General features: G+C 32.2%; 3 protein-coding genes across 4 annotated transcripts; 2 read left to right on the forward strand and 1 right to left on the reverse strand.

The window, feature by feature from the left end:
- Positions 1–10,130: 10,130 nt before the first annotated feature.
- LOC139512516 (large ribosomal subunit protein eL20-like) lies at positions 10,131–21,712 on the reverse strand. Its single transcript, XM_071300177.1, has 5 exons — positions 21,665–21,712; positions 19,375–19,554; positions 18,051–18,180; positions 15,649–15,758; positions 10,131–10,273 (listed from the first exon to the last, which is right to left on the reverse strand). Exons 1-5 carry the CDS (start codon positions 21,680–21,682, stop codon positions 10,181–10,183), a joined length of 531 nt encoding a protein of 176 aa, XP_071156278.1. The 5' UTR covers positions 21,683–21,712; the 3' UTR covers positions 10,131–10,180.
- A 137-nt stretch (positions 21,713–21,849) lies between these two features.
- LOC139512506 (exportin-T-like) lies at positions 21,850–52,694 on the forward strand. Of its 2 annotated transcripts, none has more exons than XM_071300155.1 (27): positions 21,850–21,945; positions 25,251–25,378; positions 25,747–25,832; positions 27,564–27,690; positions 27,898–28,116; positions 29,568–29,651; positions 29,804–30,073; positions 30,510–30,589; positions 30,907–31,102; positions 36,579–36,641; positions 37,349–37,420; positions 37,739–37,867; positions 38,482–38,586; positions 39,067–39,186; positions 39,579–39,673; positions 39,948–40,113; positions 40,799–40,941; positions 41,416–41,546; positions 42,130–42,284; positions 43,977–44,166; positions 44,485–44,552; positions 45,284–45,332; positions 45,789–45,904; positions 46,206–46,253; positions 46,737–46,808; positions 47,215–47,268; positions 48,307–52,694. In XM_071300155.1, exons 2-27 carry the CDS (start codon positions 25,319–25,321, stop codon positions 48,331–48,333), a joined length of 2,925 nt encoding a protein of 974 aa, XP_071156256.1. In that variant the 5' UTR covers positions 21,850–21,945; positions 25,251–25,318; the 3' UTR covers positions 48,334–52,694. The 2 variants fall into 2 exon arrangements, with proteins under 2 accessions (XP_071156256.1, XP_071156266.1); XM_071300165.1 differs by having other exon boundaries at positions 38,518–38,586.
- A 7,946-nt stretch (positions 52,695–60,640) lies between these two features.
- Positions 60,641–64,044, forward strand: LOC139514664 (uncharacterized). Its single transcript, XM_071304164.1, has 4 exons — positions 60,641–60,775; positions 61,257–61,424; positions 62,475–62,600; positions 63,826–64,044. The coding sequence occupies exons 1-4, from the start codon at positions 60,641–60,643 to the stop codon at positions 64,042–64,044; spliced, it is 648 nt and encodes a 215-aa protein (XP_071160265.1).
- Positions 64,045–72,089: the final 8,045 nt, after the last annotated feature.

The raw sequence follows: 72,089 nt of genomic DNA on the forward strand, positions 1-72,089 counted from the left end.
TGAGATGTGTGCTGCACATATGAAATTCGATCCATGCATTTTTTGCAAAACAAAACACTTTCACACAGAAAAACCCAAACAAAAATCAGTCATTACTAATTATACATGACGCAATTTGAGTCAAAATATGAGACAAGTGGCGAAGTCAAAAGTACATCTGTTCACCTGCCGATCGCATGCTGATAAAAAAGATACCCTTGATCATCATCTATCAATAATTAGCTTACTCAGCAATTTATCAATCTTTGGATATTGTTTTCGCTATTAGATAATATATTTGATAACTCATTAATATATCAAAATTTTGACACGTTTGCTTTTGTGCACATAGGCCTTTCGCAATTTTTTCATATGAATTTTATTAACCTAGAGGATTTTGTAATGCATTTGAATTTATTAGAGAATCAAAAGAGGTTTCTACTTGTTAAAAATACAATGAGTATGTGCATACTGCATATCGATACAATTATCTACATCATCATTTTGTATTGTGTATGCTTTAAACAGATTCTAGTGCATCTTTTTATTATGCCCAACTCTTTGCTTTTTTCATTTGTTTGATTTGGGGAGGAGCATTTCCATCATGAATATCTTTGCCTCAGACATGAATATTTTACATATCAAAATGCAGAAAACAATTGTATACAAAAGTGAAAATAAATAAGCTTAGTTTAAACATATTTTATAGTCTAAATATACAATAGGATTGGATACAAGTTATAACAACTTAAGATAATCCTCTCCATATAAGTACAATATACAAAATTTCAAGATGACAGCAATTATATATTTCAGTACAATATGAAAAATATACAATAGATATATTATGTTTAAACAGTATAACAGTTGGATACGAGTACACTTTAAGATACAGCAATATTAATCAAAGAATTTTTTTGTATGGCGTATATAACTATGTACATTTCTGAAAAGGATTGTGTTTTGTTCAACAGTAATTTAAATAAGCACGCGTAGCAACAAATCTAAATGAATATATAATTCCGCAAAAAAACTTTCTGGTTACTCTAGAATATCAAATTGTCGCCCCTAAACTAAAAAATAACAACAGTGAGGAGAACAAAAGTCGGAAGCATCACATATGTTGTATTCCTTAGTCTCGTCAGATATTGAAATTGTTACATTGAGGTACTAAGATTTTCCTGTGTAAGTCGGGTAATGTAACATTGATATTATCAATAATCTATTACAAGGAGGTCAAGGTCAAATGAACCATGCCAGACATGAACATCTTTCAATAATCTTTAAAAAAAACCCAACAAATATAGTGCCCATTTGGATTGTATTACCTGATAAAACCAGACCAAACTGCATAAAACTTCATGGTCATATGAATCCTGTCAGACAGACATTCCGATGAACCAGTAACTGATTTTTTTTGTTATCCCTCATTACAAAACCGCTAAAACAAATAAATTAGACGAAGCCACTTTACAAAAAATGACAGTAACGACTGTGACCGAACTGGCAGTTCCTGTATCGGGTTTTACGAAAAGGTGAATTAGACCTAACAAAAAGCTGTTAAATCAATAGCTTCCATGTCGACAGAAACCCTTAATCAAGGAATGTTTGATAGAATTTTCAAGCTCTTCAATATCGTATGACTATCAATCGGATCGGGACGAAAATTGTCCATATAAAAGTGCTGTGGGAGAATCGAAAAGTTCACAATTTGGTAAGGTTTAGTTCTCAATTTACCTACATGGTCCATTTTAAATTGCAAGTTGCGATATAAAGAAAGACTTGACTGTATCGGTCGTACCTTTTATTTCCTGTTCGATAGGATAGATGCCTAAAAAGTAAAAGACGTCACATGCCTTGATTTGACCGGGCAGAGGCGGATTTATAGGGTTTTTTAGGGGGCCCGTGCCCCAAATTTTGTGGGAAAAAAATGTTGATTATATAGGGAATCACTGAAGCATGACTGGAGCGGGTCCCCTCTTAGGCAGTCATTTGGCCCCTTATGAAAATTACTGGATCCGCCAAGTGTTTGCTCATATTTCTTATTGAAGCTTGCTTCAATAGCATTAATTAACCACTAAATGTCAATATCAATGTATTTTGCTTGACCTGTTGATGATCGAACCCATTGCCTCTCTGAGGTAAGAATGCTGATAGCAATACAATTGTAAACAAACTCATCAAATATCAGGAGTAATACTTTATACAACGCATGCCGTTCTGTCTACAAAACTCACCAGCGACGCTCAAGTTATAAAAAGATTAATTGCTAAATGAGTACAAAGCTGAACATTGAGAATCCTTAATTCTAAAAGATTTTGTCACATGCAGCTAAGGTAATCTATTCCTTGAGTAGACGATCCTTAGTACAAATGTAATTCGAAATATTCGAAGTTTTGTAAATAGTTATTTATAATTGAGAGTTCAAGACCATACATAAGTCAGGTAGCAATGTTAACATGTATATATTCGCGCTAAATTCCCGACATTCTCGGGGCCGGCAAAAGTTAAAATATAAAAAAAATATCAAGTACTTTAAATGTCAATCGAATAGATATTACTGAAAATCAAATAATTAATTGTCTTTCTAAAACAAATTTAAATAATTCACTAAATTAATTTTTCACTTTTAACAAAGTCTATTCAAATAAAATTGTCATCTATCAGTTCACTTTTGGCTAGTCCATTTCTTGATGTTCTCTCGAGCTCGGACAGATGCCTCTAGTTTTGGTAGAACTCTTGTCAATCTCTCTGTTGAAGTATCATCATTTTTGTCTTCTACGGATTTCGAGCGGGTACAGTTTTAATATAGGACGTGATGTACGTCCTGCACTAGTTCGTATTATATAGCTGCTCAGCCTCGTGTAAAACCATCGTTTCCGGTGATCAATTCATCAACAACGGCAATGTTACATCGTTTTTTTCGGTAATTTATCATCTTGGACTTGCACTACATCTCCAACTTGAATAGTTTGTAAATTGTTTCCTGTTTGGCGATATGAAACTCTCTTAGCGTCGTTATATACTCGGATTTTCACTGGTTCCAAAAATGTGTTTTGGTGTTGGTGATATGTTTGTAGATCTTACTTTATTGAACAAACTAGCTGCTTACAATTATCTCTTTCTATAATGAAATTGTCCCAGAAGTGACAGTGTAAAATATTTTGTAAAAATAAACAAAATTTATGAAAATTGTTAAAAATTGACTATAAAGGACAATAACTCCTTCAGGGGTCAATTAACCACTTTGGTCAAGTTGACTTGTTTGTAGCTCGTACTTTGCTGTACATTATTGCTATTTACAGTTTAAATCTATCTATAATAATACTCAAGATAATAACAAAAAGCTGCAAAATGTTCTTAAAATTACTAATTCAGGGGTAGCAGCCTATCAACAAAATACCAGATTGATCTAAAAATTCTAAAAGATCTTGACCTACTGAACAATTGTATCCACAGCCCGGTTTCTGCAAATGCTTTGGTTTCAGAGATATGACCCAAAAACTGCATTTTACCACATGTTCTATGTTTAGCCATGTCGGCCATCTTGATTCAGGGGCGGGGTCATCGGACACATTTTCAAACTAGATACCCTTATGATGATTGTGGACAAGTTTGATTAAATTTGTCTCAGGAGAAAATTTTTGTAAAAGGTTACAAAAATTTACAAAAAAATGTTATGAATTGACTTCAGCGTGTGCACTCTTGTTGGTTTTTATCTTGAATATTATTATAGATAGAGATACACTGTAAACAGCAATAATGTTCAGCAAAGTAAAATCTACAAATAAGTCAACATAACCAAAATGGTCAGTTGACCCCTTAAGGAGTTATTGCCCTTTATAGTCAATTCATAACATTTTTTTGTAAATTTTTGTAACCTTTTAACAACTGTCACATAAACTTAACATTAACCAAGATAACTAAACATAGACCAATGAACCTTGAAAATGAGGTTAAGGTCAGATGAACCATGCCAGGCAGACATGTACAGCTAACAATGCTTCTATACAACATATATAGTTGACCTATTACTTATAGTTTAAGAAAAATAGACCATAACACAAAAACTTAACACTGTGCAATGAACCGTGAAAATGAGGTCACGGTCAAATAAAACCTGTGCGACTGACATAAAGATCATGAAATATTTCCATACACCAAATATAGTTGACCTATGGCATATAGTATTAGATAAAAGGACCAAAACTCAAAAATTTAACTTTGACCACTGAACCATGAAAATGAGGTCAAGGTCACATGACATCTGCCAGCTAGACATGCACACCTTACAATCGTTCCATACAACAAATATAGTAGACCTATTGCATATAGTATGAGAAAAACAGACCAAAACACAAAAATTTAACTATAACAACTGAACCATGAAAATGAGGTCAAGGTCAGATGACACCTGCCAGTTGGACATGTACACCTTACAGTCCTTCCATACACTGAATATACTAGCCCTATTGCTTGTAGTATCTGAGATATGGACTTGACCACCAAAACTCAACCTTGTTCACCGATCCATGAAATGAGGTCGAGGTCAAGTGAAAACTGTCTGACAGACATGAGAATCTTGGTACGCACATAGCAAATATAGTTATCCTATTACTTATAAGAGAGAATTCAACATTACAAAAAAATTGAACTTTTTTTTCGAGTGGTCACTGAACCATGAAAATGAGGTCAAGGACATTGGACATGTGACTGACAGAAACTTCGTAACATGAGGCATCTATATACAAAGTATGAAGCATCCAGGTCTTACACCTTCCAAAATATAAAGCTTTTAAGAAGTTAGCTAACGCCGCCGCCGGATCACTATCCCTATGTCGAGCTTTCTGCAACAAAAGTTGCAGGCTCGACAAAAACGGCAAAATTTCCTTTAAATTACCAATTTAGAGGCAGCAACCCAACTGGTTCTCCGAATCATCTGAAAATTTCAGGGCAGATACATCCTGACCGGTTTAACAATTTTACCCCATGTCAGAATTGCCCTAAATGCTTTAATTTCAAAGATATAAGCCAAAATCTACATTTTATCCGTATGTCCTATTTTTAGCCATGGCGGCCATCTTGGTTGGTTGGCCAGTTCATCGGAAACATTTTTTTACCCCAATGATGATTGTGGCCAAGTAGTTCCAGAGAAGATTTGTGTAAAAGTAAACGACGACGGACGCATAGTGATGAGAAAAGGGCCAAGTGTTCTAAAAAGGTTCAATTAACTGATTATTGTGTGAATTTCCAAGGACCATAACTCAACACAAAATCATACTGAAACAAAATTCGAACTAGATATGTTACTGGTCATGATAAAAAAAATAATACAATGTCGATTATCAAATCAACATCTTCAAGCATGACGAAAAAAATTGCAGAAAACCGAAACATTTTAGTGAATTTTACAAGACCAAGGGACCACAACTCTGCACAAAATCGTCATATGGAACAAATTTAAAACTTAAACTTGTCATGATAAAACTTTATACCAACTATAATTGAGATGGGAGCCATCTCTGTGGGCCCCGCTGTGAATAATGTGCATTAAAAAATTGTATCTTTACCATAGGACATGGGTTTGTGAACTGAAATCAAATCAAAGTTTTTGACCTTGACCTTTGACCTAGGAAGTTGTAAATAAATTATGACACACCCTTTGGTGTTGGTTTATAAACATGTCAAGTATAAACTTTGAAATGATAACGGTTCTCAAGATATAGAGCGGACACAATCTTTACCATAGGACATGGGGTTGTCAACTGAAACCAAAGTTTTTGACCTTGACCTTTGACCTAGGAAGTTGCACATAAATTATGACACACCCTTTGGTGTTGGTTTATATACATGTCAAGTATAAACTTTGAAATGATAACGGTTCTCAAGATATAGAGCGGACACGATCTTTACCATAGGACATGGGGTTGTCCACTGAAACCAAAGTTTTTGACCTTGACCTTTGACCTAGGAAGTTGTACATAAATTATGACATACCCTCTGTTATTGTTTTATATACATTTCAGGTATAAACTTTAAAATGATAACGGTTCTCAAGATATAGAGCGGACACAATCTTTACCATAGGACATGGGGTTGTCAACTGAAACCAAAGTTTTTGACCTTGAACTTTGCCCTAGGCAGTCGTTCATAAATTATGACACACCCTCTGGTGTTGGTTCATATACATGTCAAGTATAAACTTTGAAATCATAACGGTTCTCAAGATATAGTGTGGACACGATCTTCACAACAGGACACAGGGTTGTCAACTGAAACCCAAGTTTTTAGACCTAGGAAGTTGTACATACATCATGACACGCCCTCTGGTGGTGGTTAATAAACATGTAAAGTATAAAGTATGAAATCATAATGGTTCTCTAGATATGGAGCGGACACAAAGTTAAAGTGTTACGGACGGACAGACTGATCACTATAGGGCGACCCGCCTTTGGCGGGGCCCTAATTATCAAATCAATATTTTCAAGATTGACCCAAAAAAATGTGGAGATGGATTATTTTAGTGAATTTCCCCAAGTCAAAGGACCACAACTCTGCACAAAACTATCAGACCAGAACAAAATTCAAACTTGATAACTCTGCACAAAATACGAACTTGATCTGTAACTTATGATAAAACAAAACACCAACTTTCAAATCAATATTTTCAAGCATGAAAAACTGATTTCCGGGACTGATGGACGAACACTGCAAATTTTTTTCATATCAACCACTGGATTGGGATATCGTCAGGGAGAAAACTCCACCAGCAGTGTCTTCAACCCAGTGCATGTGAATAAAGTTATCATAGATATAAGTCAAGTCTGGGAACAGTATATCTCATTTATGTTCCTGGTCAAGGATAGCAAAGTCAAATGTTGCTAAGCTACGGTTCTGCATTCTGAAGCCCATGCTTTGAAATGAGTTCCTTTGAGCAATTTCCAGAAATCTAATATTTTATATTATTTAATTATCCAGAACAGTGAAGGAATATCCAGTTCATCTTTTGTTGAAATAAGGACAGATGAAAAGTGATGGCATAAACTCACATTGGTCTTTTTTATTCTGCAGGACAAACATATTTGTCATAGAGATAGGACATGTGCCTAGCAACATTTGGTTCACTGACAACAGATGTAGCATGTGAAATAGATCAGCCTATCCTTTCAAGAGCCTCCCAACAATTTTTGGCTCGGTTCGTTTTGCTCAGAGTTTGCGAAATCTTTTTTCCCTGGTGGTCCTTGAAGAAAATCTACTGTCCTCACTTAATTCTATTGAAAAATACTAAAATTGTGTCAGTCCTATGCAAAATTTTAGTGGTAAAATCCGGAGGACTGACACTTTTCGCAAACTCTGGTTGCTAAGTTTTGGTAATCTATTTAGTGTTTTGTGTACTGTTGTTAATTATTTCTTTTTTTTTTGTCATGGTTTGTTTTGAACCTAACATATCCCTTTGGTATCATTCCTCTCTCTTTTATTGCAATGGAAACAAAACATTTCCCCAGTTGACTAGCTTTACTGACGTGGCATAATGTTGGACAATGTTCTTTCCCATTGAAAGAATACAATAGATATTGTTGTTAGTTCAGTTTATACACTGAGGGTTAAACGAATTATTCACCTGTAGAAAAATTATCTCCTGTATAGTTGAAAATGCATGAATCAACTTTCAAAACTGCATGTAAAGTATCAATAATAAATTGTCAATCTGTTCCATATTTAAATTTCTTGACAAAATTTTCAGAAGTTCCTATTGAAATTTGTGTTTTAAACCATGTAAGATAGTTAACCAGGTGCTCCGCAGGGCGCAGCTTTATACGACCGCAGAGGTCGAACCCTGAACAGTTGGGGCAAGTATGGACAAAACATTCAAGCATGATACAGCTCTGAATTTGGATTGTGATCAAATTTTTGACATTACATGGTTTTTTTTTACACAAAACAAATGCCAAGATTTTACAAATCAATTAAAGATTTCTTCTTCAAACTTTTTAAATCTAAAATTAAATAGTTGACACAGCATAGGTTTCTGACACAGAATGAATGTGGTCTAATGAACTTAAAAGGTTTTTTTTGCCTTTGAGCAAATCACTATGCTGTTGAATATTAATCCTCTCAAAAAAATGTTTGAAGAAATTTTCTTTTTATTTATGAAATCTGAAATGAGAAAAATTTACCCCCCCCCCCCCCTTTTTTTTCACATCCCCGTTTCCCTTTTTCAAAACTGATATCAATTCAAATTTCTAATGGAGTTTGCAACAATAACTACTCATTTAAATACATCATAAAATATTAAGATGTAAAAAAACTGCTTGTTATTACTGAATGGTAAAGATTATTTAAATTTATCAGTTGGTAGTAAAAAGTGTATATACATTGTATATTGTATATAACAAAGATTTAAGTTGATTCTGGACAAAGAAAGATAACTCCAATTAAAAAAATTCTTGCTATTGCACAAATAGGATATTTCTTGCTTACTATTCTGGACAAAGAAAGATAACTCTAATTAAAAAAAAATTTGCTATTTCACAATATTGTGCAATTAGATATTTCTTGCCATTGCACAATACTGTGCAATTGAAAAGACTTGCTATTGCACAATACTTAATATAATAATTTTAGATCCTGATTTGGACCAACTTGAAAACTGGGCCCATAATCAAAAATCTAAGTACATGTTTAGATTCAGCATATCAAAGAGGCCCAAGAATTCAATTTTTGTTAAAATCAAACTTAGTTTAATTTTGGACCCTTTGGACTTTAATGTAGAATTTGAAATTTGAAAACAGGACCAAAAATGAAGAATCTACATACACAGTTAGATTTGGCATATCAAAGAACCCCAAGGATTCAATTTTTGATGAAATCAAACAAAGTTTAATTTTGGACCCTTTGGACCTTAATGTAGACCAATTTGAAAACTGGACCAAAAAAACTTCAATAATCAAGAATCTAAGTACATTTTTAGATTCAACATATCAAAGAACCCAACCGATTCATTTTTTGTCAAAATCAAACTAAGTTTAATTTTGGACCCTTTGGACCTTAATGTAGACCAATTTGAAAACGGGACCAAAAGTTGAGAATCTACATATACAGTTAGATTCGGCATATCAAAGAACCCCAATTATTCAATTTTGATGAAATCAAACAAAGTTTAATTTTGGACCCTTTGGGCCCCTTTTTCCTTAACTGTTGGGACCAAAACTCCCAAAATCAATACCAACCTTCCTTTTATGGTCATAAGCCTTGTGTTTAAATTTCATAGATTTGTATTTACTTATACTAACATTATAGTGCGAAAACCAAGAAAAATGCTTATTTGGGTCCCTTTTTGGCCCCTAATTCCTAATCTGTTGGGTCCTAAACTCCCAAAATAAATACCAACCTTCCTTTTGTGGTCATAAACATTGTGTTTAAATTTCATAGATTTCCATTTACTTAACCTAAGGTTATTGTGCAAAAACCAAGAAAAATGCTTATTTGGGCCCTTTATTGGCCCCTTATTCCTAAACTATTGAAACCAAAACTCCCAAAATCAATCCCAATCTTTCTTTTGTGGTCATAAACCTTGTGTCAAAATTTCATAGATTTCTATTAACTTAAACTAAAGTTATGGTGCGAAAACCAAGAAAATGCTTATTTGGGCCCTTTTTGGCCCCTTATTCCTAAAATGTTGGGACCAAAACTCCCAAAATCAATACCAACCTTCCTTTTATGGTCATAAACCTTGTGTTAAAATTTCATAGATTTCTATTCACTTTTACTAAAGTTAGAGTGCGAAAACTAAAAGTATTCGGACGCCGGACGACGACGCCGACGCCAACGTGATAGCAATATACGACGAAATTTTTTTCAAAATTTGCGGTCGTATAAAAACTTGAAAATATATAATTGATATTGAATCAATTCAATACATGCAGATTTGTGAGTTGACACACACATCTTCATTTTTTGTACAATTACTTCAACAGACAAGGATAAATCAATATGCCCGCTTCCATCATAATGGCAATTAATTGGTGTTTGACATCCTATTTCAGTAGTTTTATTAATGATGTGCATTCCTTATGTACCATGTATGTGACAATGCAATCTCTCTCCATACATCCTTCACTGTAAATACTCTACACATCAATAACAAATGATTTTTTTTTAAAGTTTTTTTTTATTTGTGTACAATAGTACATTGTCCACCTCAGAAAGTTGTATGAGGTCTGCTTGTCGTGAATCTTGGACGATTCAGTCTTCTGTGAATTCTGTGTGTCAGTGGGAATCTAATCTTTGAGTTCTGAAAAAAAAAAATACAACCAGCTATTAATATGCATTATTCAACAAGCTATCAAGTTACACAGCAGAACTGTTATTTTAGACTGACTGATCAATCAAAACTGTGAATAATTTCAGATCCTTGCTAATGACCTTGGTGGGTAAAGTTGCAGTTATCTTGTTACAAATGTATATAGTACATATTCAGTGTTTAACCCATATATTTTTCTGTATCTAGAGCCTGTAACATCCATAATTCACTTCACACTGACATAAGATAATCAGGGAAGGCGACTGGTTTTATTAATGTAGCACATTACTTCTGGCTTTATCTAACAATGTGTCAGCAAGTCAAGGGAACGTGCAAGTACCGTACAGTGAAAATATCAACCTCTCTAAGTGCAAACTGGATGATTTGAATAGTAAGAACAATCTTTATCAAACAAAATGTACAGCGCAATTTCAATAAATTGAATTGATATCATTGTCTTGTCATAGATAACTATCATATAAAGTAGCAGCAAATTGTAGGACTGAAATAATTTCTGATAATTAAACAAATTTCTGTATTTCCCCTGATAAGTCAGGAGCCTTTACAGTGTACTGTACATTAAATTACTGATCTGTAACATCCATAATTCACTTCACACTGACATTAGGTACACAGGGAAGGCGACTGGTTTTATTAATGTAGCACATTACTTCTGGCTTTATCTAACAATGTGTCAGCAAGTCAAGGGAACGTGCAAATATATTGAAATCCTCTTGTGTGGTTCAATTCCACTTAACATGTCAACTAATTAAAATTGCAATTGAATCTGAAACAATCATTGAATATAAGCTCTTCATGATCAATTCAAAGAACAAAATGTATGGAGTAGAACAAATTTTTCGGTGAAGATGGGAAATGGGAAGTTTTTTGTTATTTTTTACATGACAAAGAACAATATTTTGATAACTGACTTTGTGAAATGGAAACGACATCTAGTAGACTATAAGAACTATTTAAGATCTCAAACTCCTTGCAGGACATTTACCTTGTCCAAAATGTGCCCAGTACTGTTGTTTACTGTACAAAGCATAGAGAGACAAAAAAAAGAAAGACTGTTAACCACTTATTTTTAACGTCCATTAAGTTTGACAATAATCGAGGAGATTTTAAACTATTTTGAACCTGTAACTTGTAACAGAGAACAGTATTCTTCTTTTTAAAACACCAATCTGCCAGTTATACAACAGAAAATAAATCTGATGAAAGCAATTTTTTTTTAAAGTTTCTCAATTGTTGTTTCATGTTCTGTATCTTACTGTCCATTATAATTTATGCATTTCACTTCTGATCTGTAACATCCATAATTCACTTCACACTGACATTAGATAGACAGGGAAGGCGACTGGTTTTATTTATGTAGCACATTACTTCTGGCTTTATCTAACAATGTGTCAGCAAGTCAAGGGAACGTGCAAATATATTGAAATATTTTCTTTGCACTGATAAGGTTCAAGGCCACTTCCAAAATCAATCAATAAACTAAAACTAGGACAATTGAAAAATTCTTTACAAAAACGAAACATATTGGATAGGACTTGTGAATTCTTTTCAACAAGGGTGGGAAGGGAGGAAAATAATTTTCAATTTTGATTAGACTTAAAATAATATTTTGGTTTTTAATACATATATATTCATGAAATCAAAATTCACGTTATAATTGACTTGACTATCCTGCCATTTAGTGTTTTTGTTACATGAGCAAACAAAAGCAACAAAGACTAAAATTCTAAGACTTGGAAACAATTTATCTATGCAGATTTGAAAATTTAAAATCAATTATACCAAAATTTGAATATCAAAACTTGTACTGTTGATGAACAAAAAGGAAGACAATCCATAACTATTTTTGAACATACCCTCTTGTCATAGGAAACAATCATATTATAAGTTACAGTGGCAGATCCAGAGGGGGGGTTCCGCACTCCCCTTTATTTTGGCCGATCAATGCATTTGAATCGGGACATATGTTTGCACCCCCCCTGCCGAAAATTCCTGCATCCGCCACTGAGTTATCTACATTCATATCCGTAGATGGATATTTTAACACCCTCTAAAGTACCCCAGTACACCATGAGGCGTAGCCGAAGGGTGTACAGGGTACTGAACGTAGATAACGAATTTATCCCCGGTCTTAGTCCGAATCGGGCGAGTTTTATGGGATACAAAGTGTAACGCGAAAACAACGTTTTTTTCATTATCTAAAAAAGTTTTATTGAAATTTGGATATTTTACATATTTATTACGGAGTGTAGGGTACTACCTTTGGTAGAACCCTACAGGTAGTCAAATATAAGACGTTTTTAATAAGGAGACAGAGAAACTGGATTGAGTAAAATTTGGTGCTCAATGTTGCGAGTGTTACGCCATAGATGGTGTGACGTCAACGTGGGTAATTTGCATAGCATTTCAGTAGTCCCATTCCTTGAAAATGTGGCAGTCAAGTGATGCATTTAATGAAATGAGTGTAAATGACCGGCATAATAGGACAAAATCATTAATGAATTAAATATTTAATTACTAACATCATGGATAATCTACAGATTTCAATATTTCACAAGGAGCAACAATGGAACTAAGGAAAACTTGCGCGAAGTTCCCAGGGATAATGGTTAGCAACACCCAGGGGCTATGGGTTTTGTAACGACGTGCGTTAACCAATCAAAATCCTAGATATATACTAAGCTGGGGATAATAAGCATTATCTGACTTCAAGCAGCAAGTTATGGAACTTAAGATACTTCTGTTGCGCAAAGGGACTTTTTTTTTTAGAGAGTTCAGGGATCTCCATGGATGAAAATTGAACCATGGAGGAACTTTCACCATTACAAACCGTGTCTACGCTGTACAGTGTAGCGCGATCGGAAATATTTTATCCCCCATACAAGGAATGGTGAACATGCTAATTCATGGCTTATTTAAATTATATTTATTTGAATTTTCATTATCTTCTTCTTCTTCCAGGTAAGGAACCGGATTCATTGCTGAATTAGAAGTATCAATATGTTCATTTATTGCCGTTTTTAACCATTCAAATGCCAAGTCTTCATGGTCCCCCCTTAGTCGAGAATGACAAAAAGCTGTCATGAGGGTCCCCATGTAGATTTCTTGTAATTTTGGTAATTGTTATGGGGGTTAAAAATCATATGATGTGGAGCTTATTTTTCATGGACACTGTCAAATTCAGAACCTATTACCGGTATAGCTGATTTGCAGCAACAACAAAACGATTCGTACGGGTTATGTAAAAGGTTAAAGAGATTTGTAAAGCAAATGCAAAGGTTTTTAATGACTTTATCTGACAAATTGATGCTGTGCAACATGTATCTTTCGAGTCTGAATAGAAACCGGAAACGCGGATGTATCAATTTGAATGTAATATACGAAATGAATTCGGAATTACGATACGATATTTCTTTCAGGAAATATTTATAAGTTTTTACTTTTAAACTTTTAAAGTAGTTCTAAATTATCGTTACAGCAGTAATCGAGTTATTTGCGATGAAATAATATTTACTGTTTTGCGTCTTATTTTGTACTTCTTAAAAAAGGGGGATGCTGATTGCGTACGTCAAAATAAAGCACGTGGTCGACTTGTTAAACTGTTTTCTTTGTAACTGGATTATTAATTTATTTATTTAATCTAAATTATCATAATCATTTGCTGAAATTTAGTTGATTCAATTCGACAAATGGATCGTCTATCCACAGATAGTATTCTCCTGTCTGGTTTGTTGATCTACCTGTACAAGCTCAGGTACAAGTGATTAGCGATCTTAATCCGGATATCCCTCAGGCGTCAGAACTGTGTTGGATTATAACATAAAAAGCCTAAGGGTTATGCAATTACATGCATTTGATTATAATTGATAAAAAAATGGCGTCGGGCTACAAAAAATGATGAAGTTTTGAACGATGGCGGAAGACAATTTAACGATGGCGCAAGACAATTTAACGATGGGGCGAGTCATTTGACGATGGCGCAAGACATTTTAACGATGGCGGGGCGCCATCGTTAAACAGGCCATGGAGATCCCTGGAGTTTCTTTCCACTGTTAAAGGCAGGGGCCTCCAACCAATTATTGTATCGTACAAAGTACTTTATACATTCAACTTCTGATCTGTAACATCCATAATTCACTTCACACTGATACTAGATACTCAGGGAAGGCGACTGGTTTTATTAATGTAGCACATTACTTCTGGCTTTATCTAACAATATGTCAGCAAGTCAAGGGAACGTGCAAGTACCGTACAGTGAAAATATCAACCTCTCTAAGTGCAAACTGGATGATTTGAATAGTAAGAACAATCTTTATCAAACAAAATGTACAGCGCAATTTCAATAATTTGAATTGATATCATTGTCTTGTCATAGATAACTATCACATAAAGTAGCAGCAAATTGTAGGACTGAAATAATTTCTGATAATAAAACAAATTTCTGTATTTCCACTGATAAGTCAGGAGCCTTTACAGTGTATTGTACATTAAATTACTGATCTGTAACAGCCATAATTCACTTCACACTGACATTAGGTAGACAGGGAAGGCGACTGGTTTTGTATCATTCATACTCATGATATCTGTTCAAGAAATCAAAATCAAAATGGTTTAATCATTGTTTGTAATGATGCAATTTTACATCATGCCTAGCACACTTGACACAACTAACTAGTCAGATTTAAAACTAAGGAGCCCTACTTTAAACTTGCTCAAAACTGATCTTTAATAATAATATAAACTATACAAGATTAATACTAAAATGGTATGTCCTATTAGAGATTGATGAAGTATCAAAATAAATGAACAGACAGCGTGACAATCAAAACTTGTACAGACCTGTGTGGAACAAATATACTTAATATCTATATCTTAAAAGGTTCGTAAGATGGACACTTCTAACCTCTTATTAAAACCTATGGTCTGTAGTGTTGATTAAGTTTATTACAATAAAAGAAAAAGATTCCAAACCTATTTTGAACAGTGAACAATCACATTATCTATATATTAAACAGCAAACAGTAAGTTATACTAGTGGTTAAACAACAAAAGTCATATTTTTGGGGGGAATTGTGACATCCATTATTCACTTCACACTGATACTAGATACTCAGGGAAGGCGACTGGTTTTATTAATGTAGCACATTACTTCTGGCTTTATCTAACAATATGTCAGTAAGTCAAGGGAACGTGCAAGGATAGTGTATTTATGATTGATCAGATCAAGATATTTCACCTGAAAATATGATCGACTGTACATGTAATTATTGCTTTCTGTGACATATTTTTGTGTTTCATAAACTTTTGGAGAGAGGAAGTAGAATGGACATTGATACTTCACATACATGAAATTGCTTGACATTATTTCTTCTACATTTGGAAGCAGCTACTTCTTCAACTTTAATGATCTGTATTGTTGAGGCTCTAGCTCTATGTCTGGCTCCCATGTCACGATCTGTAATCAAATGAAGTGTGTTTTATTTACTGTAAAGTCAGAAATTATTGCCAGGTTTTTATTATTGCGAATAATACAACATAGCTGTAAACGCAATAATTAAAACTCGCATTTTGTAATATTTTAACTGAATTAAGCATGACTTTTCTCAAAATCGCAATAATAAATGCACACAATAATTTCTGAATTTAAAGTACATCACAATATTCAAGCAAAATATTCTATTGTTTTTTTGTATTCTTTTTACCACAAGAGACCTCTTATAAAAAGTGTACAGTATTCAGTATTTACGGTTAAAATAAAATATATCTTGCTTTCTTTTGGCTTTTATAAAATTGTACAAGACCAATTTCAACTAAATTCTCTATGGGCACTTTCTTATGGCATTAACTTATGCCTGTGTGTACTATTATTTTATACTTCTAATTCTGATTAATGAACTTGCCCCAAAGACTACCTTTTGGCATTAAAATATTCCTACATGAGGCCACAATTAAAAATATTTCAGTTTGCCCAAACCCGACCCATGATGACTGGGTGTGGGTAGGTAGGTAGGCAAATTCTTTTTTGAAAATATTAAAAGATCTTAAAACAGTATATCTTTTTTTTCTCTGTCAAACCTTTGTAGAGACAACCAAAAGCCATGAATTTAAAACCTCTATAAATAAATTAGTCCACTATATGATTTGTATCCTGAGATGTTTATAACCCTGACAATTGCTAACTGTGTGAAAGGGCTGTTGGATTTGTGAAGTGATTTTCAACAGTTCCATCAACACGATGTTTGTGTAAAAAAAATATCAGCTGATTATGTAATGATTAAATTTGTTTGCAGTTTTTAAATCCTATTTCTATTAAAATAGATTAAATGTCCTAAAATATTCATATGAATTATTATCTACCATCCTTAGTTTGTGTCTTTTTTATGTTTTGAAAACAAATTTATATTTTACATTATCACACAGGTAAACCAATTTGGCTATAAATAGATCAAAGCATGTTCTGTAGAATCTCCAAACTAAAAACGTATTTGTTATAATTTTATTTCTTTAAATAATCAAGTTTAAATTTTTGAAAATAATCATTATTGATAAAATGTAATTGCACAAAGTTAACGTTTTCTGAAGATTTTATTTTTAGGTCATGGTTCTAGGGGCTTTCTCACAAATTGTATAAAAATCCAATATGGCGTCCATTTTTGCACATGTGAAAAAATATTTCTGACAAAAGTCAGATTTCTCTTGTCAAAAGGGATTTATATTTATATTGCAATAAATTATTCAGAAGGAGTTACATTCAGTTAAGATTATATTTCTGATTCTGTGAGCCATTATAGTTTTATCAAATTCTCCCAAACAGCAACGTACTGACTGTCTAATGAGACTTGTAAATTTGAACTATTTGAATAAAAGGGCATCTAATTTACATGATAAAGGAAGATTATAATTAAAGACAACAATTTATCAAGAAATAATTCCTTTTTATTCAGTAAAAACAAAATCTTCCTGCAAGATTGTAAATTCGCAACTTCCAGATCCATTTCCTGTCAGAATAACATTGAAAATATTCGATTGCGCATGGTTTTGAACAAATCTACCTGAATATTCTTATCAGATATTCGATAACACGATGAAATTAACATTGAGCATATAGGTAAGAGTTTGGTAGTACAAACAACTACAGCGTAAAAAAACTGTGCCACTTCACTTGTTTTACTTCTTTATGTTTGTTAAATCAGAAGATAAAAACAGAGAACATCGAATATCGATTAACTGCGTCTCTTATGCGCTTTCTTTTAATCTTATTCACAATTACTTTCAAACGCAAAGACGACAAACATTAAGTTTTGGACCCAAAATAAATCCGAAAAAAAAAAAAATTCTTCCAAAAAACGTCAAAAAAAGAATTTGAGTCGGCGGGTTTATTTTGGGTCGGTCGCTTTTGGGCAAACATACAATTCTTTTTATTTTGGCCTGAGGCCACAATTAAAAAAAATTTGGTTTGCACAAACCCTACCCAAAGGCTGAGACAGTGGGTAGGTAGGTAGGCATTTTCTTCCTTTTTTTCAAAAAGAGAAATTGAAATATCGGGTGTTTATTAGTCTTCATGCCTATCTGATTAAAAAAAACTTCTTCAAATCAGGACAATAAAAGAATTTGAGTAGGCAGCTTTTTTCTGGGTAGGTAGCGTTTGGGCAAACAAACCTATTCTTTTTTATGGCCCGAGCAATTTTCAACTTTATCCACTGTGTTTATTGCATCTGATGTTTGGACTTGGAAATTATGGACTTACAACATTGTGTTACTGCACCAGCTGCTGTCAGATCTCTGTACTCTCTGTACATGTTATGGATACCACTTCTGGACACATATCTCAACCAGATACCAATGTTCTTTACTTTAACTGGCTTCTTTTCATAAACCTAGAAAACAGAATATAAAATTTACTATCACTTTTGATATCATAAATTATTATTTTTTCCTGAGCAAAGTTGATTATCAAACAGTAATAATAGTGACGGATTACAATGCAAAATATAAAATTGGTATTTTTCAGATTATAAAATATCAAGATATTAAAGTCAATATTTAGTATAATCTTTTGCGATATCAGATATTAAGGTATCCTAGCCTTGATTCATCAAACGATCATTTAGATAGGCATGTACCATGATGGATGTTCTATGAAAAGCAAATAACATGACTTCTCTAAACATGTGAAAACATTTAACATTATTCATTTTGTCAAGTTCTAAGGTTCAAAATGAATTTTCTCTTTTTTTCCTGCTATATTGAACTAATCAAGTTATGCTTGGAATTTTTAATTTCATTTAAAGTTCCCTTGTATATCAGAAACTTGAGGGCACATTTTCAGATACATGAACCACTAATTTCTTGTTCGATATTCAATAATGAAGACAATTATTTAATATGTGCAAATTAACAAATGCCAGGGTTTCCCCTGGGTCAATTATTTTTTTCGCCACCTCTTTCGCCAAATTCATTTCAATTTGTCATATAATACAATCAACACCTTTATTAATTACTCCTTTGATGCCGATAGCTATAAATGCAATCAGCTAATTATTAATTTTCTGTCAAAATCTTAACGAGTTCAAGGTGAATTCCGAGTATTGTCTGATCGGGTAAAGTCCGAGAAACCCGAAAAAAGTAAATAAACAAGATGGCTGAAAATAAATCGTTATATATATTTCTTTCGCCAATGACGAATTTTAATCGCCACAATTATTATTTTTTCGCAAATTGCGAAAATGGCGACCGCCAGCGGAAACCCTGAAATGCCACCCAAAATGACTGTTGAGACAGTCAAAGTCTTGCTCCAAGATCTGAAAACTTCATAGTTGAAGGTTTCAAGATATTAAATGGTTACGTTCAGTTCTCCGATGATGGTGTGTTACATCCATAATTCACTTCACACTGAGATATTCTGCAGGGAAGGCGACTGGTTGTATTAATGTAGCATATTTCTTCTAACTTTATCAAACATTTCAGTTTGTAAGCTAAGGGAAATTGCATGTTACAAGCAGAGGTTTGATGAGTGGCTCCAAAAGATGGTACCCTTGCAAAGGAGAAACTAAAATACATTTTTTTCTTACCTGTTGAACAGACAAGATTTCACCACTCATCTTCTTCATTTTTCTCAACTGAGAAACAAAGTACCAAAATCTTGATTTTGCTGTACATTTGTCTTGTGCAAATATTTTCATCTGATAGAGTGGTGGAGCTCTATTTTTGTCAGATGGCAGAGATCTGCCAATGACCTTGTACTCCTTTAACTGTAAAAGAAAAACATAATATATTGTAAAATGTATCCACATTTGAAATTCGACTCACTCAGGTGTTTCTGTTGAAAATAGTGAAAGAAGTTGGTATGAAATTCTTAGAAAATATTGCATTCAAATAAATTTATAGTTCCTACTAACAATACATGTATTATGTTCAGTCTAAGAAAGAACTATGCTTACATTTTTACATTAATAACAACTATCGCTATTTTGTGCCTTTTTCCTTTGATCTTTTTTTGTAATAATTTTTTCTATCATGCTCCTTGCTTGAGATAGAAATTTATCGCTAGAAACTAAGGAGGCATGTGGCGTTGCTAATGAAATTGACAACGTTGTCATACGTAAAATAGCAATAAACAGATTATCATTGGTCATCTCAAATTGATTTCTTTTCTCGCTTTCGCCATGACGGCTCAAGCGAGAAAACCAGTCTCGGTGAGATGATCAATGATAATCTAAGTATCTGAACATTCATAAATTTTTGTTCTCTTTCAAAAGACAAAACTTGCTCTAATTACTAATGCATACAAAATGATAGTCACATAATGGGGTCATCTGACAACACATAGATTATGTTACCATTATCTTAAATGTAAATGCAGCAGCATATTGAATGCTAGCTGTGGAACAGTAGCTCTTAGGTCCTCATGTTATTTTTTTCACTATTTGAGGATCATAGAGCTATGTACTTTTTCCCCCATTTCAAAACTGGAATTTCCACTCAGGTTCAGATCGCCAAATTATTGTTTATCTTCTAAACAAATAATAAAAAATAACACAAGGACACGGTTCCGAAGCTCATTGAATGCAAACAAAAAATTCAATACGCAAGATTTTGCTTGAAAAGTTTTAAAATTTGTGGTGCTTTAAGGTTCACAAGCAAAAGGACAGTTGCCACGTGTTGACCATGAACTTCTGAGCACTTAAGTACATTTTTGGTTTTGGTTGAAAAATGTGTTGCTCTAGACAGAGATTACTCTGACGTCCAACAGCTGTTTTGCCAGACAAGCTGGGGCTGTGGGACGTCAGAGCTCGTCCCATATCATAAAGTGGATATTTGCCCGTCAAAAATGGATGCTGCTTCATCGCTTCTGGTGTCAACTAACGGCCTTGGAATTATATAAATCGGGTACCAATTAGTTCATTTTTCATTTATCTCTTCATTTATGTAAGCTTCACCTAACTGTAACCCTTTATTTTTCCATATTTAAACAATTTTCACAGTGACCCATTGATTCAGACATTTTTACTTTTATTTTCAAACGAACATCAAGATTATCACATGACCACGAGAAAAAAGTGATGGTTTAAGCAAATGACCAAAATCGAACACCTCGTTCATTTACGATGCAAGTAATCTTAATGTCCGAGAGCTTCTGATTGTTATCGTGGTTGGCACTAAATGCTTAATACCGATCTCCTGTATAGATGAAAAATCGTGGTTGGCCACTAAATGTTAAACATCGATCTCCTATAAAGGATGTGAAAAAAGTATAAATATTTGCATATTTGAGTCTCAAGGTCGCGAAATCTATTGTAACTTGGACGTCAGAGTAGTCTCGGACTAGTGTTGCTCAGTCTGTATTTTGTCTAGTACTTCTTCATAAATTTTAATTGCACACATGGTATCTTTTCTATTCATTTTTTTTTTACATTTGTGAACACCACATTTACATTCCCGCCTTTTGATTTTATATACATTTAGGTCAGAAATAAACCTTTTCGTAGATGTGACTTGTGACGTTGTGTGAAACATATTTCAAATATTATTGTATAATTTTAGTCTTAATTTTTCGACGTTCTAAATAGGGTACTTTTTGAAAGAAATACGATTAAAATAAAATATAAGCCATCCCATTTGCAATCAGATATGTTTAAGTACGTTAGAGTTCTTCCAAAGTGACTAAAATTATACTTTTACGTGGATACATGCACCTCCCCCTTTTTTTAAAATGCAACTTAAAAACCGATTACACGGGCAAAATGTTACAAATAAATCGATTACATTGACTGACAACAAACTTGAATTTATATTGTTAACACAATTTATCACTGGAGTTATAAAATTAGTGTTTTATTGTGAAAAAGAATCACTGTATACCTCGCCTAGGACTTTCATGGCGAACACGAGGAAAGAAAAGACAACTCTCGTACATTTTCACGATGACGAGAAAATGCAAAGAGTCTATATATTTTTTTTATTCATAAAAAAATGAAAGCTATTTTAAAGATAATGAGAATTTGAAGGCTCAAATATAAAACAATATTTTAATTAAGAAATATTTTTGAGAACGTTAAAACGTGATCTTGGAAATAAATATGGCGACTTCGGAGTGACGAAACGTGGCTCATCGAAATGCAATACCTTACTACATATATCAGGTAATTTAACAACATTTCATCACTATTTAAAAAATGACTGAATTGGAAAAAACTACATGTATCTTTCAGTGGAAAAAAGTAAGTGCATTTTTGTTGAAGAACAGATATATATGGTTTAGCACTTTAACAAATTGCGTATTTGTAAACAAATCAAGCTCTTGAAATAATTTTATGAATGGAATATCAATTTATGAAAATTTAATTCATGAATTAAAGGTAAAGCAAATTAACTTGCTGAACATGATAGCATTAAAAAATTAATAAAGTTCGAATGAAAAAAATGATTTGACAATGTGGTAGAAAATGGAGAATAGACTATTGAATGGTATCAGGTTCGTTCGCGCCCAATACACTTTCACACCCTACATGTTCGCACCTCGCACATTCGCACCCAAGGTCCGTTCGCACTCTACACGTTCGCGCCCAATTTTAGTTCAAATTCCAGTTGAATAATTGGAAAATCATGATTGTTGTTATAAATTGCTTTGGTGTAAGTAAAACATTCCAAGATTTTTAATGAAAAACACAAAAGATAATTGTTTTTAACAGCTTGGTCCCTTTGATCTGAAACAATAAAATATAGCAATACACTATAATAGTATAAATAAATTTGGTGTATTTACTGTCTTCTGATTGGTTAAAAGAATTAGCTTTATTTTCAATGTTATCAATTTTTATGGCGACACGCCCATTCTAACGTTGTGTATTCATACGCAAACATCTGTGTACGTTGTTATTCGTATTAATATATACAGTGTTCACCCCAGGCCCGTGAAGGACCGCAGGCCCGCGATGTATATTTTTCTACCGTGGTGGTATCTGTCTTGCCGCGATGTATAATTTTTCACCGTGGTGCTAAAATTTTCGGTAAAAAAAATCATAAATCGGTAAACCTTTCTGTGGGGTATTGAAAATTTCAGATGAAAATTGACCAGTTCAAACCAGTTCAATCCAGTTCTGACAACGAAGATTGTTTACACCACCTGATCTATTTACCTTTTGAGGTTAACCTTGACGATTGGATTTAATCGATGTACATGATTCTTGTGTTTTAATTAATTAAGAGATCATAACTTAATGATCACAGACTTATGAGACTTTTGAGGGACAAGCAGACATTTGTTTATTAACTCTTACTTCTGCCTTTGGTCAAATATTATTTGCGTATTTAAATTTAAAACGTGACTTACTTTCCCTGATTCAGCTTATTACAAAAATGTGCTCCTAAAATATTATCCATCGTTTAAAATGGAAATAAAGTATGGAAATAAAGATATAGGAAGATGTGGTGTGAGTGCCAATGAGACAACTCTCCATCCAAATAACAATTTATAAAAGTAAACCATTACAGGTCAATGAACTGCCTTCAACACGGAGCCTTGGCTCACACTCAACAATAAGCTATAAAGGGCCCTAAAATTACTAATGTAAAACCATTCAAAAGAGAAAACTAATGGACTAATTTATATAAAAAACGAGAAACACGTTTAAATTACATAAACAAACGACAACTACTGGGCCAAAAATAAAATATTGTTTGTTTCCCCTCCCTCAACCAACCCGGTAAAATCGCTGTGACTCGAAAATTTTTATTGGCCATCCTTGTCCATAATTTTTTTTTTTGCTACATCATGTACATGTATGTTGGTTTTTGGCGATATCTTCCCGATGCTGTAGTAAACGTGTGTTGGTTTTTTGTTATACCTTTCCGATGCTGTAGTCAACAAGCGTTTTAAATCAAGGCATTTTGCATTGAAGTGTCTATATGATTCGGAATCGAGGAAAACAAACATAATGCCTTGCCACACGATTTGTGTTGTGTGCAAGGGTGATATTTGAAAATCAAAAATCTGAAGCATCTTTCAACCCACTGAGTGTACCTTGATTGACATTGTCTTTTACCTCTGTTCCTGTTTAAGGGCATACGATACAGTTTTGAACCTGTATTTACAAGTTGATGAAAATTTGCATATAGGCTATTTTTTACCTGATTAAATCAAATATGTCATAAAAAATATACCTTCATGTGCTACTTTTTGAGTAAAATAAGGTCGAAATTTTGTATATTTGCTCAAAATTCAGATTTGTGTCCGTATTTTCTTTTTCGAAAGATAGACATAACTTTTTTGTTTTAAAAGATAAACACAAAATGGTTTTTGTTAAATAATTGATAATTTCTGTATTTTATAAGTATCATTAAAAATTATGCAATTTTTATTCCGAAATAACTCTATATTTATCAAATGTTCATGAATAGAGGAAAAAACGTCATTTTTTGCTGCATGTTTATCAAAATTTAAAAAATTGCGCTATTTACGGTTTTATAAAATTTGGGTCACATAATCTCCTTGCAAAATGAAACAAACTGCTGTTTTAAAAAATAGGGGTCCATGCACTCGTTTTCAAATTAATTCAGTTTGAATAATAAAAATCAGTCGAAAAATGCATCTTTTCCCGATATGTCAGAGTTTGACGTCGCGAAAATAACATTTTACTTTAGCAACGTCATTACCTTCACTGTAACTGTATCGTATGCCCTTAAAGCATAAAATCTTTGAGTAAAAATGGTCTGAATCGTGCTTTGAAATCAATCTATTTTGCCTGCGACTTCGAACAGGTTGGGCACAAGTCAGAAAATGTTTGATACGTACGTGAATGCCCTGCTTTCAGGGAACTTCCCTGATTATTGGTGTAAACAAGACCAGTTTAAATGAAATGTGTTTTTATTTTTCAATTTATGGCATGAAATTTACAAAAGGGCACGTTTTCAATATAACTTACATCAGGTGAATTTGTAAATACTCAAAGTATTCTAGGAACAACAAAACATGAATAAGTTTTAATTCCCAAGTCATTAAGCTATCTTTTTGTTATAAATCTCATAATTGATGATCAAAGAATGAATTGGTGAACACAGGAATTGTTGTGAGTTATGCATCAAATTAGACTTGAAATAAGCTTGATTTTTGACTAATTAAACACTTGCTTTCATCTAAAAACATTGTTATCGCATGAAGAATGTGTGCTTTTGTAGATTTCATACCATAAAATGAATAGGAAAAAAGGAGGTCCCTGTATACTGTTTTTAACACCAGAAAACGGGTGTACACTGAATACAGGGAATATCCCACTTTTCTTGACTTATCTTACCAAATTCAATATAGAAAAATTATATCAAGATGAAAGTAATTATTGGCAACTGCATCAATTCACATTCAACAAATGAACAATAAGAAAAAAAAACATATTGTATAATCTGTTACAAAAGACCTTAGCATGATATTAAATTCTATCATTTTTTACAGGATGCACATTGTATTTTATAAAACCAAGAGGACATTTGTATGACTGTTACTATTATCCATTTGTTGGAATGGATGAGGAAGCATTAAGGGGTTTAAACCCTGTATCTGATCCACAACTACAGAGGAGGGTAAGAATTGTAAACATCTTATGGTTTATAATGTTTACAGAAATGTACATGATGTATAATTTTGAACTTTATGTACAATGTATATGTTTTTTTGCATAATATCAACAGATTTTTCGTATTGTTTTCTCAGTAAATCTAATGAAATCCTTTTACAAAAGTCATATTTCAATAGCAAGGACTCTGGATCATTTACAGGGCAACTTGTTTACACTGCATTAAATAAAGAAATAGTTAAATGGTTAACAAGTGTCTTTTCTAGCAGTACCAGTTATCCTGACGATTTATGTACTGAAAAAACAGAAACAGAAATAAGAGTCAAAATGGCAGTTTTTAAAGCTTTATTTGTTTAATACATTTGATTATCACAGGCATTGCAGTACTTTGAACAATTAAAGTCTTTGGAAAGTGGATGGAAGTTGTGTGCAGAAGCATTCGTTAATGGATCTTATCATGGGTAAGGCTGATTGTCAATATATTCCTATTCCTATATGTCTATCAAGTACTAGAATATAACATACCATATATAATATATGGAGTAGTGGTATTAGTGTCAAGTACTAGAATATAACATACCATATATAATATATAGAGTAGTGGTATTAGTGTCAAGTACTAGAATATAACATACCATATATAGTATATGGAGTAGTGGTATAAGGGTCAAGTACTAGAATATAACATACCATATATACAGTGGTCTCGCTAGCCCAAAATAGAAGGGCGCCGCGCCCTGGGTGCCCTCAGCCGCGCCCTGGGTGCCTTTATCCGCGCCCTTCTGCCCTGACGTCTTTTTCCAAAATTATCTTGTGCCGTTTTTTTAAAATTTTGTTTCATCGATTTCTGATCTCCAAGTTAATTACATATATGACACCTGTGTGATTGCCCCCAGGTTAATCATGTCATTACAATCAATTACAATGATAAAGACTTCAAAGGTGTTTTAATAACTAGGTAATTTAATTAGGACAATGTATCTTTTTGTCATACTTTTGATGAATATGTCAGGGAGAGTGTTTAGCTTGGGTCGGCATTTTCGATCTCCAAGTCACAATGGAAGAGCGTACATAAATGAAGACTTTCATGACTTTAGAATTGAATTTAAGTCATCAAAATAAAACTATGGCTTTACAGAAATGCCTTCCATCTCAAGTTGTTAGCGACAAGCACAGTTTTTAATTAACCCAAACGTGGTGGAAATTGATTTTGGAGTTACTTCCCCTGTTTTAGCTTATTACAAATTTGTGCTCTAAAAATATTATCTAGTATCAAAAATAGGAATAAATTACCAATTGAATATATAATAACATAATAATGTTACCTTAAAGATATTAACTGTCTTTGAACATATTAAAAAATATATATTGCAATTTCTACTTGATAATTATACTTTTAGCAATCCATGTTCTAAACATTCTTAAATTAGTAATGCTCTCAGTTTCAAATCAAATGATGTATTAAAAGCTATAATTCCTATGTAGATAACAAAAAAAAAACCCCACATATTCTTTGATAATGGGTAGAGTGAAGTTAAACTGTAAAAACATAATATGTTGATGAAGATGTACTATATCATTCATAACTACACAAACAATGAAATAAAGACTATAGTTGAAAAGCATCTTTATTTAAAAAAAACAACATATACAGTAAAAAAAAAAAAAGAGATTCGTTAACTCGTGATACACACAGAAACGTAGACAAAAAAATGAGCAGTGCCTTTTCTTTTCATAAAAAGTGCCCTGCCCTCCACTGGCACCCTGCCCCTTTTGATTTCTAGCTAGAGCACTGTATATAGTATATGGAGTAGTGGTATTAGTGTCAAGAGACAACTATCCTCCAGAGACCAAATGACAATGAGCAAAAGGTGACATATCTAAAAAGTAAAATGTTCTAAACAAGAAAACTACGTCAAACCTAATGTGCAAAACAAACGATTAAAAAAATGTTATACAGAAAGTTGAGTAACAAACAACAACAAATGTGTGACATTGAAGTTAGCGTAGTTATTTCTGTTTGAACATATTGTTATTTTATGCTGAATATATAAAAAAGATAACATGATACTAGAGTGATTTCCTTTTGAAAAAATTATGAAATGTTGTATGATATGCAGCGTCTTGAATTTAAGTTTAGCATTGATTGTATTTTGATTTATTTGTATTCTATACTATTACTTATTTTTCAGGAATGATCATGTGAAGTTTTTTTGCTTACAAGTGATCGAGAACTATCTGAAAACAGGATACAGCCAGGCTAACCTTGATGACCATCAGAATATTAAGTCTTTTATTGCTAGATGTCTACAGTTACAGGTACGTGATTTTTTTTTTATATCTTTCAACAATAAAAAAAAGTTTGAAAAGGATCATGTTTCATTATGTCAAATTATCACATTATTTAGATATTATATTTACCTTTTGACTTTGGTGTCGAATTAAAATGAGGTAGACTGTCAAAAGATTTTTCAAAGAATAAAATATTGAATTTGATAATTATAAACGTTATGTTATTTGTTTTAGGGATCTGAAGGCACTCAAGACAGAAGTTTCATCAGGAACAAGATAGGTCAGATTATCTCCCTTGCCTTTGTTCAGGATTACCCTCACAGGTGGCCATCTTTCTTTACAGACTTGTTACAGACAGTATCACCAAACCACCATTCAATAGATATTTACCTGAGAGTTCTACTGGCCATAGACAGTGATGTGGTAGACAGAGAGATTGTACACACAGCAGAGGTAATTTCATGCAGTAGATTTTCAATATTTACGCTTTAATTCAGTGTAGACATTTTTGCTATCAACAGATGCATTGAAGCAAAGGAAAGATTTGTCTCTACCTGTACTAGGTTATTGAAAATTAATCTTTTAAATGGTGCATTGAACCAAAGATTAATTTAAGGATTCTAAAAAAATGGATTCTAATTTTTAGGATTAATAAAAGGATTCTTTTATGAAGGCAGAAAATTGAATTTAACAAAACTATATTTATGTGCGTTGTAAATTTTGTTGTTAACAAAAGGTGAATTTATTCTTACTGTTCTAATTACATAGGACAGTTTTGCCTTAATCAAGTTTAATTATGTCCTTTTTGTCGAGCCTGCAACTTTTGTTGCAGAAAGCTCGACATAGGGGTAGTGATCCGGCGGCGGCTACGGCGTCGGTGTTAGCTAACTTCTTAAAAGGTTTATATTTTAGAAGATGAAAGACCTGGATGCTTCATACTTTGTATATAGATGCCTCATGTTACGAAGTTTCCGTCAGTCACATGTCCAATGTCCTTAACCTCATTTTCATGGTTCAGTGACCACTTGAAAAAAAAGTTCAGAATTTTTGTAATGTTGAATTCTCTCTTATTATAAGTAATAGGATAACTATATTTGGTATGTGCGTACCTTGCAAGGTCCTCATGCCCATCAGACAGTTTTCACTTGACCTCGACCATTTCATGGATCAGGGAACAAGGTTAAGTTTTGGTGGTCAAGTCCATATCTCAGATACTATAAGAAATAGGGCTAGTATATTTGGTGTATGGAAGGACTGGAAGGTGTGCATGTCCAACTGGCAGGTGTAATCTGACCTTGACCTCATTTTCATGGTTCAGTGGTTATAGTTAAGTTTTTGTGTTTTGGTCTGTTTTTCTCATACTTTATGCAATAGGTCTACTATATTTGTTGTATGGAATGATTGTAAGGTGTACATGTCTAGCGGGCAGATGTCATCTGACCTTGACCTCATTTTCATGGTTCAGTGGTCAAAGTTAAGTTTTTAAGTTTTGGTCTTTTTATCTAATATTTTATGCCAAAGGTCAACTATATTTAGTGTATTGAAATATATTATGATCTATATGTCAGTCCCGCAGGTTTTATTTGACCATGACCCCAATTGCACGGTTCATTGCACAGTGTTAAGTTTTTGTGTTTTGGTCTATTTTTCTAAACTATAAGTAGTAGGTCAACTATATTTGTTGTATGAAGCTTTGTTAGCTGTACATATCTGCCTGGCATGGTTCATCTGACCTTGACCTCATTTTTATGGTTCATTGGTCTTTGTTTAGCTATCTTGGTTAATGTTAAGTTTATGTGACAGTTGTAATAAAGCTTTATACTTAGGACTATCAACATAATATCAATGATTAGTAAAGAAGGAGAGACATTTCAGTGTGTGCACTCTTGTTTCTCTATTTTTAGGAGTTTCAGAGAAATACATTGATCAAGGATGCCATGCGAGAACAAGCTAATGGACAATTAGCAGGGACATGGTATGAAATTTTAGTAAGTATTTTGTTTCTTCATGTCTTATAGAAGTTAGATCTATATAGTTTAAAATAATATTTAGTTGGTAATCTAATTTTAATTTTTAAACCAAGGTTGAAAAATAAGTGGATGATGTGTTTAATTATATTGTTTGCCATTCTGTATTTCAGACAACTTATGAGACATCCAACCCAGAAGTTGTTTGTATGTGTTTAGACGTCATTGGGAAGTTTATATCGTGGATTGACATTAATCTGATTGCCAATGACAAATTTGTGACTGTTCTGTTAAACTTCATGACCTTGACCTTGATAAGAGAGAGTGCTTGTGATTGTATAACAGACATTCTGAACAAAGGAATGGATCCAATCGTTAAAACAAAGCTGGTGGAGTCTTTTACTAATGTACTTGAGGAGAGAGGAATCCTAAATCCAGTAGAGGTAGGTTTATCATAATAGTATTTTTAATAAAACTAGATATTTGCAGCAGTGTTATAAATGGTGGGTGGTTGACAGAAATTCAGTTGTGCAACCAAATATAGAAATGCATTAACAAATTTTGTGTAAAAGACAGATCATTGAATTACATTGTAGCATGGCAATAACACTGTCTAGTTGCTTAATCTAAAATGATGAAAGTACTTGTTATTTAAAATAAAGAGATTACTTTACGATTTTGAAGCATCTTTTTCTGGATTTTACTGCATAAGTAACTCTCAAACATCAAGCGATGCACAAATAATTAAAAAATTTGTGGAGCTACATCATATGAACTTATTGAAATTTTGAAAGTAAAATCAGTATTAGAAGAGAAAGTGCTTTCTTGAAATGTTAGCCATCACAGCAGGTATTGATTTTAAAGTCCTTTTATTTTTAGGATGAAGAAGGTGATTTTCTTGCCAAATTATCAAAGCTGGTAAATGCAATTGGTGTGAACTTAATACTGGCCTGGCAGAAGTAAGTTTAAGACCTATTTATTTGGTACATGCTTCAGCTTAAATGTTTTTGAAGTCAATGTAAACATTTTAAAACATATAGGTGAATATGAACATTTTTTACATACAGAAACAAATTTTAGGTCAAAGGGTAAAAATGTTTATCATTTTAGGAGGGATGTAAAATCTGGTGTATTGATGAAATAATGTTAAGTGCAAAAACAAATTTAATTGAAAAAACAGTTTCATGGTGAAACATGTTTAATGCAGTGTTTATTATATAAACATGGAAAATATTTGACATAATTGTTTATGCATTATCAAACTGCTTTGAATTAGGTTGTTGAAAACAGAGGACAAGGAAAACACTGAAGCAACCTTACAGGCCTTAGAGAGTAAGGTGCCATTGATGTTTCGCTTTCTTAGTGACGAGGATGATGATGTTTCTGGTGCTGTAGCTCAATTCTCACAGGAATATATTGCCTTGTTAAAACAAATGAAACCACTCAGCCAGAAACAGAGAGAAAATATGGAGGTAGGCTTGTTATAAATTAAAAGAGAAACTGGGGAATCCTAGATTTAATTGCAATATTAATTATACCAATAGCAGTGTTTCAAATAAACACAGAAAAAAAACTTTAAAATAAAGAGATGGAAAAATCTTGCTGTATTTTTTGCCCCATTGCTTGAAGAATTTGTTTTGGGGCATTTCTGAAGAAAAAAGTGCATGCGAGTTTAATGATGTACAGTTATCATTTGTCCATTAAAGATATAGTCTCATACATTTTTAATCAATGCATTATTGTACAGATTTCAGAGTGTTTGTTTCAAAACTGGTTGTATTGTCCAGATTTGACCTTTATTTTTTATGCCTTGACACTAAATGTCCAAGACATTTAGATTTACCCATGTCACTCATTGTTCTTCTGAAATCCATCTTTAACTTGTGTGGTTTTGGCCATTGGAATTTCGCAGCAGGTAGGAATATACATGTTGTCTTCATACATTTTTTGAACAAAAAGGTTCTGATAGAAATTCAGGAATTGAAATATGAGTTTAAATAACCTACTTTCTTATGTGAAGAAAAATCATTTTATTTTACTTTATTTATTTCCTCAAAGTAGCAGTGAGTGTAATGTCTAAAAACAAGAACTCATTTCTGTGAATACATTGTAAACAGATAATTTTAACCAAGTTTATGTGTGTTGCATTATTTAGAAACTTCAAATACTGAATTTGAGAGGATTATAACTGAATCTATTTATGATAGATAAATATACAAAATATATATGTTAGATTGATATTTCACAGTGTATGATAAATGGAATTCTGTATTCAATTGCGTTCCACAAATACAGTCTCTATTAAATGTACTTTTTTTTGTGGATTTGGTGGACCTTTATACCCTTGGTAATGATTGCCACCTGTACAGTGATTGAACATCTTTAAGTGTCAGATATAGATTGTAACCAATATTTACTTGAAAAAATGATGAACAAAAGTTGGTATAAGTTTAAAAAATGGTACTGCAGTATTGTGATTTCAATAGCAAATATATAGGACAGCTAAATTGTTAACTGGGAAATGTATTGCATTCTGATTTATTAAAGAAATGTCATGAAGATGATTTTCCAGCTTTTAACCTTAAGCACAGAATTTTAACTTAATTAAAACAGTTATTACAAGTGTTTCTGACTTTTATGAGGCCAGTGTTAACATGGTTATTACACAATAATAATTTTTATTATAGATGTCTACGATTTCCTGTAACCCAGGATGTTGTGACATCAATGAATTGGTAGAAGTGCCAGTTTGGAATACCTTTGGAGCCCTGTCTCAAATGCGAGATGGGCCACATTGCTTTGGAATTCACAAATCTTTTGATAATGATCAAAGTGACATAGGTGCCTGCAACAACGTACATGATTTAGTAGTTTCAAACGACTCTGATCATAATAACAGACACCAAACTCATTGCTGTATATCTTCAAGTGAAAATAATCAGGCAGTTTTATTTGAAAAGGAGAAATGGTATTTTTCTACACCAATGAATATGGCAATAGATAACAACAGTTATACGATTGTAGAAAAATCCACTGAGACAAACACAAACAATGACAGTGGTATTTGCCTTGTAAATGAGAATTTATTACCTGTAAAATCTACTGTACCAGATACCATCTCAGAATGTACTTTACAAGAAACAGAATGGAAGAGTCAAATTAAAGGTTTAGAGAGACAACTGTATGATAAACAGTGTGAGTTGGAAGACAAAAACAAGAGATTTTCAGACTATATTTTGAGATTAGAAAAGAAGTTAGCAGAAAGGGATGGACAGATATCAGAATTAAAGGATACAATTGTAACCCTTGAAGAATATGAAGAGTTGCCCAAGTGTGGAGTAAGAAGTTCACATGCCTTAGATGGTTTTCAACACCTCTGGGAAAAATTTAAGCCACACTCCAAACAGTCCAGTGAAAGATATTTTGGGAAGGACCCTTCTGGCAAGGATGATGCTAAGAAATGTGAGAAGAACATGAAAAAGGTTGTTGTTCAACCCATTTCTAAGGAAAAGACATGGATATCTATAACAAAAAATGTTGTCAGTTCCTACCAAGGGGATTTATACCCTGATCAACTTTATAGTAACTGAATTGCTATCATGGAAACTTTAAATCCTTGTAGGAGTTTTTAAATAGATTTTTATCAGAACTAGACATGATTTCTTTTTCCATGAAAAAAATCTAAAGAAAAAAGTATGATAAGGCGACTTTTGATCTCTTTGAATTATGACAAAAAAAACAAAAAACAATTCTATCACTTGATAATTATGAGTAAAATATTTTTTTTTGTGTTAGGCTTTTGCTCATATCTTGTTTTGCTAAAAACTAAGTAATCTTTTGTAATTTCATAGGTTAAAATCTTGTCATACCTTTCCCATCATCGCTGTTTACTTTGAGGATATTCTAGACTTTCAATGTTGACAGATTGTATGATTTATTATTTCATGTATTTTAATATTTTGCATGATTTGTTTAGAATTCACCTGTTATGAGATGTATAGCACCAGTAGCTTAAAGATATGAGTTTACATGTACAAGAAAGAGTTGTTCTGAAAAAGAACTGTGTTCCTTCCTTACCATTGTTACAAATATGGTTCAGTCTGTGGTTAATTTTTTTTATAACATCGATAACTTTGTCAAACCTTCATCATGTTCATAGATTTTAGAATTTTGTGTAACTTTGACAGAAGCTTTTTTTATGATAAAAAAAAGCATTTGCCGAAAATTTTTAAATTTTCCCCAATTAAAAAGGGGCATAACTCAAGCTCTATAAAAGTAAATGACTAAATGCTCAAATTTAAACTCTGAATGTTGTGGTTCTTAGCATTGTGTATAAGTTTCATAAATTTGCATGAGGCGAACTTAAGTGGAGTGAGGAAACGAAAAATTAGTAATTTTCCAAGTTATAAATGTCAAACCGGTAACTCTAGAATGGTAAGTGACTCACTGACCAAATTTGAACTCTGTAAGTTTTGGTTCTGAGGTTTCACAAGATTTGGATGAGTATAACTTAAGATAGAGTATGGAAATGAAATGAAGAGGGAAGGACAGAAGAACTGACTGTCATTGAAGGTAACACATAATGCCCCTTTTATCTATAGGCAAGAACATTAAAATTCTGCTTGAATAATATCTACAAAAGTAAGAGACTTAATAAAAAAAACTTGTATATTGGATTATCCCTTCCAGTCTTTGTTATTCTTACTTCAACATTTGCAATACTATAAAAAAAAATTACATTCAGAAGTGTCAACAGTTTTTTCTTCACAAATACAAGTTTCAGTATGTTTATTTTTTATGCCCACCTACTGCCTATGATAGTAGAGAGGCATTATTTTTTCTGGTCCGCATCTGTTTCCTGCTTCAGGTTAAAGTTTTTGGTCAAGGTAGTTTTTGATGAAGTTGAATTCCAATCAACCTGAAACTTGGTACACATATTCCCTATGATATGATCTTTCTCATTTTGATACCAAATTAGAGTTTTGACCCCAATTTCACTGTACTGCGGAAAACAGAAAATGATAGTGCAAGTGGGGCATTTGTGTACTATGGACAGGTTCTTGTTGTTAAATGTTCAGGTTAAAGTTTTTGGTTTGGATAAGATAGTTTTTTGATGAAATTGAAGTCCAATGAACTTAAAGTTTTTGGATCAGATAGTTTTTTGATAAAGTTGAAGTCCAATGAACTTGAAACTTAGTATGCATGTGCCCTATGATATGATATTTTGAATTTTATTGCTAAATTAGAAATTAGACCCCAATTTCACGGTCATTGAATATAGAAAATGAAAGTGTACTATGGACATATTCTTGTTATTTTTGAGAAGGTTTATGATGTAGTAGTTTAATATTGTGGATGGACACCAGTTCTAGTCGTCTACAATTTTTATGCCCCACCTACTATAGTAGAGGGGCATTATGTTTTCTGGTCTGTGCGTCTGTTCGTCTGTCCGTCCGTTCGTCCGTCTGTCACGCTTCAGGTTAAAGTTTTTGGTCAAGGTAGTTTTTGATGAAGTTTAAGTCCAATCGACTTCAAACTTGGTACACATGTTCTCTATGATATGATCTTTCTAATTTTAATGCCAAATTAGAGATATTACTCCAATTTCACGGTCCAATGAACATAGAAAATGATAGTGCGAGTGGGGCATTCGTGTACTGAGGACACATTCTTGTTGATATATGTTTCATGTGATAAGACATTTATCAAAAAAATGGTATAAGGTGTTTTTGGTTGCATACTACATTTCAACCCTGAAACGCATGGTTTCAAGTTTATTTGTTTATAACTTTTGATTCCACAGTTTTGTTTTCTCTTGAAGTAAACATGTGATGACTAGATCCCACTCTAAAGGACTAATGTATTTCCTTTAAACCAAAAGCTAGAGCAGGGATTCACCATATAGGTATTGGTCTTCAGGCTACAATGGTGTTATTGGTGTCAGCAATTGTTTAGTTGTCTTCTCAAGTTAGTTTGACAGGAACTACGTGTGATAGATCAATAAAGTTACATAGCTATCAGTACATATCAATTTGACAACAATGTTGAGGTCCTGCCCCCTAGGAAATGGTCCAGTGACTTTGAATTTTTTAGCAATTTTCAATGATAAGTTTTCTGCTTCAGTTAGCAAATGGTTAGTTTAATAAGAACTGCATATGATATTTTCTTTGATATTCCATTACCAGTACTTTTAGTACATATTAGTTTTAGCTTTATTGACCTTGAAGCCTTGCCCCTGTTATAGTTCAGTGACTTTCAATTTTTTACCAATTTTCAATATGAAGTTTTCTTCTTAAGTTAAGACATTGATATTTCTATAAAGTAACTTTACTGTCTGTACAGCTCAGCCCACTAGTTCATGGTCCATTGACTTAGAACTAATTAGCAATGCTACTGTCTTTCAGATTGACTTTTTCTGATTTTATGACCACAGGGAAAAAAATTCTCTGTGTCATCAGTTTATATAAACTACTACACATTGAAAAATAGTGACTATATGTGTCCATACACTTTTTTTGGGTTAATTTCAGTATAGTTAATGCTTCAACTCCGAATGTTTTACTTTATTCATGATTTTGTTATGTCAGATTATTGCAAGTTTTTATATTGTATATTTACTTTACAAACTATAAATGTATATATTGCATTATGTAAGACATTTTAATAAAAAAAAATATCACAAATATGTTTTTTGTTGTTTGTATTTTTAATAGTAATGTTATGATTACTATTATTGAAACATGGTCATTACAGATGGATAGCAATAAAAGTTTGTCCATGTATATCATTATAAACTAGTGATTACAGATTTTGTCTTTTGTTCATTGAACATGAGACAAGTTTTTCAACTTGGAGTTCAGTAACTCACTGATTGAAAATTTATTTACAGAGAAATTTATATCTGTTTTGTAATTATGTATTTATCCAGTTTGCTTTTCTTTTTTTCAGGGACTGTTGTACATAGTTATTAAAAAGATGACCTATGATGAGTCTTATGATTTTGAGCATGAGGTAAGTAAAGTTACAGCTAAACTACTAAAGTGTATACTCATTTCATAGAAAATAAAAATGGGTTTAGAAATGTTAGTTGAGCACTGTATCTTTTTAAGAAATAGGAAAAATGATATGATGACACTTAGAAGAACATATAGTCTGTAAAATTTAGTTTTTGACTTTTTATTTACACACTAGTTGCTGCATTAGATCATTTTAGTTGTTGATGGTTTAGCTATTCCTGACCCCTTACTATACACCTAATAGCTATTTATTCCATTCCGGATAAGTTCTAAAATTACACAACTTTTTCATCCAGTTGAAGCTATCTGGAAGCCTGTTTAAACAACTCACCGTACATGATACTTTTTAATGAGACCTGTTTAAACTACCATAAATACATGTACTTCAATCAAAATATTTTTTTACTTCAATTTTAATTTCGAAAAAAGTGGATCATACTCTATTAAAGTTTCTCGATGATCGCTTTGTAAAGTTTTTCCTCCCTCAGCTCACTACTGATGACCTCTATTTTTGGTGGCATGACCCAAACAGGAAGTTGTATAAATGACTGTTTTTCCCGGATTGGACTAAATAGTGATAAGGTGTATTGTTTTTCATTCAGACACTGGATATGAAAAAAGAGCATAGAAAATAACCTGCATTTGTTTTACTAGAATTAATTTTAATGTAAAAAAAAAATCAAATGTTCATATATTTTTCAGGGAGAAGAAGAAGCCATGTTTCAGGAGTACAGGAAACAACTGAAGACTATTTTTAACAATTTAGCTGCTTTAGTAAGTTTATTCAACCTATAGTTTGTTTGTCAGTCTTTGAAATGCTTAATGTAAAAGCAGGATTCAAAACAATTTTATAAGTATACAATATCTTTTTTGTTTTATATTTTTTATTTAAGAATAAAACAGTTGTAAAAACAAGATTAATTTAGACAATCAGAGGTTAAAATTGTGACAATTTTTATTTAAAGCATGAGGTATGTCAAAAACAAAAAAATCAGATATATTAAAATATTTATCCCTGAAATCTTGAATATTTGTTCCTGTTTCTAAAAATGGAAACGAAAAAAAAAAAAATACAATTTTGTTTTATTTCAGGATGCTCAGCTAATAATAGTAACAGTTCACAACATTTTGACACAGACTTTACCTAACTGGGAAAGAGTGGACCAGTTAGAGACGGAATTAGCCATAAGTCTGTTGTATCAACTAGGAGAAGCATTGCCGGTAAATACTCAACAGAAAACAAGTTTTATTTCTTGACAAATAATGATCCAAGTTTTGTACATCAAATTGTGTTACAAGTTTTGTACATCAAATTGTGTTACAAGTTTTGTACATCAAATTGTGTTACAATTCCATTGACAGACTTTTACGAAGAATTGAATGAGCCCTTGAACTATGAAAATTTGATACTTTGACTCTTTTTCTGTGTAATGCCTTCAGAATTAGAGCTGATTTTATTGTTCTTTAGAGGGAAAAAAAAGACTTAAAGATAAAGTTTATGTTCTGTTTCAGTTGACTTGTCTTTTCATGATTAGGCTGCAAATAGGGGCGGGGCATCCATGTGACAATAACACATCTAGTTTTAAATGATTTTAAATTTTGACTTACATAATCAGATAGAAATACTGGTGCCTGAATTTCCTTGCAACATTGAGAACAGTATGACAGTAAATTGTTTTGATATTGAAAAATTGAAAATATTATTGAAAATCATGTGGTTGACCAGGTTTGATTAAGTGTCCATACTTATATTGATATGGACTCCTAACATGGTGGAAGGCTCAAAAACGTTAATCAATAACCATACATTTATTCATTGCTCTTTTTAATTACAGGAAAAAGAAAATGACAACAGAAATTTTATTTTGCAGGCTACACAAGGCCAACATTTCAGTGGGGATCTAACAAAGGCATCTGTTTTACAGGAAATGATGAGACTGGTAAGGATTATTTGAAAATTTTAATTGGCCCATAAATAAAAACATTTATTCTTTTCTCAAGTTATGAAATAATATCTTGTAAGTGTAGAAACTGTATGAGAAAATGATCAATTTTTTTTTTCATATTGTGCATATGAGAACCACCATTTGAAATGATATAGAAGAGTTAGCATATGAATAAACAAAATGGACAGCCATGTTTTAGCATATAACATATTTTGTGTAATAATTAATTCGCCTATTCAGAATCTAATGCATTCTGGGTAATATTTCGAAAGCGAACACAAAAACATTGTGATTGGTTTGTAACATGATTAACAATAGAAATTCAACCAATGACGTAACATTATTTTCATTTTGGTGTACGAACAATGTTATTACCCATAGTCCTTTAGATTCGGAAAAGGCGAATTGATTATATGTTTTTGCCTTATGTTTCTTATGATAATTGTTGAAAATGTAAGTTTTATTTATTTTCAGTTGATAACAAGCCGTGTGAGTTGCCAGGGTCACATGTCTGTCATGTTACAGTTCTTTGAGACAGTAGTGAGATATGACAAGTTCTTTAGTGTAGAACCACAACACATTCCTGATGTACTAGTATGTATTCCTTAAAACAGATTGATAAGTTTGATTTATGAGTCTACATTATAGTTGAAAAGGTCTTTTACATGTGCAATGAAAAAGTGATCTTTAGACCTGGGGCAAAAATATTGGATGTGTGTCAATACCTATTTCTTCATGTCGGCCAAATAATTCAGTTTCATTTACTTTGAAAAACTATGAATATTAATGTTCAAAGAAACACTTTCCAATCAAATATGTTTTTACATACTTTTGTTCTTGAATGTATAAAAATAACAATATTTGATCTTTTTTAAAACACTGAAATTGTTGTGTAGTTTTGGTTCTCATGAATGTCGTGTATATTTTTGTATTGTTAATTATTTATTTTATATGAAGTTAAAATATTGCTTTCCTATTTATGACAGATGGCTTTTACTGATGAAAGAGGATTTCGACATCGATCAGCTCAAGTGAGAAGTCGAGCATCATATTTGTTTTCAAGATTTGTTAAAGGTGTGAGGTAAGCTGGCCTGTAATTCATAAATGTGTGTGCAGTAGCAATATACCATCAGTAATGATTTTTGGTTTATTGAAGATATATGGCTGATTATAAATTCTGTTTTCTTATGTTAAACTTGGGTCTTATTTGTGAAAGAAAACTATCAGTCTGACTGTTGTTTTTTCTAGTGAAATAAAGAAGAATGCCTTTAATAAATTAGCAAGAAATATGTTAACAGAACAATCAGAAATTCTGTGTCTCCTCAAAAATGAAATGAAAATGTTATATTTTGCAGGTCTCATATCCATAACTATGTTGAGGAGATTTTACAGAGAATTCAAGATCTACTGGTACTAAATACACCAGACAATGGGTACCAGCATCTTTTGTCATCTGATGATCAGTTGTTTCTTTATGAAACTGCTGGAAGCTTGATTGTTTGCAGTAATCTTCCAAGTGAGGTAAAACATTATTGGGTTTTATTATGAATATTTCCAGTGTACAGTTTTGGGGCAGAATAAAGAAAATTAACTTCTCCCCCACACATCTTGCCAGGGACCTCATCCTCAACTATGGGATGGATTTTCATGAAATTTCACACCACACCATTTGATCATTTACATGAAAATATTTTTTGATTAATTCTTAAAGGGGAGATAATTGAACTTATTAATTTACAGGATTCATTATTTGGCTTTTTTTAAGCATATAACATTGTGCAAGGTAAATTCTTCACCATTAACCATCTGATTTATGTAAGTGAATCATCTGACATAGGTTACAAACCAAATAAAGATTGAAATACAAATTAAAAATCGAAAAAAATGTTATTCACAATTTACTTTTGACTTTATTACCTGGCTAATGGATTTTAATAAAACTTCAAATAAGAATAGTACAACAATAACAGATGTGCATGATAAAATAATTAGTGTCCTGCATTTTGAAGCAGATACAATTAGAATTGTGTACCAACTTACTCTCATGAATTCTGGTATAAAAAATGGAAGTACTTTATGTCTGCATGAAAAAAGTAACCAAAATCTGTGTGAAAATGATATTTCAGTCATTTAACGATGTTCAGTTTAAGTTTTTTCTAAAGATATTTTTATGTTCTCATCTTATCTCTATGTTTATATTTTCTAGAAAAAGCAGACTTTGATGAAAAATCTGTTATCACCTATAGCAACAAAATTTGAAAGTTTATTAACCAAACTAGTAGCAGAAACTAATCAAGAAAAACAACTTGCTTATGCTCAAAGTATCAACACTGCCACTGCTCTTGCAAGGTATGTATAAATGTGCCAAACTTACCATGCCTTTATACTTTTGTTTAAGAACTTGGCTTTTCCAAAAACGATCATGGTAGAGGGGTGGGAGGCACTCAAATTGATTAATTGTGTGTGGATTGCATTTCCTTAGAATTTATAAAGAATTATAAGGAAAGTGATATTTTTATAGTACTACTGTTTGGGATATAAACATTTGCATACACCCATACCCATCATTTAATTCTGTAACAGCCCTTATCCATTTTTATTGTGAAAATAAATGTGTTCACAGGTTTTCTGAAGCTGGCATGTTGAACGTTGAACAACTACAAATTCCCCAGTAAAAGCATTATAGAGAAATGAATGTGCTTGCAATATTTTTTTTATTTTGACAATTTTAGATGGAATTTGTTGCGTAAAAAAACCATCTATGATTTAGAAAAGTAATTTTAAGATTGTGTAAAATATATTGAATATTTGTTGTCTTTTCAGTCGAGTGAGTAAAGGATTTTCTAGTCAACAAACTATGCAGGTGTGTGGATGTGTGGATACGTTTACAGATCTGTTAAGATTGTTTTTACAAGCTGTTAATGTTCCAATTCACAGACAATTAATTCATACTGGTAAATATTACAAAATAGTATTAATAATAAGGTTATCTTAGGGGTTACATGTTTGAAAAGACAATAGACCTTCAAACTGGGAATACTGACATTTAATAAAGTTATAACTATTGTCATCCAAAAAAGATAATAGAATTTATAGTCTTGACAGTGAAACCTTGATAGCTATTTCCTTTGAGTTATTTTCCTGTTATGAAGTTGAAGTATATTGAGATTGTTTGGGACATTGTTTATTATGAAATAAGTGTAGGATCCATTCAGCATTGTTTTCTTTAAGTCAGATGTGATGTTAGAATCAGTATTATATTTTTTGACAATGCTTTGACTGTTGGCAAAACTATAGAATAATATTATTTTGAAGTCCGGATGTCAATTATGGTGCTTTGATTATTTAAGATGAGTTTTCTGTGTGGCTGGATTTTTAATTCAATAATGTTTAAAATCATTATTAAGAGAACCAATCTTTTCAGATGGTTATGATGTAGATTTATCAATGTGCTGTAATATTGAAATGTTTCATAATACCTTGTATCTTTTATTTTCTTTTGCATTTTTGGATGAATTTATCTAATTTTATTTTCAGGGGTGCGGCAATATTTACATAGAATGGTTGTGTGTATGGAGAAAGAGATACTTCCTTTCGTTCCTGTAGTTTTAGAGAATTTATTAAAGCAGCCTGATGCAAGGGAATTACATGATTTTCTTCCCTTGATGAATCAGATGATTATGAAATTTAAAGTAGGTTGTAAAACATACATGTTAATATATAGAGACATAAACCCAACAAAAAAAAATCTTTTTATCAAAGTGAATATTTAGGGGTCACCATATGGGTTTCAATGTTGAACTTTCTACGCGGTAAAAACTTCATTTCTTGGAGTCTAGTCTTAACATATTATAAATTAATTCAACAGAAAAGACCAGATAGTTTATACCAAAATGTGCATATCTGGATATTTTAGAAGCGACTCCTCATTATAGATTACTATTATATATCAACTTAAATTTATTTTACCACCAGTCTGAAAAAAAATGGAATAAGGAAATGTTTGTGCATTCATCTGTGTCTTTCTCCACCTTGATTGTCCAACACATATATGTTAATGTATTTGTCACAGTCACTATGTGGTATTGCCAACCTGAAACGAATTACATATGATCATTGCAAGGTGAACTTTTTTCAAACAAATGTAAAAAAAAAAGGGTTCTGTGCAGGGCTTCCAAAAAACATTTGAGCCAGCCGGACATTTTATATCTGATCCCGATTTTAATCCCTTAAGACTAAGTCACAAAAGGCAATTATGGTAATCAGATGGCCATTCCAATGATAATGACATTAGATTAAAAAACGATTTTAAACTTTACTTTGTTTTGGATGTTTGGATGTAAACTGTTAAATTGGCAGTGTATCATTCAAAGTGTGCACATCAGCGTGCTCATATCTGCCATAGACTCTTTATTTGTGCAAAATGACATGTCAAAAACTTCATTTTCGTTTTGAAAATCATGTTTTTCTAAAACCGGATGTTGACTTGACAATGGTAAAACATGGACCGTAAACGGATACGTAAAATCCGTGTACGTTTGCAAAGCGTGACTGAGTGAAGAAGCTCTTTCCACGTTATTTCTTCAACAAAATGCTTGAAATGAACGTTAAGATACAGGTATCAATGATAATTTTAGCATTTTGAAGAAATAAAGGATGCATAATTAAATTTCCCACCTTTGCACATGCGCACACATGTTCTAGTTCATTCAATGTAGTTCTAACGATTTTTCATTTAAACCTTTTAAATTTTTTTATCAAATCATGTAGATAAACTAATTTCTTATAATTTTAATCTTTTGGACTAAATCAATGAGCTACAAACCGCTGAAATGTAAGAAAATAATTGTGAATAGACCAATCAATTTATACGATGTCCGGTACTGAACATAGTTTACCTGTCAATTGAATAGGTAGATATCACCTGTCCAACAACTAATTAGCCTTGATTAAAATTAGAAAGTATTGAAGTAGGGGTTGTTTTGATAGTAATTAATCATCATGTCACTTTTATGACCGGAAATGTGTAGATGTTAAAGGCAAAAGGTTGGGTCAAAAAGATCGTGACTTATGTTAAAATGACCGAAAAAGCCTTGAAAACTAAAATGTATAGGACCGTTTCATGCTTTGCCCAGCCGGACTTTTACCTGACATTACCGGGTAATCAAATGTCCGAAATATATGACCGTTTTGGAAGCCTTGGTTCTGTGTCTGATAATAATCACTACATCATACATGTGTAGAATTTCAGCAGATCTGCAAATTAAGTTAAAAATTGAAATTTTCATTTCATAATTTTAAATATCAGTTATCAAATTATTGTTTTATTTAACTTTCCTCATTAATATTAATAATGGGTTTATATGAGATTTTCTTCTCTTTAGAATGCCATATCCCCATTTCTACAAGAGGTGTTCATGCCTTTAGTTAGTACCATTTATCAGGTGTTGACGACTCCTACTGATGAACTGGACCAGGTGACAGCTAACGATAAGAAGATGTTACAGAGGAGTTATTATTTATTTATATGTACAATAGTGGCTAATGATGTTCTGGATGTGTTGAAAAATCAAGGTAAAATATAGGCAATAAAGATTTATTATGCTTATGAGTTACAGATTACAGTATGTACTACTGAAATTAAAGTTGTTTAAGTGTTGTTTTTTTATATTTATATTGAAATTTTTGTCAATAAAATTTATCTGGATAGTTTGACATTTCTTTCTGCAGACTGTTGCAAACTTCCTTCTGAGAATGTGTTTAGCACAATGCTGGGGTGATCACATCAACATGATATAAGCAAAATATGCATGTATTTTTTGCCACTGGAGGAACACCAATCGTTCATCATTTAAATATTTATTAATTTTATGCTTTCTTATTACTTTTCAGACATGCAGAACTTAAATCAGGTGTTAATTACATTTATACAAGGTGCTGTTGATATTCCTGATCCTCAGGTATGTACTGATATAAAAATAAGACGATATGGTACGATTGCAAATGCAACAAATATCTGTCAGAGACCAAATTCTAAGTAACTTAAGTCACTGTACAGCCTTTAACAAAGAAAAAAACCCCTTACTGCATAATAAACTATTTAAGGCCATGAATATATGGTTCATTAAAGAAAGGTTAATGATAATTGATAATTGTAATAGTAAAAGGTGCTGTATATTTGATAACACTTGTGTAATACAGAGATAGATATAGGAAGATGTGGTGTTAGTGCCAATGAGACAACTCTCCATCCAAATAACAATTTAAAAAAAGTAAACCTTTATAGGTCAATGTACGGCCTTCAACACAGACCTTGGCTCACACTGAACAACAAGCTATAAAGGGCTACAAAATTACTAGTGTAAAACCATTCAAACAGGAAAACCAACGGTCTAATTTATATAAGATAAAAAAAACAAGAAATGAGAAACATGTATAAATATATCACACAAAATGATATTTCAAGATATTTTATGGATTGTATGAGGCTTCTTTTAAACAGACCATAATATTGCTTTAACAGCATTTCTTTTCAAAGCAAAAATAATTGTCCATTTTTAACTGGTTTTTTTAAAGAGACTAGAAAGTATGTATTCATAAATAAATACAACCCAGTACAATAAAACCTATTTTACATGTCATTAGTAATAATTGTTTTGTATTGTAAATGACAATAATTTTCCAATTTCAGAGTCAGAAAATGTGCTTTAATATACTGAGAAAGCTGGTTGATTCATGGGGTAAGTCCTACAAAACTAAAGAAATGAAAATGAAACAAATGTAAAATATAAATTTATCTAATGAAGTATACTGGAGATGATATGATACTAATGTATTAAACATAATTATATAGTTATGCATATTGATCATTGATCATTGAGGTCATTACAGATTTTTATACAGCAATGAAACAATTTTGTAAGACCATACTGAAGGACAATAAAAAATCAAATGTCAAATGAAAGGCAACATAATGGCCGAAAGAAAAATGATAGAGACAAGTTACAGTCTACATATTATACATCACACTTAAATATAATGATAAGACATACAGCCTTCTAAAAATACAGATGAACTGAAGTACTTCAGAAGGGTTAAAAACAAAACAAAAATACTCTGGACAAGGATACATTTTGCAAAAAATATTTATTTAGTTGGTGAATATTTTTTAAAGAAATTTGTCTATGTATTAACAGGTGGAAATGATGGAATGGCTGGTTTTGTTGATTTTATGTATAAAAGTATTATTCCTGCTTGTTTAATGGCACCAATGAAACCTAGCTTTGATTTAAATGATGGACAGACATCTCTTGTAAGTATAAATTACATACACAAATTGAATTTCATGTGGTTCATTTAATTTAAATTGACATAATCAAATCAAATTAAATTAGTCAAATGTTTGTTGTTTAATATGAGATTTTACGTAAAACGTATTTATTTTTATTTCCTTTGTTAAAACCCTTAGTATTTATCATTGTTCCTTTTGAAGTCCTTTTATGTATTCTAAATTTGAATTTTTAGAAACATTTAATAGAAAGTATGTGTTTGCAACTATCAATAGTGAAGTTTTTATTTCATACGATAAAAGATAGTTTCGTTTTCTTTAACAGGCTTTAGGTGAATGCTCAAATTGTTTGAGAGAAATTTATGGAAAGAGGGTAAGTGGTTTAATATTAGGATGCTCCTTATAAAATTTTCTGCTTAATTTCTACACACGCATATTGCAAGAGACCTAAGGGTGGAAGATTTAGCAGTTATAAAAGAAAAACACAAGTAAATCCTGTAATGAGGACAATTTTTTTTATGTTAAAGAGGGTAAGTGGTTTAATATTTGGATGCTCCTTATAAAATTTTCTGCTTAATTTCTACACACGCATATTACAAGAGACCTAAGGGTGGAAGATTTAGCAGTTATAAAAGAAAAACACAAGTAAATCCTGTAATGAGGACAATTTTGTGACAAACGATTACAGTTGAGTTTATATGTAATTGTCTGAATTTTTACTTTTTATTATTTTCTAAAATATTCTAATTAATAGTTTTATATGTATGGCTGGAATTAATAAGAGCAGGTCTTTGTATCACCATTAAATAAATAAGTAATAAGAACAGGAGAAATTTTTAATTTAATATGTTTGCAGGGAGATGAGATGATACAATATTTACAGTCAGAATACCTTCCTACATTACAGTTGTCACAACAACAAACAGAGGTTAGTCATCTGATGATAAGTGTAGTATTTTGATTTATTTTTTGGTTACGGGATGTTAGTAATTGAAGTTGAACCATTATTCAGACTCAAATATGATATTGTTAATATTTGATTTTAAAAAATATAATAAGTGACAGTCCATATACAGCTGGGGAAAATAAATTGGTCCTTCTTTACACATATTTATGATTTTGTTAAACTACTTTTCATTAAAATATTTGATTGATTTGTAACACTTAACTTAAAAAAAAATTGTAGTCTACAAAAAAAAAAGAAAAAAAAAAGCTTTAGTATAATTGTCAGTTTGATAACTTCTATTTGGTTCACTAAATACATACATTCAGTTCCATTATGTGCTTATCAATTCCAGATGAACTAAATAACTAAACTGTGTTTTAATTTTCAGGAGTTTTGTCAAGTGTTAAAAGCAGACAGCAAAATGTTTAGGACATATTTTAAGGTAAGATTTATATGTTTTTGAAACAAATATAGTGCCAATGTTAAATATATGAAAAGTTTAGAGAGAATTATTTCCCGCTAAATTTTCAATGGCTTATATCTCAAAAACAAGCACACGAACCATCCATTTTTAACCGGATTTTTGTGACAAAAACGTCGGTTATTGATTTGGGGATGTATGGCGGGCGGCCGGGCGGTCGGCAACCAAATGTTGTCCGTGCATTTACTCATGAACCGTTCAACCAAAGCTTTTCAAATTTTAATATGTTGTTACAGACAACAAAATGAAGGTCAAGTTCAATAATGACGATTTTGACTTTTATCGTTCAGGAGTTATGTTTCTTATGTTTCTTGAAAAAGAGTGAAAAATGGCTTTTCCAGTCGTGTCCATGCATTTACTCATGAACTGTTCAACCAAAGCTTTTCAAATTTTAATATGTTGTTACTGATGACAAAATGGAGGTCAAGTTTAATAATGTCGACTTTAAAAATTTTGACTTTTACCGTTCAGGAGTTATGGTTCTTGAAAGATCGAAAAATGGCGTTTCCATTCATGTTGTTGCATTTACTCATGAACCATTCAACCTAAGCTTTTCAAATTTCAATATGTTGATACTGATGACAAAATGGAGGTCAAATTTAATATTGAAGATTTTCACTTTCACCGTTCATCAGTTATGGTTCTTGTGATATTGGCAGGACACAAATAAATGTTTATACATCCGTTTGCTGTCTTTGTGACAGCCTCTTGTTTTCTGCTGTTTTAGTTTATTTATATACTATTAATTCATAACAGTCTTTTAAAAAGCTTGTTATTTTTAATCAGAGTAGCAAACATCCTTAAACAATTATAGTTGAAATTATTGTCTTCAACAGTAGACATGAAAATATTAAAATAGTTGATTATACTAATAGATGAAAATAAAATGTTTACTTCTTGTCATTTGCAACATTTGTAAAATTGTACAGCATAGTTAATTTGTAGGATACAAAGATACCATATTTTTATTTGTAATGATATTTGCTTATTTCTTTACAGAATTTCTTTATGAAGGCTAAGTCATGACGAAGGATAAGAACTGACTTTCCTGTCAGTTCATAATGTCATGTAAATTACAGTATTGTGTATGTGAGAGGGAAAAAGGGAGAGACAGATAGAGAGAGAGAGAGAGAGAGACCGAGAGAAAGAGAGAACCTGGTGGACATTTGTTATATTTGGCATTGTGAGATGATCTATAAATAGTCTGTGATTGTAAAGATATTATGATGACTTGTGAGTGTGACACAATATAATTGTGTTAATGTTTGAAATATTACAGGAAAACTGCAGAAATTATTTAAGGATTATGAATGTTGATTTAAAAAAAAACAATATGTTGTGTCTGTTTCATACCATAAGAATGTGATTGAATTATTGACACACTGCTGTTCATTACTAATTACAAAAGTCACTACATTAAATAACAAATTTCAACCATTAATGCAATATATGTGTTAAGTGCTTTAACAACTAGTGCTATTTTCTTACAATTTCACATTGCAATAAGAAAAAAAAATCACAAAATTATTATTTCTTATGTAACATACCATATTTTTATAAATTCAATGTAAATATTCAAATTTAAGATTTCAAAAGAATTTTATTCTATTTTAGTACCAGAATTTCTTCATTCTTTCTATTCATATTTCAGTATGAACATAAAGTTGTCACTAACTAATTTTCAAGGGCAGTCATAAACCATTCTAGTTTTACTTGAGTTTTACAAGGTCTTTTTATAAAGTGTTAATGTTTTAAATGTGAAGTGATGAGAATGCAAGCACAATGCATATGAAGTCATGAAATCCTACATTATAAATATGCTATTTCAGTTTCTGTATAACTGTTTAAAACTTTCACCGTCATTCAATTATTATAAATACCTTAGGAATGCATACTTGTGTAAAAACTTATTAATAAATTGACCTCGTAGTTCATCATGCATCAATGTTGACACATTCTTCAGAACATTATCAGTTTCAGACAAAACTTAATTCTTAATAAACGTAGTCAACACTAGTTTACTTTTACTTGAGTTAGATAAGTTAATCTTATAGAAATTATATATTTTAAATAGTAAGCAATGTTAATGCAAGCACATTACTAAAGGTAGCAGCCTTACACAAAGTGTCTAGTTCATTCGTCAATAGAAAAATAGATTAAATGACATGTAGACTATTTATAAATATTAAAATAAAACTGAGTAGTGTTTTTATTATGAAAGCTTCAGTCACAATTTTTATAAATATACCATTAAAAGATGATATGTTTTATGATTATCACTATTTTTTCTAATAAAAAAAGGCTAACAATTAAATAAAAAAATCTATTGAAAATGATAAACTTAACTGCTGCCAAGGATTGGGTGTGAACAGAATATCTTATTTAATATCCTGTGAGCTCCCTCAGTAGTCCTGGACATGTTACTTAAAAACAAAAATTGCAGGGCAAGTGGGCCTGAAAAAACGCACCCCAATTTGGGTCCCAAAAACTAGCATGATATGGAGTGCTATCATTTTTATTTTGAACCAAAGAAATTAAAGAAAATGTGACACAAGATTAACAACTGAATTAAAAATCATTAGACTAGTATTGACTAGGTCTATTTGTATCAGAGAAAATTTCTGATTAACAATTTATTTTATCATGCAGAAAAGCTAATTTAGGGATTGTGCAGACTGTTAATGGTGGCTTTATATAATTGATTTATTGCAGGATGAATACCCATCTATATGCAATCACAATTTTTTAACATTAAAAAAGAATTTAGTTTTAAAATAGATAGAAACTTAGAACAAACTTAATTTGTTGTACTTTCATGTGCCAATTATAATGAAAAAAAGTGCTTATATCATAAAAAACCCACTTCATCTATTTACTGATCATGAAGGAAAGGATTATGTTTAACAAAAAACAATGAAATTCCATGACATTTTATGTACTTGTTAAATGAGTTTAATTGTATGTTATGGTCTATTAAGGTTATATTTGTACATTGTATATTTGTTTGGTGCAAAATTATGTAAATTTGACTCTGAAAGAGCAGACTTGTTGTATATGCCTTATTGTAGATAATATGACGATGTGTGTGTGTGTGTGTGCGAGTGTAATTTTGAGAGAGAGAATTGTTTGTTATTGCTTATGTTATAAACTTTACAAAGGTGCAGCAACTTTTATGTCTGTGAATTCATTTATTGATTCATGATTTGTTACTTAATGAATTAAGATCCACCTATACCATATACCAAAGATTACAAGGGGACATTTGATTTAAATTAAACTTTTACTGAAAATTTAAAAAAGAAAAAAAAACATGTTTCTATGACTTGGGGTTAAATTTACAAAATCTTATGTTTAGAAAATTGTTTGATTTATGGGTTTTATAATTGGTTTGACTTTCTACAAAATTTATACAGTAGGATGCTAAACAGCTTTACTATAGGGATCAAGAATTAATGGAAAAAGTTGTAAAAATTTCACTTTTAAATATTGAAACCTTATATTTGAAAGGCATAAGTATAATAAGGAATAAAGCAATATTTATATTGTTTAAGTATTTGTGGTTTTAAAGCTATGTTTGTTAAAAAAAAAAGACAACAAACTTGCAAAAATAAATGCTTTTATTATCAGCATTTTTGAAACTCTTGTGTTGATATCCTCTACTGTGGTTAATGAATCTCTAGAAGTGAACTAAATATTGGTGGCCTTCGGCTGTTGTCTGCTCTATGGTTGGGTTGTTGTCGCTTTGACACATTCCCCATTTCCTTTCTCAATTTTTGTAAATGATATAACATAGATTTTATAATACAAGATGTTTTTCATATTACACATGATAATGGATTGATCTGTTGATATACACTCCAAGTTCAAGGCAATGAAATTGGTGGAGGTGAAAATAAAAAAAAAAAAAAAAAAAAGAAAACAAGTTTAATATATTGATATTTATCATTATTGTTCTTCTAGACATATAATTACAATTATTTAAGCTTTTTTTAAAAAAAAGAAATCTAATGTACAGAAAAGCTGCATGAATGAAATTCGGTTTAAAAGTTGTTGCATCTTTGTACTCGTTAACGTTGGAAAGTTATTTTTTGTGAGGATGTGAATGCTGATGGACAAAATAATGTGTTATTTATTGTTATTTAATTCCAAGCAAACTTTATAAAAATACCATTGTGGTGCTGCTTAAACTGTTACAGATTTTATTGTTAATTTATATATGTTCTTAAATCATTCTTATAAATTTGTGAAAACATTGGTTAGAACATATCAGATCTATAAAATTATTAACATTGAATATACTGAAAATATCCGAGTTATTGTTAAGATAAATGGCCTTGTATGCATAACCAGTTGGCGATTATTTAGAATTCTACAATCAGACTGACATTTTTGACAATACTATGTTCGTATTGGATGCTTGTATTGTCATGGCCTTTGTAATGATTGATATGCAATCTGTAGCAGAACACAAACATTTATCATGCGACTATGTGTTATCTTGATTCAAAAGCAAAAAATCTGCAAAAAGTCATTATTTGACAATGTTTCACTCTAACACGATGAAACAGGACATATGTTTCCATTTAAATGTGAGGTTTAATGTGTATCAAAATGGTGTTTAAAGAATATTCATAAAATTGTAAAAGCAAATTCCCATAATTTTCATTTTAGCAAAAATGCTACATTCTTAGCTTATCTATCAGTACTTATTTTTTTCATTCTCTGTTAAAAGACAGATTTTGATTCAAATATGAAGTTCAATAATTGGTAAATGTTGTTTACTTCCCAACATTTTGAAAGCTAGATAAATTTTGATTTTAGCCTTAATAAAACTGATTAATTTTTAACTGAAAAACTGATATCTACTTTTTTAAGGGTTCAAGTATTGCACTGTTTCAGTTTCTTACAGCTATTTTTCCACGGGTATTTTCTTATACAAGTATTCAGAATGAGTTCTTACATGCAATATTTAAATAGTCTGTGTTCATATCAACTTATTGGATGAAATTAATCAAACTGGTCTTTTTAGTCTGATAGATTATTATTATTTTTTTAAAGTCCTGGCTCAAATGACAAAAGGAAGATGAATATGTTGACAATAATATATAAAGATTATACACCTTATTGTTTTCTGGTTATAAGCTATTTGCATTAACTTTTATTTTATTTTCAATATTATATTTGATAATATCTGGCCACTTCACGAAATATATTAAAACGAACCACTTATGATTAAAATTGAGGTATTTGAGGTATTGAAATACAAGATTGGTAAGAACATATTTTAAAGAATAATACTATGTGTGTTTCTGGAACATGGTAATAATTATAAATTAACATTTTCACACTACAATACTGCTTTCATGATTGAAAATAAAATATTAAAACCTCGACTTTTTGTTTCAAGAATGCAGATGTTTAGCTGTAGAAATTTGTATTACTATGAGAATTTTGGTCAGAATTTAAATGCATTAGCAGATATATGTGGTCAAGGTCAATGAGACAGCAAACCAACAAGAACAAGTCTCAAAATTTCAAGGTCATTAATGTATCATTTTCAACTTGAAGAATGAATAGGCTTGCACATTTGGTGAAATGACAAATCAGAAAGCAATTCATACAAGCAGACATATAAAAATATTTAAGAAATGCATTAAAACTCTAAAGAATAGCCCCTATCAAAGGACATATATCTGAAAAAACTCTAAAGATCATTTTATGCAACATAAACATTTCAAGAAATATTAAAATTTAAAATAATACATTATAATATATTTTTAACATAAGAATAGTTGAGTCGAGAAATTATGTGAAATCTTCTAAATAAGAGACGTTTTATATTTATAAGATGCACTTGATATTACAATTGGTGCAAAGTGATCGCCTATGGAAGCCACAGTTCGAAAAAAAAACCTGAATTATTATAGACAAAACCTATTGGGCAGAAGATTTATGGTCCAAACAAACCAACTGCTTTAAATTTGGTTTAGACCAGAGCACAAACAAGGAAATGTATGTCATGTCATGATGCATGAACCTCCATGAGGTAATAGTCTGAGCATGTGGCATGGTTACTTCCATGAACATCCCACCTTTAATAGAAATAAATGAACAAAAAAATAATTGACAAGGAACTAAACAGAGGTAGAAAATACTTGGATTGAAAATTATTGGTCAGATTTAACCGTAGTTTACAGGCAATGTTCGAATTATATTATTAGGCAAACATATATACCTTGACTAGAATTACATCTGACGCCAAAGATGGGACAGGATTAGGAACATCATTTGCTCCTGTTGTGGGTCCTGATGATGTCTATCTAAACATGTAGACCCAATAAACAGATACTATGCAGTAAAACATGAGTGTTGTTGTCTTTATTGTCGACATAATCATTTATTTTCAAGATGACTGTGAATACCTAGCGGTATCCACTCGTTTTTACCCTACCGCACAATCACCACACAAGGTGTTGGTTCACTTAAATTTTTTTTTTTAAAATAAGTAAAGTACGATAAAGACTTCTTCCTGGTGGCCAAGAATACATTCTATCCAAAAGCAGCCAATTATTACAGACTACGCCAAAGATGGGACAGGATTAGGAACATCATTTGATCCTGTTGTTGGTAGCTGTTCTGAAAGCAATACTGATAGTGTATCAACTTCTTCATTAGCAAGAACGGCCAGTAGGATGGGCCACTGTTTATTTGCGTACTAACTACTTGCTCACCACACAATCCACCATAACCACTTATCAACAAAATCAGCTGCTGCCGAAGATCAAAACTCCTTTAGATACCTCGTTCTCATTGCCCCATCATAATTTGATTTCCTCATTGAAGAATATCAACCCTGCCATAATGCGATCTGGTCAAGAAACACCACCAGGGGCGTAGCTGCCGTTAGGCACTTCAGGCACGTGCCTACACATATTTTTTTTCACAAATATTTTTTTTTATTAAAAAAGATAATAAACAACGTTATTTGCCGGTGAAGTTGTCAAAACTCTTTAATTATCGAATGTCATGTGTACGCTAGTCTCTCGTCCTTAGTAAATGGAATATTAGATAGAATTGAATGTTTTTACGATTCAACCTTATATAGAAACTATAAACTAGAACTTTGGTTCAGATCATTTCACTTCTCAACAACCTCAAGTGGGGTTCATGTTGTTTATTCTTTAGTTTTCTATGTTGTGTCGTGTGTGCTGTTGTTTGTTTGTCTTTTCATTTTTAGCCATGGCGTTGTCAGTTTGTTTTAGATTTATGAGTTTGACTGTCCCTTTGGTATCTTTCGTCCCTCTTTTAGACACATGAGTTTTTTTAATTAGTTGTTAGTTTTCAACTAGCTTTCCACTTTGTCTTCACCCGACTTGTCAATGTTGGTCGTCCGTTTGGCTGTGCAGGATGTACAAATACGCACGGGCAGTCACGTCTGGTCAGAATGGGGACTTTAAATCCGATGCCTAGTTGTAGAGAGAATGCAACTCTTTGAGGAGTTCATAGTTGGTCTACTGAAAGGCAAATATCCAATAATCCCTCATTTTCCAATGCATGGTATTTTAGATTTCCAGACCTTCGTCCTGGACGACACCTATTACAGGACCTAGCTCCAAGTTTTATTTATTGTATAAAAAATGTCAACGGTCCTGAACTTGCAGAAATAATTGACACTGAATGTAAAAAAAAATCAATCAATCAACTGGCTTCCAGTAATTTTGAGTACTCTCAAATCTGCGTGTTATGGCCACAATTATTCAAAATTCCTAAGCTGGTAGGGGTTTTACAGTAGAGAATATAAAGAAATACGAATTTCTTGAATTTTGTTAGGCATCGACTATGTCTGTATGTGTTATATGTCTAGGGTGAAGGTTTAAGATTCAAAATATTGATGGTTGATGTCTAGCCAAAAGGATAGTTCTATTATCTGTCTTATATAGTAGCATCAGTGTTTACGTGCCTATTTTTTTTAATGAAGGATCGTCAATATGTACTACTAGTATTTATTAAGTAAAACGTATATATCAATCAGAACGAAATAGATATGATAATACCAAACAGGGTGTACTGCTTAATTAAAGGGATACGCTGGTCTACGCTGGGCAATACATATTGTAAATAAAAAAAAATATATTATGGATTGTACTGCGTTATTTAATTCACCAGTCAGATGTTATGGTACATTATTCATAATTCTTCGAACTTTTCATCATGTATATTATAATTATCATGATTAAATAACCAGTAAATTTTATATTTTTGTACATAAAATTTGGCAGCTAAAACGCTGAAAACCGTTTTCCGTCGGGGCCCCTGAACTCCCTACCAGACCTCCTGCCGATTGGTGCCTACAGTTGACTAAATACCTAGCTACGCCCCTGACCACATTTGCCAACAGTTGAATTACATACTGTTTGAATTGTCTCATAATATATGGGAAACAGATCTGCAATATACAAACGATGGACTTTCGGATTTCTTTGAAACAACGGTGATTAGTTATTTAGTTATCTTTAGCTGTAAGGAATGTTATCATGAAAAAACGTGGTATAGACAAGGTAAACTTGTTGCGGAGTCGTTGATCCAACGTCTTCAGTTATAAACCCCCTTTAATCTTATTTGAATGATGTTCCATGGAGTCAATCAATGTCAACCGCCGCATTCTCCATCTCCGTCGTCGTCGATCGACTTTACAGAACCACCAACCGCTCAAGAAAACAACAGACACAGGACATGGACACATCCCCACTGCCAATCCTTTGGACACTCCCCACCACATGCAAAGAGAAGACGAACTGGTTTGAAGAGCACACATATGTATTTTTAGATATTTTTTCGTGGTATTTCTCATTTGATTTATAACATACTTAAACATATATCCAAATTACAAAGTCTAAAATAACAATGCATGGACTCAATAATTTGTATCAACATTTCTGTATTTTTCTTAAGTCTACCTCATTAAATTAACCATCGAGATGACCTCCGAAGACTGCCGAAGGAAACAAAACCCAATATGAATAAAAAAAAAATAAACTGATGGCCACCAGGGGCCGGTTGTTCATCATTTGGTTAAATTTAACCTTCTGTTAAATATAACACAGGGCTAACACATTTAACCGACGTTTAAATAACCAAGGGTTAAAATTCTGTTGTTCAACATGATTCTAACACTTGTTTATGTATCCGCTGTTTAAAAAAAAATAACCCTTGGTTTAATTTGTTTTAACCAAGGGTTCAATTTGTTTTAAGCAAGGGTTACAATTGTTTTAAGCAAAGGTTAAATTTGGCCTAAAGCCAAAGCAATTAGTGCAGCCATTTTAAACATCATAGATTTATGCAAAGACATTGGAAGTGGTTTGGAGCTCGCATAAAATCTCAGAGCAATAGACAACTGCTCCTCCACTGTGAGTGCTGTCTTTTTCTAGTTCCGCTTTGAAGATCTTTTTCTAGTATAGCTCCACCAAAAAAAAAGTCTCCATCTCAAATCTTGGTCTTTCTCTCTTTCTCATTCTGGAATATTGAAAAAAAGTTGTGCTGCCATTTTGAAACTTTTAACCCTTGGTTAAATATTTAACCCAGCCCATAAAGGTTGGTTAAATATAATATCTATTTTTATCAAGGATTTAACAGAGGATATAATTTAACCACGGGACGAACAACAGAAAATAATAAATGTTATTTAACTCTTGATTAAAATTTAACCAAGAGATGAAAAACTAGGTCCAGACGCAAATGTAGAAAATAATACTCCATTACCTTTAAACTGTGTATCGTCGAAGTTTAGATATGATCCCTGTTATTATGGGGGACCCCAAAATCGTCCAGGACAGAGAGGGTAAAAACGTTTTGAAAAAAAAGACCAAAATATCGTCTTCCATCTTAAATAGATTGGAAACATTGTCGTCAGGTCACCAAAGACGCTTGTTCCTCGTTTTTGTCGAGCCTGAAACTTTTGTTGCAGAAAGCTCGACATAGGGATAGTGATCCGGCGGCGGCGGCGGCGTTAGCTAACTTCTTAAAAGCTTTATCAGTTTGAAGGTGGAAGACCCGGATGCTTCATACTTTGTATATGAATGCCTCATGTTACGAAGTTTCCGTCAGTCACATGTCCAATGTCCTTGACCTCATTTTCATGGTTCAGTGACTACTTTGAAAAAAAAAAGTTTTTTGTAATGTTAAATTCTCTCTTATTATAAGTAATAGGATAACTATATTTGGTATATGCGTACCTTGCAAAGTCCTCATGCCCGTCAGACAGTTTTCACTTGACCTCGACCTCATTTCATGGATCAGTGAACAAGGTTAAGTTTTGGTGGTCAAGTCCATATCTCAGATACTATAAGCAATAGATCTTGTATATTCGATTTATGGAAGGACTGTAAGGTGTAATGTCCAACTGGCAGGTGTCATCTGACCTTGACCTCATTTTCATGGTTCAGTGGTTATAGTTAAGTTTTTGTGTTTTGGTCTGTTTTTCTTATGCTATATGCAAAAGGTCTACTAGATTTGGTGTATGGAATGATTGTAAGGTGTACATGTCTAGCTGACAGGTGTCATCTGACCTTGACCTCATTTTCATGGTTCAGTGGTCAAAGTTAAATTTTTGAGTTTGGTCTATTTTTTCTAATACTATATGCAATAGGTCAACTATATTTGGTGTATGGAAATATTTTATGATCTATATGTAAGTCGCAGAGGTTTTATTTGACATTGACCTCATTTTCACTGCTAATTGCACAGTGTTAAGTATTTGTGTTTTGGTCTGTTTTTCTTAATCTATAAGCAATAGGTCAACTATATTTGCTGTATGGAAGAATTGTTAGCTGTACATGTCTGCCTGGCATGGTTCATCTGACCTTGACCTCATTTTCATGGTTCATTGATCAATGTTTAGTTTTTTTGGTTTATGTTGAGTTTAGGTGACAGTTGTAATAAAGCTTTATATCTAGGACTATCAACATAATATCAATGATTAGTAAAGAAGGCGAGAAATTTCAGCGTGTGCACTCTTGTGTAAAAATGGTCTAAACGGGAAAATCTGATAAAAAATCTCTTGATTCTTATCTAAATAAATGTATGAATATTGTAGATAATAGAATAAACAAGAAACTCTCAAGAGCCCGTGTCGCTCACCTGACTCGACTTGGGGTTTTTGAAATCATATAAAAAAGATTAAAGTCATAACCGATACTTAAATAATGATTGAGGACAAATTTGGTTTAATACTGCATTCCATTCTGTGGTTCTCTAAAAGAAGACTTGTATTTCTCATAGGGTGGGTCCTATGTTAAACTAAGTCCCCCCGCTGGCAACCATCTTAGATGATGGATCGGCTCCAAAGTTACAACACTTGGATAGAACCTCATAAGGAGCATTCATGATATGTTTGGTTTTATTCCATTCAGTGGTTCTCTAAAAGAAGACTTTTGTATGTATTTCCCATAGGGTCCTTTGCTAAACTTACTCCCCCGCTGGCGGCCATATTGGATAATGGATCGGCTACAATGTACCAACACTTGGTCAGCACCTCATAAGTATCATTCATGCAATGTTTAGTTTTGTTCCATTCAGTGGTTCTCTAAAAGAAGACATTTGTATGTATTTCCCATAGGGTCCTATGTTAAACTAAGTCCCCCACTGGCGGCCATCTTGAATAATGGATCGGCTACAAAGCAACAACACTTGGTCAGCACCTCATAAGAATCATCTATGCTATGTTTGTTTTCTTCCAATCATTGGTTCTCTCAAAGAAGAATTTGTATGTATTTCCCATCGGGTTGTATATTAAACTAATTCCCCCGCTAGCAGCCATCTTGGATGATGGATCGGCTACAAAGTAACAATTGGTCAGTACCTCATAAGGAAAATTCATGCTATACTTGTTTTCATTCCATTCAGTTGTTCTCTTAAAGACATTTGTATGTATTTCCCATAGGATCCAATGTTAAATTAAGTCCCCCGGCGACAATCTTGGATAATGGATCTGCTACAAAGTAACAACACTTGGTCAGTACTTTATAAGGAACATTTATGCTATGTTTGGTTTCATTCCATTCAGTGGTTCTCTAAAAGAAGACATTTCCCATAGGGTCCTACGTTAAACTATGTCCCCTGCTGGCGGCCATTTTGAATGATGGATGTTCAGCACATCATAAGGAAAAAAAAGAGGGACAAAAGATACCAAAGGGACAGTCAAACTCATAAATCGAAAACAAACTGACATTGCCTGGCTAAAAATGAAAGAAGAGAAACAACAGAACACACGACACAACACAGAAAACCAAAGAATAAGCAACACGAACCCCACCAAAACCCAGGGTGAAGTAACAACACTTAGTTAGCACCTCATAAGGAATATTCATTCCATTCAGTTGTTCTCAAGAAGAAGTTGAAATGTAAAAAGTTAACGACGATGGACGCTAAGTGATAAGAAAAACTCACTTGGCCCTCCAATTATGATAATAGTTAAATCGCGTTTAATTTACTCCGGGTAACTAGCCTTCTAATTAAAATTTGAAAAATCCCGTTACTACATGGTGTGTGTTCAACTAACAACGTGGAAGACTGGCACAGACTCCTCAGCTAAAAGAATCACGACAAAAAGCCAACCTTCTATAACCTCATTCACAACCTTCATGAAGAAGCACAAATCCTACCCATCAGTGTGGTCGTGTCAATGGTCCAGTCATGGAAACAGGCAGCTACTGAACTGGTTAATGATAACCTTTTATATTGTATATTTGTGTATTCATGTTTAAATTCCTAGAAAACACAAGATGCATTTCTAAGGTTTACATAAGTATTCATTTAAACTGGTTGAAACATATTTATTGATCAGTCGCTTTCAATAAGAATATTACTTTCACTGTTTAGTCTAATATTGGTGGTATCATATGACGTGGCTCTGTACTTATACATCCCGTTATTGTTCTATGCTAATTTTTGTATTCGTGTCTTTCATTTTTGCAATTTTTTCATTATTATGCTCGGTCTATATGCCCTTTTATGATTCTTTGTTACATATGACGGCCTCTGTACTTAAAAATCCCGTCATTGTGCTATTTATATAATTTCTGTACTCTGGCTATCGTTTCACAAAAAATCGAACGATTTACGTTTACGATTCAACGTTCGCTAAGCGGAAGATTTTAGCTACGAGTGTTTCACAAAGGTGGTCGTAAACGTAAACGTAGGTTGGTCCCCTCCGTAAAACATTCAGTATGCCTTCGGAATATACAAATATTAACGGTCGGTATGAGCTAATGATGGCCTTGAACTTGAACGTTTCGGTTCCTGGTTTGACAACGTCGATAAACGGTACCAGTTAAAAATGTCGTCTGCGTCTATAGACGACGTTTCTGGTGTTTTGCAGCGTATGAACTCTGTGATGACTACACAGTATTTATTTTTAAAAGATAAACAAACCGCCGCAATTACAGAATGCCAAAAGAGGAATGATGTGCTAGTAGTTTTGCCAACAGGATACGGCAAAACCGTCATAATACAGGCAAATGCAGATACTTTCAGTTTCATGTGCTGTCAAACTTTTATTTTATTTTTGTAAATAAACAATCCAAATATTTTCTGTTCAAGCTGTATCATTTAATTTTCAATTTAGAATCGACATGTTCTGATAATAAATATTTAAGAAGATCGAAAGCTTCAACACTCAGTAGTTTTTTAATTGATTTTTTTTATCTGGTCATTGACAGTCATTGTTTTTATCAATTCGATATGTAAGACGTCGGTATTTATTTTATTCATTTATTTAAAAAGAAATAGAAAATCGTTCCTAGTAATTTGAGTATTGTATAGATTGTTTCTGGATATTAAGAGTTCTTTATTTGAGTATTCAGTTAAATGCTGAAAAAATCTCCCAATTGTATTACTGTTATTTTATCTTTCAAGATTTGAGTGTATTTTAACATGAGAACTTGTGTTTACAGGCTCTTCCATTTCTGACAGCTGAAAATGCTTGTGTGGTCATTATTAATGGCCTCACAAGCATTATTCAAGAACAAAAAACTAGATTCGGAGACAAAGCCATTGTAATTGACGATGAAATTATTAAATATTTAGAGGACCTACCAAATCCAAATAGTAAAAACCAACAGGTATTGAAAAAAAGTTTTATTTTGGTTTTTTTCAAAAAATTTATTGTGTTATTGTTTTCTTGTTCAAGTTGTATTTATAAAGCCTAATGTGAGTCTGTGTCATTGTAAACTCTTTCAAAGAAAGAAGAAATAGAGAAGTACGGTTTTCATTGCCTGGAGTTAATGTAGTTATTGCAATAAATTGCACATTTGGCATTTTCAGTTATTTGATATACATGATTGGGGATTGGGTATTAAGCTAACATTGACCTTGGTTAATGTTACACCCAGAATATGTCCTGATACTCTTGGCATTGACAATAACTGTTCATGCAAATATGTGCTTTCAACTGTTGCATTAACTGTTGTTGCAATGATAATCACAGATTGATGATTTGGAGAAAGTTAAAAATTTGTTTAATTGACAAGTGAGGGTTATCGCAACCTTTTTCATTCTGTTGGTTTTTATTCTTTTACTTTAAAAACTGGGAAAGCGATAATAAATTCTTGAAAAATTTCAACGGTTTTAAAACTTTCTGAGATTTTTTAAGAGTGTCAGACATACACTACAGAATGTAAAGTAATTTTGTATATATACATTCATATACAATTATAATTATAAAGTCAGTAAAACAATCCTGTCTCATTGGCCCTCATATAAAATCTTCTTATTATTAATGTCTGCTCTAAGATATTGTGCAGTACTGCCTGTGAACAGACAAGTTTCAGACACAATCAGACTTTTTTTTAATTTGTGAACATCTTGATTGTTATCTGTAATGCATGAAGAACTTGTTACTTTAGTTTTTCAGAATGAAATTGATTACCGATTGGTTATAATGTGTTTCCTTCAATCTTTATAGCATACACCTCACCATTCTGTTCAATTCTTTATTTTTCATGTGTAACCAAATATAGCGAACTTTGCTCATTGCTGAATACCAAATGGTGACCTTCTGTATAGTTGCTTTTATCAATTCCATTTCATTGATGGTTGACAGTTTCTCATTGGCCACCATACCACATTTTCTAAAAACTGTACAACTCAACACATACTTCTAAATATTTCAGACTGCACTCATTGTGCAAAGATTAACTGACGGTGATGCAGGAATTAACTATATCATATCTCATCCTGAGCCTATTGTTCATCCTGAGGTTAAAAAGATTCTCATGAAAAAGAATATTGCTAATCGTGTATGTACTATTATACCAACACTATTTAAAATAAATATGAGACATTTATATATATATATATATGCTATATGTCTGATGACACTTTCAAAATTAATATGGAGTACGGTACGGAAAATTATTTAAACATCATGTACCTCAAATCAAGGATTTGTATAGTATACAAATCCTTGCTCAAATGATTGCTATACATTTCACTTTCAATTTCAAATTCTGGTATGAAATTCAATTTTGACCACTGTATACAATTATCCTCTTATTTGTCCCATTATTCAAATCTCTTATTCTTTACATTATGATATATATCTGACTAAAAATGTGAAATTTCTCATTTAAACTCCCATAAAACCTTGAATTAACCATGAAATTTGAAACATGTAATTATACATGGCAAACAGAAATATATACAATATATACGACAAACAAAAGACAGCACAGAACAGTAGTTACAGAGTAAACAATAATATTACAACAACATATGTGGTATAATTTTCAAGCTGCATTTATATGATAGCTTAGTTTTTACCAATTTGGCCATGAACATTAAAAAATAGGTAAAAATTCTATTTTGCACAGATCTATACCCTGGACATGATTTAACAAAATGAAATTTGTCCTCTAAACATCTTTGTCAGAGTTACTTTGACAGCATATTTGTTTCAAATGTGTTTGGATATATAAGACTGTATGAAAGGAACCAAGTATAAAATGGTATTCATCTTCAATTTCGTTAGTGATACGAATTTTACATTAGTTGTTTTCCATTGGTTGATTTTAAAAATGACCGCTGTGTTGTATGGGAAGCTTACAGCCTATTCATCAAATTGAAAAACTGTTGTATCAATGGTTTTTAAAAGTCTGAGTTTCTGTATAACCTTACATTTTTGTCATGTAATGCAATGAAAATCTTGAGGAGTATCTTTAATAACGTGTAATTTGATACAAAATTCCAACAAACCAGTTTCATTAAAAAAAATTAAAAAAAATAAAGGGACCAACCATTTAACTCCTTAAAGGGGGTGAAGATGTATGTATGTTATTTTTAATGAGAAAATGCATTGTGGTCAGGCAGATGAAAGAAAAAAAAAAGAAAAACATAAAAAGTATGAAAAAAATAAAATAAAAAATGACTACTCACCCTTGAGGTTGAAGAGTTAATCGGTAAAAGAAATTCTGAGAAAAAAAATATTGAATATTCCATCCAACTGATAAAATGACTTGTTTATAGATAACACATCTTGTGGTGGATGAAGCACATTGCATCCTATCCTGGGGAAACTCTGATTTTCGGCCTGCTTACCAGAAGCTAGGGCTACTCAGAGCTGTAATGAAAGACTCAAACATCTTAGCTCTAACAGCAACAGCAAATGGCATGTCTCAAAAAAATATTTGCTCATCACTGAGAATAAAAGAGCCAGTAATTATTGTTGAATCACCAGATAGGTAGAGACATAAGTTTATTAAAAATTTAGAAAAATTATTATGAAATATGACGTGGTATGATTGCCAATCAGACAACTATCAATCAGAGACGAAATGAAAAGGGCTTGACTCATCAGATGGATACTTATAAAAAAACATTTAAACAAAAAAATAAAATGGAGTTGGCAATGTACTTACACATCCCCACAATAAAAAGACACTAAATACAGATCTGATAGTACACACATCTACTGACAGTTAGTTCACAGCCAATAACAAAATAATATTAGTAAATAATAATTAATGGTGGATGTATTCACATGATATTTGTACATATAATGTCCCTGCTTGCATATCATATAAAGTTATAATGGGACATAACTGAATACAATGTACCTTTAAAAATGGTGGTTCCAAAATTTGTAAATGATCGGAGTTGTTCTGGTCAAAAGTATTGTGTATAATTTTTCAAAACATTTGATTGAGACAAACTTGAGTTCGAAACTTAAAACCAAAATTAAAAAAAAAAAATTCTGTTTGTAAAGGGGCATAATAATCGAACAATACAAGTGATACCACTACAATTCACACATTGATCTGTGTCATTTTGTATAAGTTTCATAACATTTGGTTACAGCAAATTGAAGTTAGCTAGCAAAACCAATTTCAGAACTTGGTAAAATAGTTGAAGTTTTCATATTATCACAACACATTCGCAACAGTAATTAGCTCCATAGAAAGACATGAAAATATATCTTAATATATGTATGAGTTACAATTTCACTTTTGATTGTACATTTCATAACAACAACAACAACAACAACAATAACAACAACAATACCTTATTTTAAGAGGGTTACACAGTTAGCTAATGGTAACTAATCTTCCTCGAGGCCCTCATCATGAGAAATCAAATAAAATGCAAACATATACATTGCATACATTAGTATAAAAAGTCAAGTATGATAATAATGTTCAATACAACTTGATAAAATGTGATGAAAAAGAATAAACATGATGACATGATCAGTTTTTAATATTATTGATACAGCTAGGTTGATACATGTACCTATCATAGTTACAATTTATTAAAACTTGGGAATTGTGACTATAAAGCTGACAATACGTTGTGAATATTTTATAACAGTAACTATCAATAACTCTATTTTTGTTGTGATTCATTTGCATAAATAATTTCCTCAAAATCAAATTAAGAGTTTATCTGTTATAACCCTAGTTGTACAAATAATTCATTAAAATACACATAACATTTTCTTGTAAATAGACCAAATGTGTACCTCAGTGTAGAAAAAAGACCCCCATCTACTGGAGGGGAAAATACTGCAAAGGAGTCAATGTTTAAAACAGTGGATCCCATAATCCAAGAACTTAAAACAAAAATGGAAAACTACAGAAAAATAATAGTATATGTTCCCTTAAAATGGTGTGGGGTGCTTCACCAGAGAACTGTGACATCTATTGGAAATGTTAGGCAGAGAGTTTTTCTCCTATAGTTTCTCAATATCACTCACCACAGTCACAGCAGGTAAACATAAATATACCAAAATTCCAATTTCATTTATTAACCCGATTGATTTTTTACTATTTATTTTTCTGGACAATAGTTCTTGGTAAAAATAAGCCATCAATTTATGTCATCCTTTGTATTTTTTTAAATTTTGTTTTAACATTTTGGAATTTTCTTGGTTCCATTTCTCAATATATTAAGATTCAAGGAACAAACCTCCTAAATTATAACAGTGAATATCATCTATAACATTTGTCATTATTTAAAAAAAATTAAAACAACGATTGAGATCTGTTCTTAACAAAGTTTTGAAACCATATCTCCTTCACAGCTAAAAGCTTGGATCACCCAAGACATGAAGGATTTGGAAAAAGGAAGTCTAAGACTATTGTATGCAACTGAGGCATATGGCATGGGAATCGATGTGCCTGATGTGAGGCATGTGGTACATATTGGGCCTCCAAGTACCATGGAAAGTATGTTACATGAAAACAATATTGAAATCCAACTGATTTCCTATTAAACATAAAGTTAAAACACATTTCTTGGTCTTAAATTCAAAGAATTATTTTTTAATCACATACTTGTTCCATTCAATCCATTCACCAAATATAGTTGACCTGTAATTTTAAGTATCCGCAAAGTACATGTAAAATGAAAAGTTAAAATTTAATCAAGTAACCATGAAATGAAAAAAACATCAAGGTCAGATGAATCCTGCAAGATAGACCTTCAATTATTTTAACTATTTAATTGAGTTGACCCTACCTATAACGGTAACCAAGAAACAGACGTTTAAGAAATAACTGATGTAAGCCATACTTTATTGTACTTTAACATGGGTAGGCATTATACTTGTAATTATTTTTGCTTCTGTACAATTAAGTTAATGTCTCTGTCCGATATGTATAAGTATAGTGGTTGTGTAGGCTCTTCTGTAATATTTGATCAACTGATATTTTACTTACAGATTTTGTTCAGGAAACAGGAAGATGTGGAAGAGATGGTGAGCCCTCAAGTGCAACTCTTTTCTATAACAATACAGATTTATGTTCAACAAATCTAAATGAAAAAATGAAAATGTATGTGAAAAACACATCAATATGCCGCAGACAAGTATTACTTAACCACTTTGAAGCAGAAGTAAGGTGACAAGAAATGCACACAACTGCTGTGACATCTGCAGGTGTATTGTCAAGAATTTCAATAACGGCCGGGAAACAGACTAACGTAAACGTAGCCTTACGTTTACGTTTGTTTTAAGACTATGTCTAGTCTGTGTGCGTTGACGATTGTAACATACGGGTAAATCGCCCTCTGCTTCTCCGGAAAATCAAAAAAATATGACTGGTCTTCGGCTGAATTAAGCAAACAGGTGGATGAGGTTACTCAGGAAAAACAGGTTTGCGACAGACAATAACTGACAAGTAAGTATATTGCATATAAATATATCTTTTGTACCCTCAGTATCCAATGATTGAAGATGGACACATAAATGGAAATGAGGAATGTGTGTAGGAAGATTGTTCATAGTGTTCAAATGGAATATAAAATAAAAGTTTGACTGTTCAACACTACTTTTATTATTTTATTACGGAATCCATGGCCGAAACGTGGTTATTCCGACGAAGAGACAACAGTTGGAACAAAGAGCAAAAACCAACACAAGGTCACCACTGTCTTCACAGTGAGAAAATCCCGCACCCACAGACGGACTTCAGCTTGCCCCTAAACATAAAATGACCCTCTAAGATATCTCATTACTGTGATTAATCCAAGTTTTGAATATGAATATTGGACTTTGGAAGTGCTCAATTACAGGAGAAATATTTATGAAAGAACAAAAAATATACCTGCTTTAAGTCTCTCTCCTCTATTTTCGGACTTCCAGTATGCCATGCAGGCTAATTCTGATTAATTTGAATGAGTGAAACAGCAGCAGAAAAGACATTTGACCTTTTTGTGTTTCTTTCTTACATATGACGTGGCTCTGTACTTATACATCCCGTTAATGTGTTATTTTGCCATGGTTAATGTTTGCTAATATATTTGTTTGTTTCTAGAGTGATTAAGATGATAACACAATTTTGACTGCTGTACTCCTATAATTGACATGTTTACCTATTGTGTCTGTTATTATGTTAACACATCGTTGTCAATATAATGGAGTTTTATGCAACTGTCATTCAAGTGAGGTTTATTTGAAATGCTTGATTGTGTAGTTAAGATATAAAGGTTTTTCAATTTTTATAATCCTAAACGGGAGATCATTTGATATAGAAAATAGAAAGGAACAGATGATTGTGTTAAAGAGACGACAATTCTGATCAAAGAGCCGAAAACATCCAAAGGAAGCTGTATATATGCATGAAAAAGTGCAGCTGCAAATCAAAAACTACTGCGTAGTTAACAAAACTTGAACAATCAAATGAAAAACAAACAAGGGGTTATTAAATTTAATGTTCAAAAGTGTCGTTAAGCTAACGATTAGTTGAGCCTAAAGACTCGTTGAATTATGTTGTTCAAAAATATCTACTTGGTTAACAATTAAAACAACTGGTTTTTGTTTATGAACATTTTCCAATAATTCCAAATTTTTTACCAAAAATTCCTCCACTTACTGTTTTAAAATGGCTGAACAACAAACCCCCAAGAAACTACCTAGATTTAGAGGGACAAACTTTACAAGCATGGAAGTTAAATTAATAAGTAGCAGAGTGGTGGAGGAGTTAGGGTTGCTGAGATAAAATTTGGCCGGGACGTAACAGCAGGTGCCAAAAAAAAAAAGATGTGGGCTCAGATTACAGAGGAGGTGTATGCTCTGGGGTTAGCTATAGAAATGTATCCACTGTCAAAACAAAATTTAGAAACCTGACCAGGGATGTCAAGAAGTTTTTCTATGAGAAAAAAGAGAGAAACAAAACAGGTGGAAGACCAGCACCAAAACCAATCAATATGGCAAATAAAGGCAACAGTAGTATACCGCTGTTCAAAACTCATAAATCCATGGACAAAAAACAAAATCGGGATAACAAACTAAAACCGAGGGAAACGCATTAAATATAAGAGGAGAACAACGACATAACACTAAAATGTAACACACATAGACAAAATCCCACGAGAATAACAAATATAACATATATATATAACATCAAAACCAAATACATGAATTTGGGATACAAATACATGAATTTGGGATAGACAAGTACCGTGACACGTCTTATCGCAATGTGAATTTACACTAAAAAATAAGAGAAAACAAACGACACAACGTTATAATGTAATACACACAGAAACGAACTATAATATAACAATGACCATATTCCTGACTTGGTACAGGGCATTTTTAAAGGAAAAAATGGTGGGTTGAACCTGGTTTTGTGGCATGCCAAACCTCGCACTTTTATGGCCATGTGAAATATAACATCAAAATGACAACACAGGACTACAATATAAATAAATTGGAGAACACAATTGACAAAGAATCACACGAACAACAGCCAACAAAAGGCAACAAGTTCAAAATTTTAATACGCCAGAAGTGTATTTTGTCCACACAAGACCTATGTGTGACGCACAGATACAAAAGTTTGAAAGCCGAAACGAGTACAAAGTTGAACAGCATCGAGGACCAAAAGATCAAAAAGGTTGTGCCAAAAACGGCAAGGGTTTTCTGTTAAGTTACCAGAAAATCCCTATAATTTAGAGTAATTTATACTTTTGCAAACAGTAAATTTAATAAAAATAAAATGAATATACAAACAAAACAGGACATCATAAATGCCATGAAAGATACTCCCATCTTCAAGGGAATAGACGGTGAAAAAGAGACTTTTGTAGATTGGTATTTTAGAAATAGTAATTTTATATTATATTCATTCCTTTGTTACCCCTAAATTTGTCAGGCTTTTTGTTTTTATTTATTAAAATTACGATGAGTTCTTATATAACTACTCTTTACCTTTTGATAGATATGGAAATAAAATAAATAAGTCATGTATGGAAAGGAATAATAATTATCTAGTAATTCAAATTACTGCTAAATGCTTCATTTTAAAACACTTTTAATTCTGTTTGATATAGGGTACATGCATCCCTGAATTTCAGGATTTGTTCAGGGCAAGTAAGGTGCTAAAGTTTGTAAGAGATGGAAGTCAATTTGAAGATGATAAAACGGAGAAAAAACAACTGCAAGCCAGTGCGTACCTCATTCAGAGGAATGATGAGGAATTGCACGCAATCATCTTTCCCCGATTTATTTTCAAGAGACCTGCATAATTGTCAGCAAATTTTGTACAAAACAGTTGTGACAAAAGAAACCAGGAAGAATAAGATTAAACGAATCAACCATAAGAGATTATAATATGGTAAAATTGCACTAAACAATCAATTGCCTGAGTGCCCCTTAATTTGTTTAATTGGTTGTTATTCAAAGGAGTAAGACGCCTTGTTCAAGTATGCATTACAACATTAGACAAGCAAATAGGAGTGGTGAAGATCCAAAAGAGAGAAAAAGACACTACTGGTGCTGGTTTGATTGGTGTTCCATGTGAAGTAGTGTGCGCAAGTCCATGTTTATGTTTCATCAGCGTCTGTATTACAAACAATTTGTCTTGTTCATGCTTGTAATAGGAAGTTCCTTACGAAAGAAAGATAGTGTTGGTGATGTACGCGCAGAGCAAGAATTAAAACAAGTTAGGAAGAAAGTGTGGACACATTCCAATTAGCTTATTTTTCATATGAACAGATTGAGCTTTGTTCGATTAACGATAATGTTGTTCAAAGGTGTAGAGCAAGAAATAAAACAACTTAAGAAAAAAGTGGGGGCACATTGCAATCAACTCATTTTTTATATGAACAGATTGAGCTTTGTTCAATGAACGATAGTGTTGTTCAAAGAGGTGTAGAGCAAGAAATAAAACAACTTAAGAAGAAAGTGGGGGCACATTGCAATCAACTCATTTTTTATATGAACAGATTGAGCTTTGTTCGATTAACGATAATGTTGTTCAAAGAGGTGTAGAGCAAAAAATAAAACAACTTAAGAAAGTGTGGGAACATTGCAATCAACTTATTTTTTATATGAACAGATTGAGCTTTGTTCAATGAACGATAGTGTTGTTCAAAGAGGTGTAGAGCAAGAAATAAAACAACTTAAGAAGAAAGTGGGGGCACATTGCAATCAACTTATTTTTTATATGAACAGAATAAGCCTTGTTAATAAGAAGCAAAAATAAGACCTTTAATTTAAATATTACGTTTAATGTTGCAAGCAAGATAGTACTAGTGTTCGGTCATCTTTGCTGTCAGAGGGCAATGTCACAGTGAAAAGAAATATTTTTAAAGTTGTTTCACGTCAGGTGAAAAAATTGTTTATATTCCTAAGTTATATTACTGTTTTATTATTGTTAATGATGGTTGAAAAAAATTCGAAAGATCTACTGCTTAACCTTCAATCACAATCTTTGCAATTTTGCAGCAACATAAAAACTTTTGATTTTTCTACGCTATATACTACTATTCCCCATGCTCAGTTGAAAGATCGACTACACCATCTTATAAAACAGAGTTTTTTCTATAAAAATGGAAATCGTAGATACAAATTTCTTGATTTGGGTTACAATAATTCATATTTTGTGAAAAATCACACTGAATCTCCCAGAAAATATACTGAAGATGATATTATCAAAATGCTGGACTTTTTGATCGACAATATATTTGTTGAGTTTGGAGGATTTATATTTCAACAGACAGTCGGTATTCCAATGGGTACTAATTGGGCACCCCTGCTGGCTGATTTGTTTTTGTACTCGTATGAAGCAGAATTCATTCAGAACCTTCTAAAAGACAAAAAGAAAAAGCACCTTGCGAAATTCTTTAATTTTACTTTCCGATATATTGATGATGTTCTATCATTGAATAACCCATACTTCAGCCAATACTTACATCTCATATATCCAAGTGAACTTGAAATTAAGGATACCACTGATACAAGAAGGACTGCTTCATACCTTGATCTTTTCCTCAATATTGACGTAGATGGACGACTTCACACGAAAATCTATGATAAACGGGACGATTTCAACTCCCCAATTATCAATTTCCCATTTCTCAGCAGTAACATACCCTCTCCCCGTTCGTATGGTGTTTACATATCACAATTGATACATTATTCTCGTGCTTGTTCACACTATACGGACTTCATATACAGGAGTGTGCTCCATACGCAGAAACTGCTCCAACAAAGTTATGAGGAGGACAGATTAAAATTGACACTCCGTATATTTTATGGACACCATCACGATTTGGTGGATCCATACGATGTGTCGTTGACCAAACTAGCTAAGGACATTTTTACCACATGGTAGATAGTGTTTTGTCATAATGTCGTCTAATCTTTTAATTACCAAACGTGACTTATTCCCGATTGTGAACTCGCATTACTATAAGACGTGGTACGGTACTTGTCTATCACAAATTCATGTATTTAGTTTAAATGTTTAATGTTGTATTTGTAATTCTCATCGGATTTTGTCAAATGT

Source organism: Mytilus edulis, chromosome 1 (genome assembly GCF_963676685.1).
Source record: "Mytilus edulis chromosome 1, xbMytEdul2.2, whole genome shotgun sequence".
In the NCBI taxonomy this organism is placed as follows: Eukaryota; Metazoa; Mollusca; class Bivalvia; order Mytilida; family Mytilidae; genus Mytilus; species Mytilus edulis.

Coding starts and splice junctions, on each gene's coding strand:
- LOC139514664 (XM_071304164.1), top strand. CDS start 60,641: ATGTCGTCTGCGTCTATAGACGACGTTTCTGGTGTTTTGCAGCGTATG. Junction 60,776..61,256: donor AAAAGAGGAATGATGTGCTA/GTAGTTTTGCCA, acceptor TTGTGTTTACAG/GCTCTTCCATTTCTGACAGC. Junction 61,425..62,474: donor CAAATAGTAAAAACCAACAG/GTATTGAAAAAA, acceptor TAAATATTTCAG/ACTGCACTCATTGTGCAAAG.
- LOC139512516 (XM_071300177.1), bottom strand. Junction 18,181..19,374: donor AAATCTTGTCTGTTCAACAG/GTAAGAAAAAAA, acceptor TCTGTTTTCTAG/GTTTATGAAAAGAAGCCAGT. Junction 15,759..18,050: donor TGGTGCAGTAACACAATGTT/GTAAGTCCATAA, acceptor ATTTGATTACAG/ATCGTGACATGGGAGCCAGA.
- LOC139512506 (XM_071300155.1), top strand. CDS start 25,319: ATGGATGAGGAAGCATTAAGGGGTTTAAACCCTGTATCTGATCCACAA. Junction 30,074..30,509: donor GAATCCTAAATCCAGTAGAG/GTAGGTTTATCA, acceptor TTTTATTTTTAG/GATGAAGAAGGTGATTTTCT. Junction 44,553..45,283: donor TTGATATTCCTGATCCTCAG/GTATGTACTGAT, acceptor TTCCAATTTCAG/AGTCAGAAAATGTGCTTTAA.